General features: G+C 32.9%; 4 protein-coding genes, 1 long non-coding RNA gene and 1 pseudogene across 54 annotated transcripts; 2 read left to right on the top strand and 4 right to left on the bottom strand.

The window, feature by feature from the left end:
* The first annotated feature begins 12,697 nt into the window (after positions 1-12,697).
* On the top strand, positions 12,698-18,782 carry LOC107953064 (zinc finger CCCH domain-containing protein 55). 4 transcript variants are annotated; one of them, XR_005930577.1, is made up of 10 exons: positions 12,701-13,868; positions 14,391-14,564; positions 16,233-16,412; positions 16,500-16,588; positions 16,732-16,983; positions 17,210-17,342; positions 17,537-17,746; positions 17,853-18,280; positions 18,389-18,468; positions 18,617-18,782. XR_005930577.1 is itself a non-coding variant. In XM_016888293.2 (8 exons), the coding sequence occupies exons 1-7, from the start codon at positions 12,982-12,984 to the stop codon at positions 17,721-17,723; spliced, it is 1,893 nt and encodes a 630-aa protein (XP_016743782.1). In that variant the 5' UTR covers positions 12,698-12,981; the 3' UTR covers positions 17,724-17,746; positions 17,853-18,352. The 4 variants fall into 4 exon arrangements, 2 of the variants coding, with proteins under 2 accessions (XP_016743782.1, XP_016743781.1); XR_005930578.1 differs by having other exon boundaries at positions 12,707-13,868; positions 16,732-16,974; XM_016888293.2 differs by lacking the exons at positions 18,389-18,468; positions 18,617-18,782 and having other exon boundaries at positions 12,698-13,868; positions 16,732-16,974; positions 17,853-18,352.
* A 3,871-nt stretch (positions 18,783-22,653) lies between these two features.
* Positions 22,654-29,276, top strand: LOC107953063 (uncharacterized). The gene is made up of 3 exons (XR_001699041.2): positions 22,654-25,132; positions 25,495-27,485; positions 29,119-29,276. It is a non-coding gene; the product is annotated as an uncharacterized lncRNA (long non-coding RNA).
* A 4,213-nt stretch (positions 29,277-33,489) lies between these two features.
* On the bottom strand, positions 33,490-34,843 carry LOC107956502 (glucan endo-1,3-beta-glucosidase-like; annotated as a pseudogene).
* Positions 34,844-36,777: 1,934 nt separating this feature from the next.
* Positions 36,778-45,907, bottom strand: LOC107955858 (uncharacterized). Of its 4 annotated transcripts, XM_016891647.2 has the most exons (13): positions 45,628-45,907; positions 45,203-45,300; positions 44,975-45,057; positions 44,703-44,829; positions 44,470-44,533; positions 44,273-44,370; positions 44,080-44,164; positions 38,380-38,503; positions 37,914-38,015; positions 37,744-37,808; positions 37,493-37,574; positions 37,256-37,335; positions 36,778-37,176 (listed from the first exon to the last, which is right to left on the bottom strand). In XM_016891647.2, exons 1-13 carry the CDS (start codon positions 45,846-45,848, stop codon positions 37,119-37,121), a joined length of 1,287 nt encoding a protein of 428 aa, XP_016747136.2. In that variant the 5' UTR covers positions 45,849-45,907; the 3' UTR covers positions 36,778-37,118. The 4 variants fall into 4 exon arrangements, 3 of the variants coding, with proteins under 3 accessions (XP_016747136.2, XP_040973778.1, XP_040973779.1); XM_041117844.1 differs by lacking the exon at positions 36,778-37,176 and having other exon boundaries at positions 37,252-37,335; positions 37,493-37,569; positions 45,628-45,899; XM_041117845.1 differs by lacking the exons at positions 36,778-37,176; positions 37,744-37,808 and having other exon boundaries at positions 37,252-37,335; positions 45,628-45,899.
* A 4,913-nt stretch (positions 45,908-50,820) lies between these two features.
* Positions 50,821-63,036, bottom strand: LOC107887036 (serine/threonine-protein kinase MHK-like). 43 transcript variants are annotated; one of them, XR_005930571.1, is made up of 12 exons: positions 62,787-62,971; positions 62,582-62,654; positions 55,665-55,757; positions 55,073-55,255; positions 54,606-54,747; positions 54,103-54,180; positions 53,851-53,912; positions 53,327-53,395; positions 53,078-53,167; positions 51,961-52,027; positions 51,826-51,876; positions 50,821-51,142 (listed from the first exon to the last, which is right to left on the bottom strand). XR_005930571.1 is itself a non-coding variant. In XM_041117839.1 (8 exons), the coding sequence occupies exons 3-7, from the start codon at positions 55,680-55,682 to the stop codon at positions 51,864-51,866; spliced, it is 318 nt and encodes a 105-aa protein (XP_040973773.1). In that variant the 5' UTR covers positions 55,683-55,757; positions 62,582-62,654; positions 62,787-62,989; the 3' UTR covers positions 50,821-51,142; positions 51,826-51,863. The 43 variants fall into 43 exon arrangements, 8 of the variants coding, with proteins under 8 accessions (XP_040973773.1, XP_040973768.1, XP_040973775.1 ...); XR_005930543.1 differs by having other exon boundaries at positions 54,103-54,268; positions 62,787-62,970; XR_005930548.1 differs by having other exon boundaries at positions 53,855-53,912; positions 54,103-54,268; positions 62,787-62,970.
* A 2,436-nt stretch (positions 63,037-65,472) lies between these two features.
* Positions 65,473-67,110, bottom strand: LOC121232233 (ubiquitin-conjugating enzyme E2 20). 2 transcript variants are annotated; one of them, XM_041117833.1, is made up of 6 exons: positions 66,617-67,110; positions 66,377-66,404; positions 66,062-66,289; positions 65,918-65,981; positions 65,774-65,833; positions 65,473-65,686 (listed from the first exon to the last, which is right to left on the bottom strand). In XM_041117833.1, the coding sequence occupies exons 1-6, from the start codon at positions 66,724-66,726 to the stop codon at positions 65,640-65,642; spliced, it is 537 nt and encodes a 178-aa protein (XP_040973767.1). In that variant the 5' UTR covers positions 66,727-67,110; the 3' UTR covers positions 65,473-65,639. The 2 variants fall into 2 exon arrangements, with proteins under 2 accessions (XP_040973767.1, XP_040973766.1); XM_041117832.1 differs by having other exon boundaries at positions 65,774-65,981; positions 66,617-66,981.
* Between the last annotated feature and the right edge of the window lie 4,544 nt (positions 67,111-71,654).

Here is a 71,654-nt window from a genome sequence, read left to right as displayed (position 1 = left end):
GGAGGAGTTAAAAGCAGAAAAAGAATGTGACATCTCGATGAGCCGATGCCCAACGTCGCAATGACGTGACGAATAGAGGGCTCATTCCCATGAGAAGTCATACAATGTTAGGACAATGAGACAGAATCTTAATTTTTACAAGTCCAAAGTTGTTTTGGATTAATTTAGGGTTCCGTCTAACCCTCAAGTACCCTGACCATCACAGCTAACTAGTTATATGTTGGCTTGTGATATGAAAAGGTACGAAATCCAACCACCACAAAAGTATTATGTAGAAAACCTAGTGGCCTATGCTTTAAGTGTTGCCAAGAGGATTGATTCAACTTATCTTTTGTATTATTATGAGGCATTTAAGCCTCCGATTCTAGCAAATGGCTCGTCACTATGGAAGAAGAGAAGGAATCACTTCAGAAGAATAAGACGTGGTTGCTAATTAAACCATCCATAGGTAAAAGAACCGTTGGTTGCAAATGGGTATTTAAAAAGAATGAGGGTTCGGGTTCTAATGACACTAGGTACAAGGCAAGACTGGTTGCAAAGGGCTACAGTCAAGTGAAGGGAGTTGATTTTCATAAATTTTTCTCTCCCGTTGTGAAACATACGTCCATTCAGGCACTTTTGGCTCTTTTGCATCAAATAATCTTGAGTTATAGCAGTTAAATGTAAAAACTGCTTTCCTTCACAGTGACCTTGAGGAGGCCATCGACATGCAACAACCTAAAGGCTTCAAATTTGAAAGTAAAGAAGATCATGTTTGTCTCTTACAAAAGTCTTTTATAGTTTGAAGCAGTCTCCTAGGCAATAGTATAAAAAGTTTGACTCTTTCATGATAAGTATTGGTTTTTCACGCAGTAAGTATGACCGTTGTATTTATTTACAATGTCTTGATGGTTCTTTTATATATTTGTTACTTTATGTTAATGATATGTTGATTATGACTAAGAATCTACCTGAAATTAATCATCTTAAAACCATACTTAACTCTAAGTTTGAGATTAAGGATTTAGGTGCAGTAGAGAAAATTTTGGGGATGGAAATTTTGAGAGATAGACATTTTGGGAAATTATATTTACAAGAAGATCCTTGAGCGATTTGTGATGCAAGATTCAAAATCAGTATGTATTTCTTTACCTGCACACTTTAAATTCTCAAAATTAGATTTCTCATAGAATGAAAAAGATGAAAGGTACATGTCAAAAGTACCTTATTCAAGTACTATTGGAAGTTTTACGTATGCAATGGTATGCATTCGTCCCGATATTTCACATGTTATTAATGTTGTTAGTCAATAAATGGGTAGTCCTGGTAAATTACACTGGAATGCAGTTAAATGGATTTTCAAATATTTTTGGGGTACTTTTAACATATTCTTAGAGTCCGAAAAAAGCCCAAAGGGTTTAGTCTGATATGTTGATTCTGATTATGAAGAGACTTAGGTCGAAGAAGGTCTCTCACAGGTCATCTATTTGCTTTTGGGAATTGTACCATTAGTTGGAAAGCCTACAATGGCTTTGTTGATTACTGAAGCAAAATACATAGAAATTACTAAAGTAGTAAAAGAAGAAATTTGGTTAAGGGGCTTGTTTTGTGAAGTAGTAAGTGAAAAAGAAGCAATTGTCATAAATTGTGATAGTCAAAGTGTCATACATCTCACCAAAGATCAAATGCCTCATAAGAGATCGAAGCACATAAAAATCCGTTACCACTTTGTTTGAGAGGTGATTATTACAAGAGATGTTCAAATTCTTAAAATAGGCACAAAATACAATCCGACCGACATGTTGAAAAAGAGTCTTCCAATTTCAAAGTTTAAGTATTGCTTGGACTTGGCAAGTATCTGAAAAAGATCAAATTAGGCCCATAATAGGGCTTGGCAAGAGAGTTAAGTCAAATAGGAGTCAAGGTAGGGATTTGTGGAGTTATGCTTTGCATTTTCATGTAGACGTCGCAACGAGCAAGCACATGTCAACCCGACAACGTGGCGATATGATCCACAAGTTTTTTGGTTTTCTTCTCTCAGTTAAACTTTGTTTTATTTTCCCAATTAAACTCTGATTAATCTAAAGATGTTCTAGTCATATAGTACTACAAATTTTAGCTATAAATAGGCCTCAGTTACTCTAGGTTAGATATGCTATAGAAATATTCAGATAAGAGAATTCTATTCTTTGTTTTGAAGGGTTTTTCTTGTGAAGATTTGGGTTTTTCTTTAATTCTCTCCATCTTTTGTACTTTCTTTTATTATAGTAAAATCTCTTTTTACCCATGGTTTTTTTATCCTCTTTTGAAGAGTTTTTTCACGTAAAATTTATTTGTTCGATCTTTTTATTTTATTATATTTACTTTTTTGTTGTATATACGGGTTACTTCCCTACATAAATGACTAAGAATTTGATATTAATTTGCTATCAACACATTAGAAAATGTGATTAAATTCTGGCATGGTAAGCTCCATGAATTGAAGACGAATTTGAAATTGTTGAATGAATTGTGAAAAGATCAGGAATAGAAATAAGATTGTTATCATATAAGTTAGATACTCAATAACTGAACAATAAGAGTTAACCATCGAAATTACCTCTAAAAATGACATGATTATGTAAATTGAACCTATGTGAATGTTTGATCCCTAATGTGTAATTAGTACAAAGATGGCTTAATTAGAACTCAAAGTTATTCTTGTAAAATACTTAACACTTGTAAATGATAAGGTAAGATAAGAAATCTGACTGTACATATTAAGATCTTTGAGCTTAATGCATTAGTTGTTTTAAACATATAGATGAGAGACTTTGTGAGAAGATTGATATTGTTTCTTGAAAGGATTGCATCACCATTCGAGGTTTGAATAATGCAATAGTTATGTTAGTGTATTGGCTTATACATAAAGGCTAAGGCTAGTTTTAATGTTTGTGATTACATTGGCTTGAGTGACCATGTGTTATTTGAAACTATTTTGATATGTTAAGTTGATTGTACATGAGTATTATTGAATTCATGCTTGAATGAGCTTTGAATTGGTTTTAAAATGATTTGAAACCTATTGGTATCATATGTTGATGTTTGGAGGAAGATTTCAAGTAATTTTGAGCCAATTTTGAGGTCTCTGCATTAAGTATTGAGACAAGACCCTTTTGGTATCGAGATTAGCAAGTCTGTAGCCAAAAAATAAATACAGTAGGGATGTAACAGCCCCACCTGACCGGTTCGTCAGATCCGGGTGCGAGCGTCACAACACAACTAAAATTTTGTTAATACTAAGATCCTCACTCAAATTATAATATCTATTAATGAATTAAATTTACATCAAGAACAAAAATTTCTAAATAAAGTTCTCTATCACCACTCCATTCTAAGGGAATTACATTATTACAATATAATCTCCCTTTCAGAGAAATCTCTAAAGGTTCCCATTCCTATGTGCATGACTCTACTCAAATGAATCTTTGATTCCTCCCGATCTGGCTTGGTCCCTTCCTCGAGATCCTTATTCCGCTATACTTGTAACTATAGGGTTAACGTTTGTAAGTTCGAATGAACTTAGTGAGTTCCTACATTACTCAAAGACATACCTCATCATGCGAGGGAATAAATAAATATGTTTAGATACAGTATACTCCCTGAACAATCTAGAAATTTCTCTTTAACCAGTCGTAGTAGACTTTATTTTATTCGTGGTTCTATCCATTGGTTGATAGATCGTTAAGCAATTTCCTTCCTATCATTCTTTCGGCATTCGTTCGACCTTGACAGGTTCTTTGAATGTCTCACCACCACTTTGGATTCTATCATTTCTTTAACTCAACTTTTTTCTAACACTTATCTTATTGTGGATCTCTTCTTCTTACCATTATGTCTAACTAATGCAGCATTCTGGCTTACCCTCTTAAAAACTCTTGGACATTATTCTAAATCTATTTAGTCTATGGCAAACTCTTTCTTTATCTTAACCCCATATTTCTTACTTGCATTTCCTCCGTTGGTATGACTAACAAGGTTTCGCGCCATTTTAGTGGACCTAATCCTGCTTAATTTAAATAGTGTCTAAATTATTTCTTTGTAATCTGCCTTAATCTTGTTACCTTAATCTTAAGCATAGCATAGCCTTCTACTACAGACCACTATGGCCTACAACACTTAATCACTGTCGCTGAATGACCATCTAAGTTCACAAGTTCTCTTTCTTACTGTATTCACACCTAACTAGCCTTTTTGGCTAACACTACCATACTGATTTCCCCTTTATGAGGAATAGTCTTGACAGACATACCTATCACTTGCATCCTCTGTAGCGTCTCCTTCTACCAATGAGTTCTAACTAGCCCTTTTTCGCCCCCTTTTTCGCCTTTTAAACAAACTTACGTACATATGAGACACCATTGGTCTATAAGGTTTCTTTGAGTGCCCTCAACATTCCTTAACGGCGAATCCTTGATTTAACCATTTTCATTTGTTTGTACCCAGGGTACCATTAGCGAGACAACTCTCGTAACTACTTCCTGCTGGGTTAACACCCATATGATTTACCGGTTTCCATAATTATTATTTCAAAAGTCTTTTCCCACTTTATGTGTCCATATTTATTGGCTGATTTCTTCGTCCCGCTAGCTATCTAATATATGCCTATACTTTCAATTTCCTTCTACCCTATTTTTTCTTGTTTCCAATTCTTACCTTTATTCCTGTCTTAAATGACCATCAGTTTTTATTGTCCTGGCAAACTGTTTTATACTACCATAGCCCAGTTATGGTCTTACGCATTAGGATCCCACGTTTATCGTCCTGGTGGATTACTTTGTGTTTAATGTCCGTTCGAACTCTCCCGTGTTTAACATCCCGTTGGACTAACCCCTTTTTTATTGTCCCATCAGACTCTCTACGCTACCATAGTTGAGCTATGATCTTACACGGTACACTCCATGTTTAATGTCTTAACAAACTCCTTCAGTTTTCATAGCCAGGCTATGGTTTTACACCTTGTAATCTCCGTTATTGTCCTAACGGAATATTCCTTGTTTAATGTCCCATCAGACTAACTATGATGCCATAGTGTCTTTCAGCTATGGTCTTACGCCATATAACCCCATTATTATTGTCCCAACAGACTATCGAAAGATTTCATAACGTCTTTCAACTATGGTCTTAGTCCTGTTTACCATGATGCCATGACGTCTTTCAGCCATGGTCTTACTTATTGCTATCATGATGCCATAGCATCTTTTAGCTATGGTCTTACTCATTTTAGGCGTATAGCCTCCGATTGGTCACATGGCTTATCCATGATCCTTACTCTTCCCATTTCACCATTCTATACCTTGATGCTTGAACACCGTAGTGTCCCCTCCGCAAGGCCTAGAGCTTCGCTCATCACGACTGCATACAGCAACATTGTATGGCTGTATCTAACAAAATCAGCCCTTTTTCCTCATTCCTAACTTTGTCTATCCCATTATAGATCCCTTTTCATAGTTCCATATATAATACATATGTTTATAAATAAAACATCATGGGGTTATACATATTGAATCTAAAATGGCACACACTTATAAACTCATGTAGACTATCAACATACTAGTATTTCAGTTTAAACCGCAGAAATTCATCTGATGCTTCGTCGTCTTGTCTCATCAACTTAGCTTCTTTGAACGTTAAAGCTTCCATTCTCCTGGCAGCAACTTACTAGATTCTTCATTTTCCATCTTAAACCTCATGATCACTGCTCTATGTAAAGCTTTTCGTAATCATCCCACCTTCGGAGCTACGAAGAAGATGAATAAAGAGAAAAAAAAATGAAACAGAATCAAGATGAATCATCTCCTAGAAGTTACCTATCAGTTATTTATAGCTCTTTTCTCACGTTATTCAACCGTTTAGGGGTTATCCATTTAAAATCATTTTGTCTCCCACTAAGAGATCGACTAGTTATATCTTAACCGAACCATAATTGGTTTTTAACCATTTTCCATTTCGTTCCTAACTTTTCTTGGTTTTTCAATAGAGACCGCCAATTTTCAATTTCTTTCAATTTATCCCCTAAGTGTTCTAAATTTTCAGGCTTAAAGGATTTTTGGTGTGACAATGGGGGCCAAGTCTTGAGACCTATGGGCCAAGTATCGAGACTTGTTGTCCAAGTCTTGAGGCTTAGGCCACTGCACCTCCTAAACTTGTATTTTGACTGTTTTAAGCCCTTGAAACTTTGTTTTATGTTTTAGACACATCCAAATACCTTTGAAATTATTCAAAATGATTCTCTATAGATGTGTTCAAAGCTTTGTAAAGATTGAAAATTGTGTTAAAGGATTTTTTTAAGCAGTGAAATTATGTTTTTTAAGCGGTGAAATTATGTCAATCATTGGACTGAGGACGAGGTGTTACAAGAATAATTATCCATTTATTTTAAAGATGCTTATTTAATATGTGTGTGGTGAAAATTTTAATTTCACAAGCGAAGTTGAAAATTTGGCACTGGCTATTAAGTTGTATTTAAAAAATGAAAAATAAATAAATAAGACTAATGGCAAATTCTTAATTTTGCTTGTGGATTTAAAATTTCCCATCGTGATTGTACCAAATAATAATCATAATTTTAAGGGTATACTTTTTTTTTATTTCACAAGTTACTTTTAAAAATTAACACACATCTCTTTTTAAAAAAAATATTTTTTAATAATTTACTATTTCCCGTAAGACACTTGTCAACCCTCGATCTTGGCAGTGTACCAAATATTCTCTTATTTTAAATATAAGTATTTTTTAAAAAATATAAATGTTTAAAAAAGAAAAAGAATTAACATTTGGGTTAGTATTTGGTTCATTGACAATGTAAATTTTTTTTAATTAAAAACCAGTCTTAAAGAATTGTCACGTGTCTCTTTTTTTAAATATATGTTTTTAATATTTTACTATACTCTTATAGAATACTTATCAATCATTGATCTTATTTGCAGAGTCTAAAAACTCCACTAATAATTTACCGAATGTTTTCCCTTAACATTTTTTATTTTGATGGATATATTTTTTAATTAAAAATTATGTATTAAATAAAAGTTCTTTAAAATTATTAAATACATTTAAAAATATTTTTTTTATAATAAGAGGATTCTTTGAATAAAATAATAAATTTTAATATTTTCTCAAACACCCTAAATTATTACTTGACATTTGATTCATGCCAAAAACAATAATATTTGGTTAATTATCGTGACACCAAATTACGAACAGATTATATTATTATTTATATTATGTAAGATTGAGGTTTTGGATTAAAAGAATAATGTTTATATGTTGATGAGTTTTACCTCGATTGATATTGGTATTATTGTTAATGTAGGAGGACGTAGGTTTAAGTGTGTTGAAGTGTATTATACTCCTATTTATAGGTTGAAAATGGGTTATGAGTAGTTCTATACAATGTGTCAAAAAGAGCATATGATCAGAATCTATAGGGGTGAATATTCGATCGAGTCGAGTCGAATCGAGTCAAAATTTTTCGAGTTAGTTGAGTTGACAAATCCTACTTTAGCAACTGAACTCAATTTGAAATTTTTTCGAATCGAATCGAATCGAGTCAAAAAATTTCGAGTCAAATCAAGTCGAGTTAACAAATCCTATTATTTATACTTAATGTTGCTTTAGATCGACCGATTATTTAACTAGTAGACGAAGTACAAGATTATTTAACCACATGAACAATATACTTTTAACTTAATCGGTAAACATTTATCAAAACGACGTAGTTTTGCCTTTTAACTTAATTATTTTCAATTTTAACTTTCAAAAAAGTAAATATTTATCAAAACAACATAGTTTTGTCTTTTCTTATTCGGATTTTCGGATAACTCGGATTGTGTAATTCATATTTGAGTTAAATCAAAAAACTTAATTTTTTATCTAGTTGATCCGAATAACTTGATTAACTCAAATAACTCAAACTACTTAATTCAAAATTTAAATTTTTTATCGAATTTTTCGAATAGAATCGAATTTTGTTCACCCCTAAAAATCTATATTGAGATTGTTAAAAAAAAAAAGAATAATCTTTATATACAAATGGCATTTATTATATACATGTTCAACAATTAGATTATAAGTAAAGTTGTAAAGTATTTATATATAATTTTTCATCAATTTTAGATTCGATTTCTAAATATTTTGTTTTTCTTAAATAGTGATTTTTATCTAGTTGATCCGAATAACTTGATTAACTCAAATAACTCAAACTACTTAATTCAAAATTTAAATTTTTTATCGAATTTTTCGAATAGAATCGAATTTTGTTCACCCCTAAAAATCTATATTGAGATTGTTAAAAAAATAATAATAATAATCTTTATATACAAATGGCATTTATTATATACATGTTCAACAATTAGATTATAAGTATGTAAAGTATTTATATATAATTTTTCATCAATTTTAGATTCGATTTCTAAATATTTTGTTTTTCTTAAATAGTGATTTTTATTGTTTTATTTAAACATGTCCTATAAAAATAGTAAAAATAAAAAATATCATTGTAATAATTTTAAAAAATTAATTTTTAAATAATTCACTTGACTAAAATAAATTAAGTTGATGTTATACTTACGTCGTGGAGAAAAACTTTTACGTACAAACTATATTGTAAAAAAAGTATTCAACAGTTCACTTAAATTATAAGAGAAGTGATAAAGTAATTATGAATTAATCCTCGTTAATTTTGACTTTGATTTTTAAATATTTAATTTTATTAGTAAAAAGATTTCTTTAATTCCTTTCAATTTCGAAATTGAGCAAAGTGATTTATCTAAAATAATCAATGTAATTTAATCTCTATCAATTTCGAAAATGAGCAATTAAAGATAATTAATTATAATGTTAATGTTTTCCATCAACTATACATGATTTTGATTGGTATAATAATAAATTTAGTCCTTAAAATTTACATATTTTGTCAATTTCATCCTAATTTAAGAAATTTATCCCGCAGTATTTGTGTAAATGTGTAAATGTTGAGGGAAAATTTGTTGAATTTTTTCAAATTAAGGCCAAAATGAAACAAATATATATATAAACATCGAAAGCTAAATTTGTTACTATATCAATTAAAATTTTGTACAATTGATAGAAAACATTAATATTACGATTAGTTGTCTTTAGTTACTCACTTTCAAAATTGTTTCATATTTTTTTGAAAGGGATCAATTTGCTCAATTTCAAATTTGAGAAGGACTAGAGAGATTTTGTTGAATATGACTCCTATTTCAATAAAATTTGATAAATAATCTTCCAGTCAAACTCTGATTAGTCTAGATTATTTTATTATTATTTAACCTAGGAATTTAGCCTATAAATAGGTCTTTTGCAACCTTAAAAAAACACCCATTAGAGATTAGAATTCATAACACTTTTAGAGAATTTTGTGTTTACGTTTTGAGGTTCTTTGTTTTTGGGTTTTCGGGGTTTAGTTTTTATCTTCATCTTTTGTACTCTTTATTCTTTTTCCGTTATAGTAAAATTATCTTTTCCAGTGGTATTTCTATCCTATTTGGAAGGGTTTTTCCATGTTAAATTTGTGTGTTCAATTTCTCAATTTCTTCTGCTATTTTACTTATTCGTTGCTTAATCAAGTCGATCCTCAACAAGTGCTATCAGAGCTAGTTCAATTTACGTAGATTAGCCCATTCAGATATGGAAGCAACAATGTTTGAAATTAAGAAGTTCAATGTTGTGACAAATTTCAATCTGTGGCAAGTTCAAATGATGGCAGTTCTAGTTCAAACTGGCTTGAAAAAGGTTGTTACCAAGAAAAAGCCTAAGAATCTAAATAAAACAGAATGGGAAGAACTTGATGAAAATGCATTGTCTACAATCTAGTTGTACCTCACAAATACGATATTGTAAGAGGTATTGATGGAGAAGACCTCATCTACCTTGTGGAAAATGTTAAAAACTTTTTATGCGACTAAGTCTCTGGCTAACCATTTACTGTTGAAATAACGTCTATTTATGTTTCACATGAACGAAGGTAAACTTCTTAGAGATCAAATTAGTCAATTCATTACTCTTTTAAATGATTTAAAGAACGTTGAGGTTCAATTTGATGATGAAGATCAGGCTATGCTATTATTGTGCTCTTTACCCCTTTCATACAAGTTTTTTAAGGAGACCCTAATTTATGGCAGAGACAAACTCTCATTCGAAGATGTGAAAGATCATTTTTTGAGTAGAGACAAACTTGACAATGAGTTTGGTTCGGATAGCAAGGCAGATAGGCAAGCTTTTGTTTTGGTAACATCAAAGAAGCAAGACAAAATGTGTCGCTATTGTAAGAAGTTAGGTCATATCAAAGTAGATTGTTATAAACTGCGAAATAAAAGGACTGCTGAGAGTAACAAGGAAGATGTAGTTGGTGCTAATTGGGTCGATGAAAGCGGTGATAATTTCTTATTAGTGTCAACGAGTGAAAGCTCCGAGCTTACGTTCGAGTGGATTCTAGATTCGAGATGTTCTCCACATGTGTCCCAATAGAGAATAGTTCTCTACATACAGTTCGGTTGAGGGTGGAGTTGTGCGCATGAGAAATGATTCATCCAATAACGTAATTGATATTGGTACTATTAAAATTAGGATGCACAATGAGACAATTAAGACACTTTCAGATGTCAGGTATGTACTTGATTTACGAAAAAATCTCATTTCCTTGAGTATTTTAGACTCAAAAGGATGCAGAATCAACGTCGAGTAGAGCGACATCAAGGTATCTCGTAGAGCTCTCATTTTATTAAAAGGTAAAAGGACCGACAGTCTTTATATTCTGGAAGTTTCTACAGTTACCGGTGAAATCGGACGTCCCTCATCTGTTACGGAGTTGAAGTCAACTCGTTTGGAATGGAGGCAACTTGGTCATATGAGGAAAAAATGTATGTCCGTTTCATTGAAAAGAATTTATCTTTTAGATGTAGGTTTTGAAAAGTTAGGGCATTGTGTTCATGAAAATTAGACCCGGGTTAGTTTTGATTTGGTAGTGTACAAGTCAAAGGCTGGAAGTCTTCTAGTTTCTAAGCATAGATTTGACTTAGTTAATTCCCTGCATAGTTCAAGATAGGCTCGTGGCGGGCTTTGGCAAAGATAGCGTTGTGGAAATATGAGTCAAAGTGGAGATTTGTATGACTCCTATTTCAGTCAAATTTGAGAAATAATCTTCTAGTCAAACTTTGTTTATTTGTTTCAATCAAAATCTAATTAGTCTAGATCATTTTATTATTATTTGACCCATGAATTTAGCCTATAAATATGTTCTTTTACAACCTTAGAAAAAACACCCATTAGAGATTATAACTCATAACACTTTTAGAGAATTTTGTGTTTACATTTTGAGGGTTATTTGTTTTCAGGTTTTTTGGGGTTTAGTTTTTATCTCAATCTTTTGTACTCTTCGTTCTTTTGCACTCTTCATTCTTTTGCCATTATAGTAAAATTATATTTGTCCGTGGTTTTTTATTCTCTTTGGAGGGGTTTTTTCACGTTAAATTTGTATATTCATTTTCTCAATTTCTTTCGCTATTTTTACTTGTTCGTTGCTTAATCGGGTTGATCTCCAACAGATTTTTTTACCAGTTTTATTTAAATAAGTTTTTTTTAATCTATACTATTATTTAAGCTCTTAATTAAGTTGGGCCACTCTTAGGGCCTGTTCTTTTGTGCTTAAAAAAAGCACTTCTGGAATAAAAGCTGTTCAGAACAAACTATTTTTGGCTGGAATTTTTAGCTTTTCCTCTCCCAAAAGCACTTTTAGTGTTTAATTACTTTTTCACCCCTCCAATAACATAGTACTTTCTATTTTTTTTCTTGGTGCTTAATTACAAAAGTATTAAAATCATTAATTAAAAATAAAAAATATTTTTAAAAAATACTAATTATAAATATTTAATGGTTATATTTAAATATTTAAAATGTAGTTTATATATTCTAATTAAATTTTATAAGTAATTAATATTTATTACTTAAAAATATTTAAAATTTATATTTCATATATTAAAATATTAACAACAAGTTAGAATAAATTTTTTTATATTCTTACTAAAATATAATAATATTAACCAATTTAAATTTTATTTAAATGCATATTTGTTACTTGATAATAACATGTTTAAAATTAACATTTTATTTCTCAAAAGCACTTTTTGATAGCAATGCTAAACACTCAAATTTTAAATTTTAAACCAAATTTTTTAAAAGCACTTTTCAAAAACATTTCCAAACTAGCCCTTAATTGGGTCACCACCTCAGGGAAATTAAGAAAATGTCGTTCTGTTATTAAAATAAGTTATATCACTTGAGTATACTTTAATATTTTTATTTAAAAAAACTAATAAAAGTATGCAAATGATGAGATTTGAACCCGAACCAATTGCATTAATAATAATAATAATTTACAATTCAACTCAAACTTTATTTTGATTAATTTTATTATGCATACCTTCTTACTTCTATTAATTGTATATATAATCTATTTAATTGAGTCACTATCCTAAATTAACTCGACATCAATTAAAAGATTGACGACAATACATAAATAATTTAATCTAATTTTTTAAATTTTAATATTATAAGTATTTCATAAGTTATTATTATTAATTAATTTATAATTATAAATTTTATTATTTATTGTATATTACTTTTAGGTATATATTTATAGGATAGGTAAAGCCCGCTCATTGCTTCACTTCAAAACCCTCTCTGCTCATTTCCCTATCCCACTCTACCTCTGTTTTTCATTTCATTTAATTTTTTTATTAGCTAAGTCTTTTTGAAAAAAAAGGAACAAAGAAAACAAAACTTCGAAAACCCCAAAAACCCACCCACAAACGCCACTGCCTTTTCACTGTTTTCTCTGTCTTCTCTCTACTGTCTGTTTTCTAAGTTAAAAAAAAAAATCCGAACTTCACAGTTTCTCTCATACCAAACAAACAAAAAACGAGAGAAAACTGTAAAGCCTCCATGGATCTTTGTGATACAACTAACATTTTGTTCAGTAAAATCAAGGTTTTAGACCCAGAAAATGCATCTAAAATCATGGGTTACATCCTTATCCAGGACTTAGCTGACATGGATTTGTTGCGTTTAGCCTTTGGTCCTGAAACCCTTTTGCAGTCCCTTGTTTTCAAAGCTAAAGCTCACTTAGGACTTTCTTCAAGCACTTTCTCTACTCATTTGAACCCAATCTCAAGACCCAACAGCTCTAACAATTCCCAAAACCCACTTCCTCCATTGTCTCCCAGTATCATTCCGAGAAATGGGTTCTTAGAATTTTCGAAGAAGGTGCCTTCATGGTCTCCTGCTAGTAGCCCAAAATCAAGTCCCTTTCTTTCTTATGAAAATATCCGCTCTGGGTCTCTCTTAGTTACTTCAAAGACTGGGGATAGCGGTACTGATTTAATCGATGAGAATCAAATGAGTGACTATTTTTCATTTTTGAATGATTCTTCCTCTTCTAGGAATGAGGACTTTATTGGTCATAGAAGGAGTTTTTCAGAAAGTGATGCATGTTTCGGAACAGTTGAAGAAGCCGGCGGATTTGGTGGTCTTGTGGGTGGTTACAAGCCTTGTCTTTATTTTGCTAGAGGCTTTTGTAAGAACGGTGATAATTGCAAGTTTTCGCATGGCCTTGGTGGTTTAGCTGATAATGTTGATATTAATGGTGTTGTTGTTGGTTCACCTAGTAAAATGGACCTTCTTTATCACCAGCAGGAGGAAATGATGAGAATGAGAGCAGCTGCTCATCAGCAAAGATTCGCTGCTGCTCAGTTGGTGGCTGGTGTTTCTTCTTCATTGCCTTATGAAAAAAAAATGAATCTTCTGTTGCAACAGCAAACTGAGGCCCAGAGGTGTATTAAAGATTCCCCAATTTTGTTTCCTGCTTTCTGACTCTTTATTTTTTTGGTGGGTTGGGGGGCGGGGCTATTTTCTGTCTAAGGTTCTTAATTTTTGTTCTAACCTTGGGCGTATCTTGTTGGCTATGGAATCCTTAACAAGGTTTTGTTATGGTTTTACATAAAATTAATTCGGAATTTATTTACATATTATCTATTTGGTGCTTCTTTCGTGGATTTGTTACTATGAAGTAGTTTACTTTAAGAATTTTTATTTATTTAATTGTTTGTGGTTTACACTTTCTGCGATGAACAGTAGAGACATCTATTTGGCTTTTGTCTTTGTTTTTTATTGACGTGATGGTAAAGTTCATTAGTTTGAGTTTGCCTTAAGCATGGGGGTTTTCTATTTATAAGATAATGTTGGTCTTATTTTGGTGGGAGTACTGAGTTATTTAAAAAGCCATAGCATGATCATTTAAGTGTTCTTCCTTTGTGCTATATATATTTTTCATTTGGCTCATTGTAATGTTGCAGAGCCGCTGCATTGATGTTCGGTGAAGAAATTTTCAAGTTTCCCCAGGGCCGAGCTGAGAGGGAGTTTTTCGCAATGGGATTAGCAGAAAAGGCTAACTCAGCTTCAAAACAGATTTACCTGACTTTTCCAGCTGATAGTACATTTAAAGATGAAGATGTTTCTAACTACTTCAGGTATCTATTGCATTGAGAAATAGTCAGGAATTTTATTATCTTATTAAATACGTAGATTATGATTTCTCCTCAGTCCCTGTGCATGTTGTTAGTGGGAAGCTACATTTGGACATTTTTCCCTCAGTCCATGGATTTTAGTGTTGATGTTGCAATTTAGGTAATAACTAGTTGGCATCCTACAATGATGTTTAACTGGTGCCTTCTTGGATCCCTGACCACTATGTTTGTGGTAGAATCTACAATTACTGTAGTATTTGCCACACATCGCAGGATAATGTAAAGTTAAAATGTTAAGGGGTGAAGAATTCAGCTTTTAATTGTTGTATAAGTAATATTACATGCTAAAAGAAGATTGACCTTTAACTTCTAATGTTTTCAATTTTTCCCCTTCATGTGCAAGGACAGTTGAACTGTATCAGTTTAATCTCATTTTGATAATATACCTGACGGCTTTAAATCCAACCCTTCTTCCTTTTCTAGCTATTGCATTGACTTAGATAGTGTGATCTGTATCGTCTCCCAGTAACCCAGAATCTATTTTGCAATACTCCATAGTTTTTCTTGGAGATTTTCAGTATCCTGTACTTAATTGCTAACTTCTGTTCATTCTATTTATTGTTTTATCACGTTATATGGTCTATGATATTTGGAAATGTCTTTGAGTAACTATCTTAAGCTTAATTTGTTGCTTTTGTCCTCTTCAGGTAAGGAGGGGTTAATCAGTTAAGTATGATCCATCTAGAAGCAAATGATCATATAAAGGACATGTTAAATTGTCAATAATGCATTTAATGGTAAATGGACCATACAAATGACTGGAGGCTTATATCAATGGAGTTCACAAGTTTGCTTTTTAACATGTGCTTTTTTTAACATTTTTGGTGGATAAACAGGACACCGTGCGAAACTAGATCATTATTAATTTATGATACTTCGTTGTCTTTATTTTTACTTTGGTGCTAGAGGCTATATGGGAAGTTAAAGAATTGTTAGTTTCTGCATTTTTGTTTCGATGAGGAAATTTTACAAGATTTAGATTTTAGAGAATTAGTCCTCCTTACCCTAAAGAAAGACCAACTGTTCATCAAAGTCAATTTTATATGTCATGTAAAGGAGCAACATGCAAAGGATACATGTATTCAGTAACCCAGGAAAACATTTCATAAGAAATTCTGTTTTTCCATGAGAGAGGAGAGGTTTAGGGCTTCCGTGGTCTTCGTGAACTTGGTCAAACTTGCAACTAAGCTGTATAATAAGCCTGGTGGTGGTGAATGGACAAAATTGATACTTCTGTGCTTGCAGCTGAATTATTTCTGCATATGCATGCTTGTAGAAGAAGCAGAATTGACAATTTATTTGAGTTGGGCTCCAAATGCTGAAATTTAAGTTTGGAGATTGTATTGCAATACCATAGAGTTTTGACTCTCCTAATGTATTGAGAGCTTCTATTACATTAGTGTACAAATTTGATTAAAGGAATTCTGTTTATATCTTTACCTCTGTGGCTAACACATCCGTTTAAATGGATGTTGCTGTCAATTACCTGTTTATCTTGATGCAAAATTGTAAAAAGACCTACTTTAGGGGTTTTCTTTGTTCTGAACTAAGGTTGATCAATTTCTTAAATTTTAATTTTGTGAACTTACTTTAATTCTGTATATTTTAAAGCATGTTTGGACCAGTGCAAGATGTGAGGATCCCATATCAGCAGAAGCGGATGTTTGGCTTTGTGACTTTTGTCCATCCTGAGACTGTGAAGCACATTTTGGCCCGAGGAAACCCCCATTACATTTGTGATTCACGCGTGCTTGTTAAGCCCTATAAGGAAAAGGGAAAAGTTCCTGACAAGTATGACATTTTCTCTTATTCATATTTTTTCTTGCATCTAGCCATCATCATGCACTGATTTGATAATTGATAATGGAACAATTGCAGGAAGCAACACCTGCCAGAGAGAGGGAACTTTTCTTCATGTTCAAGCCCTTCAGGGCTTGATTCTAGAGAGCCATATGACCCTCATGTTGGTAAGCAAACATAGGTTTTCTGGGATTGTTGGCTCGTTGTTTTTTGCATGAAATCATAGGAGGGGAACAGAATGCTTAGGATGGCTGTTTCTCTATTTTTTGTTCTTTAGATTTTGAGGTTAATAATCTTTCTTTACATTAAGGGGCAAAGATGTTCTACAATGCTCCGGAGATGATGTTGAGAAGGGAATTTGAAGAGCAAGCTGATCTCCAGCATGCTATTGAACTGCACAGGAGAAGGTTTGTGAACTTGCAACTTCCAGACTTCAAGAATGATGGCAGTCATCATCACCAGCGCAGCCTATCTGTTGGTGGTTCTGTTTCCTTGCCTGCTTATTCCCATGCCAGTCAAAATGTTCATCTATCTGACAGCATTAAACAAGAAGGTTCAGTAGGTTTGCTTATCAGCCTCGGCTGTTCTATTTCATATTATTATCTTTTTGTTGGATTTGTGAATCTTTGGTGGTTATGTATCTGTGAAATTGTGGATAGTTTCCCTTTCTCTTGTCCAGAAAAAGAAAATAAAATCACAACCAGTAGTTCAAAGTTTGTGAGTCAAGGAATGAAAATAAAAAAGGAAAAGCTATACTGTAGTTGAAGTTATATTATTTCTTGTGGCAGTCAATGGTGGTAATACAGCTGCTGCTTCTCCTGTAACCGTGAATGCTGCTGAGGAGGAAGAAGTGAATTCAGCTTGTGTTCAGAAAGGCGGAGTTGGGCATACCCAGGACCAGGAGTGTTCCAACCTGAAAGGGTACGATGTCAGATGTCCCTTAACAACATGGAACTTAATCTTGAAATTTAGATAAAACATCAATAAGTAGTGTAGAGATGCTGTATTTCTTATTTTATTCAAATCTTATTGTACGCTGCTGTCATCTCGGCACTTCTAAAGTTGGTTATCTTTCAGTTGTTTTTCTCATTTGTTTTCATTTCCATTTCTAATAGATGTCAAGAGTGTAGCCTAGAGCATGCGCTTCCTGATAGTCCGTTTGCTTCCCCTGAAAAGTCTACTGAAAGTCACCTCTCTGAGTTTCCTGCAGCAAATGGAAATCCGAATTTATGTGCAATGTCATCTTCCGAAAATGATCCTTTACTACTTGCCACTTCTACTAGTGGCATGACTTCCATTTAAGTTATCCTATTCTTAATGCCAAGGTACTATCACTGTTTTAGAATTGTTATAACTTGATCTCTCCTTCTATGATTACCCACGTAGAAGGTATTGTATTGGATTTGAGATTTATTTACTTTTTCTCTGCAGGTTTTATCATGGGCATGAAGCTAATTAACTTTAGGAAATAAAGGTAAGTATTGTCAGAACTCAGGAAAGGAGTAACTATAATGTATGAACTAATCTTTTTCACATTCCAGTCAAACGGCTTTCTTTTTAATGTTTCGATGTGATACTAATGCACAAAAGTAGAGAAACATATACGAGAAGAATCCCCTAGATGTGTATAGCAAGATTTATAGAGTGAAGGGTGGATCCGCAAAGAATGTATCCATCGTTGACTTCTTCAATACAAACTACTAACAGCAAATGCATATTGGATTACATATATGGCAGACAAATCAATATTGGTGTGTAGGGCTGTTCTCTTTTCTCCTTTTGCCATTCCTTTGTAGGTATGTATTCCAACCAAAAAAAGCCTGAAGGAGCCAAGGATAGCTGATTATTGTATTGTCAATGTATGCATCTTCTTTCACATTTTATCTGATAACAACATTATTATAATATGATTTGTACGATTAGACTTTGAAGCTGGAAATGTTTACATTTATCATTACACTTGTTAGGAAGTTAGTGAAATGTCTAAGTATCAACGTTTGAACTTCAAAAGGGAAAAGATGAGATCTCAGGAGATGGGGTTTGCATGGTAATTGTTATTTTATTTTATGTTAATCTTTTTGAGTTAAAATTTTGTTATTATTAAACTGAAGAATGTTGGGTATTAGAGAAAGTTGGTAAAAAAGTATCTTTTAGGGCACTTTGTCTCATTTTACATTTATATATAATAACTTTAGGTCCACATGAAAGGCAAAGGCTAGGGTCATCACATGGGGGCTGACATTACATAAATTCGAATGAAGGCATGTTTCAGTTTCATATAAATGTGGGTTTTTTTTGTTTTATGGGTGGAGCCACAGATACTGTAAGTTTTAAATCATTGGTGATGTGGTTGTAATTCAAGCTCAGCTGCACCTTGTACTGCAATTGCTTTTTTAGTTTGCTTTTGCTAGATATTTTCGAGTTAAAGAAGGCTAAAAGGAAGGTGTTATATATATATTTATATATTTATATATTTATATATATATAAAGCTAGTTAAAAAGAACTGTGCTGTGGGGTTAAATTCATGTCTGCCATTACGCATCAGGTGATGACTTGTTTCTTTATTGGTAGACCAACGTTGGATCCCTCTCCCTCTCAACTTCGATTTTGTACTATTCACCAATAAAGAGGGGTTTTTTTTTTTAATGAAAAAACAAGATAGTCTAATAAAAGTTCTGAGGTAAATTAACAACTGGTTGATATAAAAATAATTATATAATGTTAAAAAAGTATAATTTGGTACATTCATAACTTGGTGTCATATTTTTGTCCATATATATTTGAGATTAGTAATTATCTTTCTCAATTTCAAAAATTGATAAATTATAAAAAATTAAAAATAAATTTTTCAAAAAAAAATACAGATATTCATAAAATTCTCGAAAACTAAAAAAATGCAATATTTTTAAAAATAAAAATTATTTGTTACTAAAGTTAACATGCCATGTTTTCTTAAAGGATTACCAAAAAATGTATAAAGAAAAAGATTTTTTTTTTAAATTTTTTCCTCGTCAGTAATATTAGTATCAAATCTAAATTTTGATAATTTGAAAAAGAATCTTAAAAATATATTAGATAGTATTTCAAACAGAATATCAGTAGCAAAAAATAATTACTTTTAGATTTACACTCTAATTAATTAACCAAAATATTACTTTAAATTCTTTTGAATATTATATTTTAAAGTGATAATTATAGTGAGAATTTTTAAAATGAAAACAATGAGAATCAAAATATTTTTTTTACCCTTAGATCATAATGAATAAATTTAAGCCTTAAATTTAGTATTTAATCTACTCACTAAAATAAAAAGCACAACACCTAATCTTTTTCATTTTTTTCTTTTCACCTTATAATACAATTTTTAAGGTGAAAATAATTCATAAACTTAGTGAAATGCTTAATCGTGTGATATGCTTGAAATCCAAAATTTATTCATTTTTCGTGTGATATGTTTAAAATTCTTTGAGTGACATCAATCAATAAAAAATTATAAACTTTTTAAAGTGAAATGCACTACAAATTTTTTTAGGGAGAAAAACAAATATATAATACCCATGGTACTTAATCTTGATAACTCCAACCTCTTGCTTTCCTTTTTGCTTAAAAGATTCTGAAAATAAGAGATTGCCCCCAAAAAATTTCACCCTAAAACTTGTATTGCATTATGGAAAAAGAAAGTGTTGTGCTCTTTATTTTAATTTAGTAGATTAAATCTAAGGCTTAGGTTTATTCAATTTCATCTGAGGTTAAAACATTTTGATTCTATTTTAAAAGTTTTTAATATAATTGATAAATTTATATATATATTTTTAATTTTTAAATCAATACATAATCCATATTTTTCACAGCCATAATTATTTATTATTGTGATCATGTCAGCTTTTAGAAACATAAATAATTAATGCCGTACACTCTTTTGAAAAGGAATAAGTTGCTAATTACAAAATTTTTACTTGAAATAGTTAACACCATCTTCAAGTGTCATTATTTTCCCACCTTCGTTAAGATAAGGATTAAATTGGTTGGTGATTAGGAATGTTTAATCGGTTAATTGACTTGACCCAAATTACTATTAATCAAATTAACTAACTTTTTTAAACTCTTAACCGTTAATTGAACCGTAATTTTTTTTAAAAAAATTAATTGAACCGAACTTTTTCAGTTAATTCGGTCAGTTAATCGAATTAACCGAAATATATATATTTTATTTTTGGTTAAAACAAATATAAGACATATAAAAAATTAACCGACTTAACCAACCGATTAATTTATATTTTCAAAAAATTAACCGAACCGACCGAATACTTGTATATTATAATATTATTTATTAAATTTGGTTAATTCGGTTAACCGACTGATTTCGAACCGAATTAACCATTAATCGAACTTCCAAAAAATTATTAGCTGACTCTTGACTGAATTAATTTGGTTAACAGACCGATTAACCGAATTCGGTTAGTTAATCGAATTAATTCTGTTTTACCTAAAATTTGCACACCCCTATTGGTGATTCCACCAACTAAATTACTTTAACCGTATTGTATACGATCATACTAATTATTTTATTCTACATATATATTTTTTGTGGAAAGTAAAGCTAAATTAATAAAAAAGAAAACAAAGCCTAAATCTACCTTCTTACTTAATAACTGTTCCTAAGTTTTGCTTAGATTCTTCATTTAAATCTTTAGACGGGTCCCCCGCATGGGAATTGGTCTACTGTCTTGCCCAACAAACAAATATCTTGATAGTTTCTGTTGAACTCCATGCTAAATCTTGAAAGACAAATATGTTCCTATTCTTCTATATACGCCATGCTCTTAACCCAGAAAGGGTGGGCCAGGGAGCTTTAGCCTATGGCAACCACTCGTTATGTCTTAAGTTTTTCTCAACCCATTCAAAAATATTGCTTGAAAAGAATTGGGATTTCCAATTTAGAGGGTAATGTTCAACCAAACTTCTTTAGCTATCGAGCAGTATCTGAGAATGTGTAAGGCGTCTTCTGTGTTATGTTGACAAACTGGACAGGAGGTGTTGTGGCTGAGCCCTCTTCATGCTCTTTCTAAATTGGTGAGCAACCTTTGTTTGCAAACTTGCCATAAGAAGAACCGAATACGTTGTGGACCTTGATATTTCCAAACTTCCTTCCACCTAATGTCTTGAGTATTCCATGAATTTCCTGTTAGCATTTGGTATGCATTCTTGATTGAGAATTTTCCATTAGAGGTAGGCATCCATCTGATTTTATCGGGCCCTACTAAATGATGTAGGGGAGGTATGTCTACAATTTTTTGTACGATTTCTTCTGCTAATTTTTCTCTGAATGCTTCTAGGTTCCAAACCCCTTTATCTGTTATCATATCCTTAAGCAAACAGTCATTTGTTAATCTATTCAAATTTTGAATATGGTTGTTCAGAGGCCCAACTATACGAATCTAGTTGTCATTCCAACAAGATATTTTTATTCCGTCTCCAACTGACCAGCATAGGTTTTCCTTTAATAGAGGCCATACCTTCTAAATTGCTTTCCATAGTGTAGAACAACTTGTTTTTACTATACCCTCTGAAATTATCTCCTTCATTTCGTACTTTGAATGTAACATACGCGCCCATAAGGCATTTTGGTTCGAGATGAGGTTGATTCCTAGTTTTAATAAGAAGGATTTGTTTTGGTCTTGTAAACGCCTTAGGCCTAGACCGCCGCTTGTACGAGGTTGACTTATTGACCCCCAATCAACTAGTGCCAACTAGCTACCTCCCGTATTAGATCCCCAAATGAACTGTCTTGCTAGGTGTTCAATTTCATCACACACCCTTTTTGGAATTTTCATGGATTGCATGAAATAATTAGGAATAGTTAAGAGAACTGATTGGATAAGGGTAAAGTGTCTTGCCATGGATAGTTACTTTGCGTCCCAGTTACATAATTTACATATTTGCCTAGCTCTTGTACTTTCTGATATCCCAAAATCCTACTTAGTCTATCACTTAAGTCTTCCGCTACTCCTTTTGAAAAAAATATGTTAGTTTTCCTTGTATTAACACAGTGTCCTAAAAGCCTGCAGAATTGATCAAGAATGTTTTTTAGCAACATACTATGCTTGATATCCGCTTTTGAGAAAATCACCAAGTCATCTACAAAGAATAAGTGTGATAAGTTGGGTCCAGTTCTGGATAACTTAATAGGGAGCCAATTTCTTGAAGAAATGAATGAATGAAAGCTATGCCCTAGCCATTCTATGCATAATACGAATAAATAACGTGATAGTAGGCAACCTTGTCTTACTCTTTTTTCGGGTTTGAATTTTTCAGTGGGTACCCCATTCCATAAGACTTGCATGGTGGCCGTTGTAATAGCTAACATAATAATTTTTACTAGAAAATCTGGAATTCCAGTAGCTTGGATTGACTTGTCGATGAAATCCCATCAAATTCTGTTGTAAGCTTTTTCCAAGTCAATTTTGATCACCATCCATTTCTTATTTTTTCTGCGCATTGAGTGGATGACCTCTTAAGTTATGATGATGTTGTCTGAGATGTTCCTTCTGGCGATGAATCCAGCTTGTTCTTACGAGATAATTTTAGGGAAGACTATTTGAATCTATTGGCTATTACCTTCATGACTAGTTTATAAAGGACAGTATAAAGGCTTGTTGGTCTAAATTGCGAGAGTTCTTCGGGCTGGGTAATCTTTGGGATTAGGATGATTAATATGTTGTTGAGTTCTTGGTCGATGGGTCACCCATTGAATACGTCTTTGACCCAATCACTTACTACTCCTCCTATGTTATCCTATTGGTTTTGAAAGAAAAACGCGTGATATCCATCACTTTCAGGTGCTTTAGAGGAGCCATGTCAAAAAGTGCTGATTTGATTTCTTCATTTGTGACCTCTTTTTTAAAATCAATGTCACTGTGTTCTAGTGGAAGAAAGCAACTTGGAGGTAACTCTCCCTATCTGTTTGGTTTTTCGCCATATAGTTTTTAAAAGTAATTAACAACTTATTCTTGTATGTCCTCTGGGTCAAATAGCCATTCTGTATTTATGTTGCGGGCCACGGTAATACGATTAATTTTTCTTCTGTGCATTGTTCAACTGTGAAAAACAAATGTATTCCTATCCACTATATCAATTTACAAGGAGTTCGAATATGATCTTTCAAGCTTCGTTTGTACCGAGCTTAAAGATTTCATTAGCTTCTGTTTGCGAGTCCCAATGTGTCCGTATACGTTTTTGTTCCAAACTTTAAGGCCTACGGTGAGTTGATCTAAGTTGATATGCATGTATTCCCTGTAGCTCCATAATCTTTTAACTATGTTTGGGAAGTCTTGGTGCCGTGCCCATTTAGCAAGAAACCTGAAATGCTATCCTCTAGGGATTTTTAAGTCCGAGTTAATGTTAACAAGCAACGGCATATGGTCTGATTTTATTTGAGTTAGATGTGTTGCTAAACAATGGGGAAATGATTGGCACCAAGCTTCATTTCCTATTGCTCTATCCAATCCTTCGAAGACTCCTCCTCTTTGCCAAGTAAATGAGGGCCCTTGAAATCCCAGATCTTGTAGGTTTGTAGATTCAATGAATTCTCTGAAATGTGGGCAACTTTTTCCTACGGTACTGCAACCTTTTTTGCCTTCTTAGGAGAAAATAGTGCTAAAATCACCTATTATCATCCAAGGTACTATCAGGCAATATAGTTACTATTAAAGCTTCCTAGAAGCTCTTCCTCTTTGTACCATTGGGGTTCCAGTAGACAATAACAACTAGGATGGGTTGTATTAGCCCCCATTATATATCTTAACAAGACTAAATTGGGGATGGTTTTGGACAATTTCAAGTCAAATTGTATCCCTCCAACCGATCCAAATTCCCCTTGAGAAACCTCTCGCTTCAATTCGATGGGAGTGGTGAAGGCATAGCTTAGCAATTATTTCTTTGCCTTGATACCACTCACTCTTGGTTCTAAAAGGCCTACAATGTCTAGTCTAAAATCCATATTATACTCTCTGAAGATGCGTGGAAATTTAGCACTTGCACATATTTGACAATTCTAAATGAAAAGTGATAAATTAAAATTAGAATTCATCATGAAAGATTTAGAAGAATAATACCCAATTTATTTTTGCTACCGTATGACGCCTTTGCTGTCTTCGTTCCCGGCTTCTTCCTCATTTATTTTGTTGAGAAGACCTTATTTAACTTGTTCTTGTAGCAGTTCAACCATGTTGGTAATTGAATCTGATAGTGGGACTTTGAAATATGTAACTTTGAAGAGGCTTTCTTTATCCCGAATAATTCTTTTAAATTTTTGGCCCTTTGTTCCATTCATTTTCTCCATACTGGTTCACCGGGTAAGAGCATTCACTTGTCCACCCATAGCATTTTTAAATGCCAAAGACTCCTTCTGTTTTCCTCTAGGGTCACCAGATTTTTTAAAAACCACTACTGAGTGTTTGGTTGGATCTAGTATTCCTTTAGAAAGGGTTACTGCAACCTCCGGCAGATTTTTGGTGTTGAATCGATGATTGGTTTGTGGCCCAGAAATTTTTGTTGGTTGTGCGCTATGGATGTCCTCTATGATCTATCCCCATTGCGTCTAGATATGCGCTTTGGCCGCCGTCGCGTCCGTCACCGGTTCCCCTTCTGATTGTAGTGTGGACAAGGCTACCGCTACTTGTACTTCTTCCCTTGTGCCATTTTCTGCTAGGTTAGTTTTTTTTTCCCATTCTTTCTTTAGGCTCTAGTTGCATCGGGCCTGAATGGCCTTGTTTCTCTAGGTTAAACCTAATCTGGTTTCCTTTAGAAAGTGTGTTGGGCTCTTTCTTTTTGGTTCGTTTCTGTTTGCCTAAGTTTGGATAAGTTATACTCTCCTTACCAGGCCATTTTTGTAAGTGGCCTATGAGGGGAGATCCTCTTTTTGCAGTGGTTTGGTCCAATACAAACCCTATTTCCTTTTGGGACATGTTATTTTCCTTTGTGGGCCTACTCTCTTGTGGACCCACTTTCTTGTTTAGGGTTTTCAAAGGTTGAAACCGAATATTTTCTTATGTTTTCTTTCTGGTTGCACAGTTCATGGCATTCCCCTCTTTTGACCATCGCCGATTCTATTTTTCAACGATCATTCATGGACCATAAGCGTTGGAGTTAGTCGTGGAGTTACTTGTCCCTGGTATAGGCTTGGTCTTCTAAATTCTTCCTTCCTCAGCGATGCTTCCTTTTATCACTTGTTGTTCAATCGTTGATTTTTGGCAGATATCTTGCGTATATCCATAATGGCTGCAAGAAAAGAATACTATGGGGAGGTATTAGTATTCGATTCTCTACAATACTCCGTTGATTAGAACTTGAGATATAAGAGCCTTTCCAAGATTAATGTAAACCACCATTCTTGCAAATCTTGCCCGAACTCCATTATCGGTATTAAATTCTAAATTTGCAACCCTTCCTATCATTCCCCCTATTTTCCAGAGTATTTTCCTTTTGTACATATGTCCAGGCAATCCTAGTAATCATATCCATGCCATAACCATATTCGGGTAAGGCTGCAAGGGGTTAAATTTAATACTTTAGGGTTGAATAGTTAGGTACTGTCCATAAACTATCCAGAGCCCTTGACTTAGTACTTTCTCGAAATCTCCAGGGTTTTGGAACTTAGCCAGGTAATAACGTTCTCGATATCCATTAATCGGAATGGTTGACTTGGTTTCTATCAAGAATGAATCTTATTTTGCAGAGTTGCGTATCCAATGTTCCTTTCTAGGAGTTTTATTATCACCGTATGTTTTATATCTTTTATGAGTAATTGATTAACCCTATCAGATATGTCAATTTCTGGTATGCCATTTACCATCGATCTCATAATGTCTTCATCAAGTAAATCTAAGTCGTCGTTATCCTCATCTTTGGTTAACGTTTCAGCTTTATCGTTGGCTCTTAGGCCTGTTCCAACGAGGTGATCTTTCCAGGATCTAGGCTTGTCTATGCCTAAAACAACTTCTATGACAACATCTGCAATACCTTATTGAATGTTGGTTTCCCAACCTCTTGGTAGTCGACTATGACTCCGTCCGCTTCTTGTTTTCTCTCGTTCTTAAGGCTCTATAATATACTCTTTCTTTCAATTTTTTCCTTAATTTTACGTTATTCTACATATATTATTAATATATATTTAAAAAAAGTGAAATTTATTTTGAGGTCAATTTGGATTTGTGAAAGCAAAGATAAAATAATCTACCTATAAAATTTAAACATCTTGATATTATGTAAAATAAAATTTAATATGCATAAAAAATAATTTTAGACTCTTTAAAATAATATGATTTTCATATTTGATACTAGACTTGATCATGGGCCAGGCCAGATCGATGCAAAATTTTAAGCCCATTTTTTAGGCTCGAGCTTGGTCCAAAATGATAATTTTGTAATAGAAGGATAATTTAATCATTTCTCAAGACTTTTGTAATGGAAATAATATCTAATATGGTATTTGATGTTCAAAATTATTTTTTTATAATTAGAACCTTGTATTAAAAAATCAGGCCACAATTTCACAAATTAGACTTGGATCAGTTGGGCTTGTTGTTGGTCATTTTAAATAGGATCCATAGAGGTAGCTATCAACTTTCATTCTCCTCTTCTCCAGCTGGCAGCAACCTTCATAGGTCTCTTTCTTCTCCTTTTTCATTTTCCTCACTTTTTTTTTTTCATTTTCTCTCAAAAGCTTCACCTTCAACCTTGAGATTTTGTCAAAATGTCCATGGAAACAATCTCCTAAGCTCAATTCGTCTATCAATTTCTTCAATGACAGCCTAGGGTTTATGGATTTTTAGTAAGAGAAGTTGAAGCTAGAGTGAGAAAGCTTCAATAAGATAAGAAATGACTTCCTACATCTCTACTAGCTTGATACTTGTTGTGAAATGTTATGAGAAAAGTTTTGAAAAAATTTATATTAATCTTTTAATGTATTTTTGTTGTATGGAAATGAGGACATCGGTTTTCAAGCTTTATTGATGAATTGGAATACATGGAACTTGATTAAGTATTGTAGAGCATCAATTAAGGTAAATACCTTGGATACTCTAATTTCTTCTAAGTTAGTAAGCTTAGGAAACTATGAAACTGATGATATAATTAAGTGTTTAATTATGTTAATGATAATATGAAATTCAATGGTATAATGTTATATAAAATAAAATTAAAATGTGAAAGAGAAATTATGAGTTGCTATGTGATGTCTTGTTAGTCAATTATATGAAAATGATACTAAGGTTTCATGGAAGAAATTAAAACTTGATAAGGTATGTATGCACATGTATGAACCATGTTGACATCATGGAAAGACTGGATAAAGCAATTATGGCAAAAAAATATGTTAAAATGTAAAGTCTTGCGTAATGTCATCAAGAGTCGATACAAGATAAAAATATAGAAATGACTATGATATGGAGAAAGAAAAAATTGAACACTGAAAATGTGTATAAGGCCTAATTCAAAATGTGAATTAAAATGCATGTGTGAAAGCATTTGAGTGCCTAAAAGTAGGGTTAGCTAAAGGATTTGTCTACTTACGTTATGGGTTCTAAAATTTGAAATAAAAGAAACTAAGTGTAACATCCTATACCATCCACCTAATTAGCATTCTTACAATTTAAAGATAAACTATTCAAACTTAGAATGTAACAACCCATTTTTAGAAGAGAATAGTGGGTTATGTTTAAAAAATCAAAAGCCGACTGAAAAAGCTTCATATGCAAAAGAATTGACATTTGAGCTTTCTGTGCAAAATACAAAATTGAAAAAGGAATTATTAGCGGCAAGAAGATTTGTCAATCAAACTATAAATGGTATTAATTACAAGTATAGTGACAACACAAGACCTTGGAAGAAGGGAAAGCACTCTGGCCACTCTCATGATTTTTCTGGAGTAGCTTGTGATGATTTTGAATTATGGAATTTTGATTTAGATGGCATTGCATGCTAGGAAACAATTAGAGGCTACTCTTGAAGCTACACTAATCAATGAGGAATTTATAGAAGGCGAATATTGAAGAAACTGGTTTTCAGAGATCAGATGACGAATATTTTTACTAGATTTTTCATGTTAGTCATTTTGAGTTTCTTTAGAATAAACTTGGTCTCTGCAGCACTTGAGTTAGGAGGAGAATGTTAGTGTCTCAAGGCTGCAACTAATTTTTAAAAAATAAGACTAAGTCTTAGGGGGATTTGTTAGCTTGTTAGTAGGAGTAGGAGTTTTTAGCTTGTTAGTAGCAATTTGAATTTATTTCTTGTTGAGGTTGTTACTTGGGACTTGTATATAAGGGTTGTTTTGTCAATCAATTAAATCATCCCTTCATTTCATCTTTAGTTCTATATTTCAATTAAGTTTTTGCTAAACTAACAGTTTTGATAGAGTTCTCTAAAGATGCCTTGGTTGAGTCCTTGGAGAGTTTTAAAGAAAGAGAGAGCTTAGGAGCTAGTGTTGCTAACGATTTTGAGTGTTTAGGAGTTTTTAAACTTCATTTTGAGGTTAGATTTAGATTTCAAATGGGTTAGATTGGAGTTCTCTTGAGTTGTCAAAAAAAGTGAAAAAATATTTCACTATATCAATTTGCATATCACTAATAGTTTTAGAAGGATTTGATGTTTGATTATATTTCTCTAACATTATTTTATTATTTTGATTATGGTTTGTAGCAAAGGAAGTGGTTGATTCGTCTAAGGCCAAAAGGAAGGAGAAGATTGCGGAGGCGTAGTTGTTTTGTTTGTGCTAGCTTAATTCATGTTGGAACATTTTCAAATTTTTATAGTGTTCCAATAACTATAAATGAAAGTGTGTAATTAATCAAAAGTTATATCTTTTGGTTATTGGTAAAGTGTTATTTGGCTTGATTTTTGACAAAGAATTATAACTATTCAAATAATATTATTTGAATAGTTATGTTTAATCAAGAGATATTAGATGAATAATTATGTCTCTTTTAGATATGTGATTATTCAGAAAAGACACCTATTGAAAGATGTCTTTATAAAGAGATATGAAAATTCCTATAAATAGGAATGGGATTTCATTTCGAAATCATACCAACAAACTCTAAAAATTCTTTCTACCTTTTCTCTATCTTCTAATGTTATTAGATTGTTCTATAAAGAGTTACTGCAAAAATTCTTTATTGAAATTGATTGTCTTATTATACATTGCTCAGTGCTTAGTGGACTATTTTCGCCAATGCAAAACACAGATAGTCATCAGGCTTCATTGTATCCTCGAGGTTCATTTGCTTGAAACTCATTTTCACACCGAGTATAAGTAGAGGCGAATAGAACTTTAAAGATAATGGCTTGATACACGCCTTGGAGCCTTGTCTTATTTCTCCTATTCAAGTTGTTGTTCGTGTTCTGTTTGTGTGTTTGAGATTTTCCTCACCAAGCTTTATACTAACAGTTCAAATAGACTTGATGAAGTAATATAGATTAGGTTTTACTAATGATGTTGTGTTGCTGGCTATATATTATCTCATGCTTGAGTTGTGCTATTGTCGTAATCATGTTTAGACTTCAGATTATGGTAAATTATTGGGAAAGCATGTTATTACCATTTAAATGTTTGTTGTGCAAAACGTAGGACAGATTATTGTAACATTTGATGATAATTGATGATGCTTGATGTCTTAAGACATATTTTAATACTAAACGTCCTATCAGCCAATGTTGGAAATGGTTTGAATATAGTAAGCATGCTATAGAATTTGTTTGCGACAAAAGTGGCATTTGTGTGTATTTTATTGGAGTTTGTGCAAATTTACATTTGGCACTTGTGTGCATTACTAGTTTCTTAGGGGAAATTGTGTTTTTACACACATTAGATCACTTTTTCCAACTTAACGCTTGTGTGCAACTTTTAAGGCATATTAGGGATTTAATTTGCGTAACCATTCATGGTTCCACATTTGGATAATAAGGAAATTTTTTTATTATGATTTAATATGGTAATAATAGTTATGAATTGGATTTGTCGATGATCATGATACATGAAAATATGTTAAGTAATGTTTTGAGGTAATGTCCAAGTATGGTTTAGATATATCGAGTGATTTGAATTGTGTTGTTGGAAATGTATTAAAGCGGCCAATTTGATATTATATTGACTATGTGAAACACATATACTTGATCTTTTTATACATTAGCATGTCTTAATGGTATATATTATTAACTTGGTTATCTTAACATCATTAAGCTTCAAAAAGCTCAGCGTACGAATTGTTTGTTCTATGCATAGATAATTGAAGTGCATATAAGTCTTGATTCAGTTGCGTCAGCATCCAAGATCTTGAGCCTTAGCTACACTCATTAATCTTTATAATTTCTTGCTTTTGAACTTAGTTTTGGATATGTATAGAGGTGTACATGGGCCGGGCTACCCGGCCCGAAGGCCCGCCCGAAAAATATGAGGGTTTGGGTAAAAATATAGGCCCGAAATATGGGTTTGAGCAAAAAAAAGCCCGTTTAGAAAATGGGCCGGGCCTTAGGTAAACCTTTTTTGGCCCGGGCCCGGCTCGGCTCGAATTATAACTAAATATATATATTTTTTATTTTTAATCATATTTACATTTTATTTTCAATTTTGATATAACCACTTTTTATTATATTTTTAATTTGTGTACTCTTTAAAGAATTGTTTATCTCATTTTTATTTGTTTCTTGTTTTAATATTTTATTTTTATGTTTTTAAATATATTTAATTTATTATATTTTAAAATTTTTTATTTAATGAAATAAGCTAAAAAAATTAATATGGGTCGGGCCGGACTTGGGCTTAACAATTTTATTTCGGGTCGAGTTTGAAGAAATTTTTAGGCCCATATTTCGGGTCAGGCCGGGGTTGGGCCTAAAGAATGGGCCTAAAATTTTTGTTTGGGCCCAGCCCGGCCCATGCACACTTCTAGATATGTACCTAAGCCATTATGTGGATTTTTATGTCTTGAGCATATTTTCATGTGAATTTGTTATAATTGAAAAATTAGGTATGTTTTGGTTCATTTTGGGACTTTTGAATCCTAGACTTATCCTTTTAAAGCAAAATCCTAAACTTGTCTGAACCACTGAACACCTTGAGAGAACTGTTGTTGAGCTTAAGTTCTCTCCTAAATGGCTCTAGGGAGAGCAAGCATCCACAGATCATGCTGATCAACAAGGAGAGGAGGAAGAAAAGGAATCTGCAACTGTGTCTGGCTCTTAAAGTGCCCATTACAGCAAGTCCATCGAGTAACCTCGCAGTTTTTAGTTAGAGGATGGTTGATCATCTAATTTCTTGACTTGACGCACAATCGAGCCATACCCAAACTTCAAGCTGAAATTCGAGTCACGTAGCATATTAGAGATTAAAAGATTGCCTTGTGCAATGACTTGATTGCTCACCCCAAGCACTGATGGTTTGGCGATTGTTTTGTTCAGAAAGGGGAGTAATGGAAAGAAGCTGGAGCTGATGATGAACTATAATTGGATTAGTCAAGCGATTAACTTATAACTTGAATAGAAAAATTGACGAATCCATCAAAATACGAAAATCAATCCAATTTAAAGCCCAATAAAAATGGATCTGTTTCCTTTTCCTTAATTAATTTGGGATTTTTAATTAAAAATTGTTTTTAATTATATATATATATTTTCTTTTAACCCAATTTTAGGCCATTTTATAATCCATTTTTAGCTATTAGATTAATTTGTGCATCAACAATTATTATAACGATGATGATGGTATCGATTCTTTATCCATCACTTTTATAAATATAAATATAAATATTTTTATTTTTTATTTTTTATTTTTTATTTTACAAATATGAACATTTTAGTTATTTTTAAATTTGATTATTTTAATTTTCATGATGATTCCTTCAATCAAAAGTGGAAGGTGTTGGACGTGTGTTTGGGTTTTACAGTCCTTGGGCTCAGCATATCTGTGTGTCAAAATCTATATGGCTTTCAATATATTGTTTCCATAAAAAAAGAAGATGCGCTCATCTCATCACACCTTTTTGCCTTTTGTTTGAACTTCCAAGCTCTTGCTTTTGTCATGTGTCGGTGTTGACCTTTCCAAGTTTCAGTTTCACATATTTAAGTATCGTAAAAGTTGTTCCATTGTTACCCCAACAAATAAAAGATACACAACAATCTGCACTTTCATGGATATATCCACACTACTCTAAAAGGTTAGTTTATCAACCATTGTTTTACACTTTTACTTACCAGTTACCTCTTGCGATTCCTAGAAGGCTTTGCCACTAGATTTACATTGCATGTATGTATTAACTGCTGCTTCTTAAGTTTTTCTATAAAACATAAACTTCGATACCATCAAGTTTCTATGTTTAATCCGATATTTCTTTTTTGTTTTTTTAATTAAGAAGTTGTATATATATTCCAACGTTAATTAAGAACATAATCCTCCATATCCCACTGCAGCGCATTTAAATGAATAATATCATCCAATTTAAAAGTTTATGATCTCTAAATTGTGTAAAAAAAAATTCAAATGGAGGCTACCAAGTAAAGATGGCAATTGGATGACCAGTTTTTTTTTTTTAAGAAAAAATAAAAAATTTTGAGCCCACATGTTGACACGTTGGCGACATGCGTCAGCGGACTTAGCTCATACTTCCATTGATGCAAAATAGAGCACTCATAATTCTGACGAGAGAAAATTTGATGAAATAGAGACGTAGTAGGGTCAAGAGATTCAAAGTCGACTCATATCTAAAAAAGAATGGAAGATTGTGGAAAGAGACTAGTGTAATTCTGGCATATGTGGACAAATGGCTTATAATGCCTTCACAGAACAAACTGAAATAGGAAATACATATGTAAACCTTTCAGGATTTCATACCATCCAGTTTTATCTTGGATTTAATTTAGTTGATTGCTAAAAATATTTTGTTCAGGAATCTGTAAACATCATGGAAGGTCGCAGTAACAGCTCCTGCAATAATCCTCCAGGTACCACTTTCTTTTTATTTTTCTTTCACTTTACACTCATATATACTAAAAGGCGTTGTTTTGTGCTGTTAAAAGCTCAAGCTCAAGCGGTATCGGAGTTGGAAACACTTCAGAAAGTGCATGAGGAGAAAACACAAAAGATCCAACACCTCAACACACAAATCCAAGCTCTCAAGCTTCGCCTGCAAATGAAGAAGAAGAAGAATGATAACCTGGATGAGAAGAACCAAGCTTTCCATAACCTCACCCACACATACAACACCCTCAGAGAAGAATATAATGCATTGTTGGGGGAAAGGTCAAGGGATCACAACCCTAACAATTAATTACATACTCATAGCTCTAACGTTTAGTGTATCCTTTGTTTTCAATGTATTTATAGTGTGTTTTTAAAGGCTACCCGTGATAATAATAGCAAATTTTAGATTTCTAAAACTTAGTAAACCTCATCAAGACATAATACCACTTGAACTTCATATAAAATTTCAACTATCTTTGCTAACATTTATTACTTGTCTACAGCTTTCCCTTCTCCAATTAGCTGAAACTAAAATTATACATGGGCTGCTTGTTAGGGTAGAAGCGGCCGAAATGGCGTTCGGTTTCAGCCGGACCCTTCTCATTTTCATCGAACATTGCGGACAGATAAGTTTCTATAGGTTTTCCAAGCCTCTTGGGAGTTCCACCATTAACATGATTCACCAAATTGTGATAGTAAGTGCTTGCATTGCAAATTGTAGCAGCCGTCTCTCCAGCAGATGGCCAACCTGCCTCCGATACAACAATCTCCGTATTGACACTGCCGGCATCCTCAACAGCAGATTACAAGGAATCCAATGTGGCATCGAAAAAGTTTCGATACTCCAATGTGCCATCTCGTACTATGGTTGCTTGAGCCATAAGCAAAGCATAGTTAAGGTCGATGGTTTTAGGGTCGATGGTTTTCGGGTCACTGATGTAGGCAGGGTAAATATTCGCCAGAAGAGGTGCCCCAGTGCTTGCCAAGAAACTGATGATTGGTGCAATGTAAGTTGTTGCATTAGCACTAAAAGATCCGGCTGAAAAAGGATACGAATTTCCCAACAAAGATGTATCAACTGATGTAGAAACCTTAATTTGATCTAAGTTTGCAGACACCGAAGCATTGTAAATGTTTTGCATTGCGGGGAGAAATATAGCGCTGCTGCATCAGTCGGCTTCACTTCATTTCCGACGGCAATGTATCGAAACTTAACGGCGGGTGAGAAGGCTCCTATGTTCTTTTGAACCCACTCATTTGTAGTTGAGGCAACGACCAAGGATTGAAGGTCCTCATTTGGAGCATCTAGGATGAGTTCTATGTTTATTTCTCTAAGAGCCTGGTGAGTTGCCTCATCTGGATCATAGATTCTCATTTTCTTCTTCAGTGGGCAAATTATTGGCAATTCTTCCATTGCATACGCCTATTGCTCCTGCACCTAAATCACATACAGCCAACACAAACAATTCTTTTTATAAGTTTTTCCAGATATTTGATCATCATATCAAATACCCATGTTGGAAAAATATATTAAATAATAATGCAGCATACTTACTGAGTTGAAAGGATAACAGTTTGGATTCAAGCAATCTTATTTTCCATTTTCAATTAAAAAAAAAAGTTAGTGCCATGAATAAATTAAATATATTATAAAAAAATTAAAATTAAAATAATAAAAAATTGAAAGAGATTACCCATAGCCTTTTCTTAATCTAATGCTGAGAGCTACTCAACCTATAAATAGGATGATTATGCGCTTCAATACACTCAAACACACGATCTCCTGCATAAACAACAATATTCATGCTAATTAAGTTAAGATTCAATCACAAATCATGACATTCACTAAGAAATGATAGAATATAATCCAAGGAAATCATATTAATCAAGCAACCTATATATAAGAAAATTTAAAAATCAAACAACTTTATATAAATGTGCCATTAATTTCAAATTTTGACTTAAACTATGATTCCAAAAAATTCTTCATCAATATTTTGTATATCTTCCATGCTAATCATATGAATTTATTAATTTGGTAGAACAATTTAGTTTAAATTTTGAATTAATTTACCAAAAAAAAATCTTTAGAATTAAATATATAAACTTTCTAAGTCATAACATATTTACCTAAAATTCACAATTAAAACTAGAATTATAAGTAATAAAAGGATTTTTTTAGTTAAAATATATATTTAAAATGAATAGCCACTACTAAGTAATAATGTATCTTAATATTTACTTTAAATATTCACTAAGTAATTTTTTTTATGGCCAAAAGAAAGTAATTGTTTTTATTTATAATTACGTATTTATTTCAATACAAATCACCTTTGATATATATTATCTTAATATTCACTTTAAATATTTACTATTCAAAGATTTACTGTACACAATATTAAATAAGTATATATGTATAATGTTTAAAAGATAAGACACATTTTAGATTGGCTCAATGATAAATTTAGCCACTAATATTTGTATATTTTATTAAAATGGTTCTAATTATATTTTTATGTCTTTTTTGGCTTCACTTGCATTGCATGTTCACCGATCTTCGTCGAATACTATTTTACGATTCCTTCATGATAATTGTTTTGGTGTGGTTTTTTCTTGCTTTGACTAATTAATTAGTGTATTCTCTTTTTTCTACTAAAAATATATATTTAATTAAATAAATTTGTGAAAGAAAAAAATATATATTTAAAAACTATTACATTCATATTTCAAAAAATAAAATATTGCATTCATATCTAGGAACAAAAAAACTGTTGAGGTTGAAGTGTGAATGCTGGGCAATTGTTGAGGTTGGTTGCTCAACACGTCGTGGCTTAAATTTTTTCTTTCGAAGTTTTAAAATTTGTTCTTTTCTAAAATTTTAGATTTTAGATTTTTTTATATTTATTCTCAAATCAATTTTTGAGATATATATGACGTATTCGAGAAATCTTGATATTTTTAAATTATTTTTGAATTTAAATTTATAAAATTTATTTTATATTTGTTGTCAAATCTATAAAATTATTTTGTACCCAAAAAATGCAATGTGTAAAATAAAAATGATTTTTCGAATAATATCGCTTTCAAATTTTATTATAAGAATTGTTATTATATTAAAAAATTTTGGTAAAATTTTCAATAATATCACTTTCAAATTCAAATTTTTTATTTTTAAAATGCAATGTGTGACAAAAATGATTTTAAAGGAAATGACATTATTATTATAGGGCATGAAGTCTTTTCCTACTCAGATTGTATTGATCCTATGGTATAACATCTATCGCCTGACCCAACCTTTTCAGTTTCCTTCGTTTCACATGTCCTGCAGTAACAAACATGTGAAATAGAAAACATAAAATTTCTTTTAATGAATCAAGAAATAGATGATACTGGGTACATGTTTTGATCACCTCAGCTGTATTCCAAAGAACATCCTCAACATTTTTAACAACAAAAATTACAGTAGGGTTAAGATTTTCAGATGGGTTCGATTCAACCAAGAATCGAAGACTGTAAAGTAAATGGTTCCTTTCAAAAATGACCAAGCTCAAGTCCCTCAAATCATATGTAATTTCCAGCATCTGACATGACCTTAGTCACAAGGATCAACAATTCATCCAAACCAAAAATTCACCAGAAAAAAGGCAGGCTAGCACGCGACTAAGTTCCGAGCCTTCTCATATTCTCATACATATATTCCTAATCCAAGCTCTTTTGGGTCTGTTTCAACCATCCAGGGTGGCCTGCGGACCAAAAACTTCAGTTAGAGAAAGAGTGTGACGGGAAGATGGGTCGAGAGAGATTTTAACTTCTTGGACTTACTTATTCATCACAAATGCTATTGCTCCTTCTGCAGCTCGCTTGAGCAGCTCTTCTCTAGCCTCAACTGCAATACCTTCAGGCTATATAAACATTTTGAAGTAACATTTTTAGTAACATTTTAAATATAAACTTAAAGTGCATCTATGTCACCCATTACACATATGTCAGGTATTAGGGCTACAATCCGACACTCAGTTTTGAGTCATGGTAACATAGATATTTAGTTTTTTTGTGTACCTCTTCTGGGAACCAAACACCAGGTTGCGTGCTTCCCTCAAGAATTGCTACTGCAAAAGCAGCTGTGGCGTTTCCCACTGCCCTGAAATAAACGGAATTCGATATTCTTCATATCTATTTTGTGACATCGAATAAAACCATTCTGCGAATGAATTAAACTTGATGCCTTCTACAAGTTACATGTTGAAGGGATTTTAAGGGCAGAGGCTTTATTGAACAAAGTTACTTGTTTCTAGAAGCTTTCTACATACACAGAGAGTCTCCTGTGACTAAACAAAGCAAGTGTACTCCGTTCATTTGTGCATTCCAGATCAACCTAGGAAAAGTTTAACAGAAAATACTTGATTCACATATAATCGAGTAGCATAAAACCACTACTGGAATACTATCCGTTAAAGTTTGCTCAGTTTTAGTATCATACCCTCATCGAAACTCGCTCACCGGCAATTCCATCAACTGCTCGGACTAGTGGATCAAACCATTCAACCAACTGTTGGACTTTGCTTCTGTCTCTCAGAAATTCCTGCAACATTTACTTGATAATAATGGGATGCATTTGTTTAAAGGAGATGAAAACATAACTACTAAATTCTGACTTCGTTGTTAATTGTCTGGTACAAAAGTTGAAGTTAAAGCCTGGAAAGCTACACATTGCTGCCGCCCTTTAACATCTTATCTGAACCAATAGTTGACCGATTATCACTGGTGAACATCAGCCAAGTTGTTATCACTTTCTCTAAGAATTCAAAGCGTGATTGGGAGTTGGGACCTCAGAATTCTTATTGCTGATATTCATTAATTTATACATTGTGCCACTCTCTAAGCCGGAAAAGTGCGGCTCATTATCAAGGATAGTATTAACCATGTCATATAATATGAGAGCATACCGCAGGAAGAAGATTTGTCATGGCTTCCATTCCCCAATTCCAGAAGAAAGGTGCAGTTCCAAATCGAGCACTGACAGTTGGTACTTCTAAGACCTCATGAGCACTCCGTACCTCAGGTAAGTTCCTGCAAAAATAATTCAGTGTTTGTTGTTCTAATGGAAACAAGGCCGCTAGATAGGTGCTGAACAACTACACCGAACAACATTCGATGTGAACTAAGCAGTTAGCACCGAGAACAAAAAAGAAAAATGAAAAAAGAAAAAAATCTATATTCAAAAGTAGATATAAATTGCCAAGAAAATGTCATTTGAAACTTGACATATTGCATGCCAGCATTTTTCTTGACAGGTTTTTGGACTTGGCAGTCTCACCCATAAATGCCCTGTAGGGCAGGGGTTTGAGTCCAGCCATGCACAATCACGCATGGTTTGCCTTTCCAGGCACTCTATGAGGCGCTCCTACTCTGTCCCTTCAGGTACTCGGGCAGAGCCGGAAGATAAAATCCTACGGAACAATATGATATAGATGTTTTCATTGGAAAACAATATCAACGGAGGAATAGGAATTAGAATTCTACATTTATTTAATTTCTTTGGGAGTTTTAGTTTTACTAGGTTTTTTATTTCCTTATAAACTTTAAATTAGGAATTCTATTAGGACTTTAAATTAGGAATTAGATTAGGATTTTCCTTTTGTAATTAGCAGCCTATAAAAAGGCTGCCAATATGAAATAAAAGGGGGGTTTATTTTTTATCACAAACGTTAGTTTGGGAAGGGGGTTCAGTCAAAGACGAATCTGCCTTTGAGTAACCATAGGTCGAAGCAAGGATACTTTCTCGTCTAGACCTGTGACTAGATCTTACGCCAAGGCGCATAACAACTTGGTATCGGAGTCAGTTGTCATGGGTGACGAAAAAACTTTGACAGCTAAGCTGGAGGCATTTATGGAACAAATGGCTACAAGGCAACAAGCATTAGAGGAGCAGATGGATATTTTATCTCTTTCAGTCCAAAAGACAACGAAAGAGAATTTAGAAAAAAATAATGAAGAACAAGGCAGCAGTGGAGGCAAGAAAAGAAATTTAGATTCACAACACGGTGGGGGCATGGTGCCAAGATACTCCAAGATGGAATTTCCCACTTATGATGGTGTTGGTGATCCTTTAGGATGGTTAAAAAGATGCGAAAATTTTTTGGCAATCAGCGGACCAACGAAGAAGACAAAGTCGGCTTAGCTTCATTCCATCTCTTAGGAGAAGCACAATTGTGGTTTGATCAAATCGAGAAAGAGGAGGCAAATTTGGATTGGGAGCGTTTTAGAGAGTGTTGTCATGTCAGGTTTGGGCCACCTATGAGTAATAACCCCTTGGGGGAACTTGCAAACTTGAGACAAACTGGGACGGTAGAAGAATATCAACGTCAATTTCAATCACTACTGGCTAGGACTACTGATCTTAAACCTCGACAACAAGTAAACCTTTTTACTGCCGGATTAGTAGAGGAACTTAGAATTGATATCGAGATGTAACAACCGGGAAACCTTGGAGTTGCAATGAATATGGCTCGAGCTTTGGAACGGAAACAAAAAGTCTCTTCCAAGATGTTATCTCAAACCAATCTAAACTGGTCAGCTTCCCAAAACACTGGCAACAATTCCATTATTCCAACAACTAAGAGCTTTGCAAAGGGAGAAAGACAAACAACGAAACCAATGGGGAATAACAGCAAAATAGGTTCTTCCGCACCATTTATCAAAAGATTGACACGAGCAGAGATGGCAGAGAGAAGGGCTAAGGGATTGTGTTATAATTGTGACGAGTCTTACTCCATGGGGCACAAATGTAAAAGACTATTTTGGATAGAAGTACCAAATATTGAAGATGAGCAAGATGATGAGGTAGATGATCTTGAAATTTCCTTACATGCCATTAGAGGAACTTGCAATTCATCTACTATGCAACTACCAGCAAAGGTGTCAGGAAAAACAGTGTTAGTTCTCGTTGATTCAGGCAGTACACATAACTTTCTACGCGAAGGTCTAGTGCCAAGATTGGGACTGAAAATACAAAAGAAAAGGGGGTTGCAAGTATGTGTGGCAAACGGAGAACGGGTTCCTAGCATTAGCATTTGTAAATCAGTACAGTTCGTTGTGGCCAATGACAACTTTCAAGCTGATTTTTATACAATACCATTAGAAGGGTTTGATATGATTTTGGAGGTTAAATGGTTGTGTACCCTTGGTCCAATTTTATGGGATTTCAGCTCCTTAATTATGCAATTTGCAGTAAACAAGAAGAAGATACTCTGGCAAGGGCAGCACCCAAAGGAAGTTCCACAACTCAGCTTGATACAGGGACAGGATTTAACTAATATAGTATTAGATAAGCTACTGGTAGAATTTGCGCATTTATTCCAAGAACCGTTTGGGTTACCTCCTAACCGCAAATGTAACCATCGTATAACTCTCAAACCAGGAACGGGACCAATTGTAGTCAGGCCTTATCGATATCCACATTTTCAAAAGGATGAGATTGAGAAGCAGTGTGACCAAATGTTACAACAAGGAATCATTCGACCCAGTAGATCACCATTCTCTTCTCCAGTACTATTAGTAAAGAAGCATGACGGGTCATGGCGTTTTTGCATCGATTATCGAGAGCTTAATGCTTGCACTGTTAAAGACAAATATCCGATTCATGTCGTGGATGAATTGTTGGACGAACTTCATGGGGCAAAATATTTTACAAAATTGGATTTACGATCGGGATATTTTCAAATTAGAATGGCAACTATTGATGTGGAAAAGACAGCCTTCCGAACCCACCATGGACACTTTGAGTTTCTTGTCATGCCATTCGGGCTTACCAATGCCCCTTCCACATTTCAGAGTTTGATGAATGACATTTTTCGCCCTTACTTGCGTAAGTTTGTTTTAGTCTTCTTTGATGACATATTAATTTATAGCAAAACATGGACTGAACATATGCATCATGTAAGATTAGTTTTTGAACTCTTGCGGGATAATATGTTGTTCTTAAAGAAATCCAAGTGTTTCTTTGGAGAGTCTCAGGTAACCTACCTCGGTCATGTCATCCATGGTGAAGGGGTCGAGGTTGATCACACTAAAATTAAAGATGTCACCGATTGGCCAACTCCTAAAACTACCAAGGCTCTACGAGGCTTTCTTGGGTTGGCAGGATATTACAGAAAATTCATCAAGAATTATGGACAAGTGGCTGCACCCTTAACATCTCTTCTAAAGAAAAATGCCTTCAACTGGACTAAGGAAGCTGATGTTGCTTTCACCCAATTAAAAACTTCTCTTTCAGCAGCCCCAGTTTTGCAATTACCCAACTTTGCGGAGGAATTTGTGGTTGAATGTGATGCTTCGGACAGCGGGTTTGGAGCTGTACTACAGCAAAAGGGACACCCCATTGCCTTTTTCAGTTGCAAGATTGCAGATCGACACCTTAAGTTGGCTGCCTACGAACGTGAATTAATTGGTTTGGCAAAGGCAGTGACTCATTGGCGACCCTATCTTTGGGGAAGGCATTTCCTCATCCGTACTGATCACTTCAGTCTTAAGTATTTGTTAGACCAACGACTTACGACATCTCCACAACAACATTGGATCAGCAAGCTAATGGGGTTTGATTTTCGAATGGAATATAAAGCAGGGAAGTTGAACAGGGCTGCAGATGCTTTATCTAGAAAAGACGAAGACTTACCACACCTCATGACTGTTTCATTCCCTCAAGTTGAAATTCTTAAAGCCATCAGACGAGAAATAGAAGCTTCCCCAGAATTATCACAACTCCAGCAAAGAATTCTACAATGAGAGTTGGGGCCCGATTGGGTTGCACAAGATGGGTTGATTTTCTTCAAAGGGAGGTTGTACCTTTTACCTACCTCACCAATTATTCCCACTCTTATCTCCTCCATACATACTATGGCACATGAAGGGGAATTATTGCATCGTCTTCGCCAAGATTTTTTTTGGAAAGGAATGAAGCTTGCAACATCAGAATTTGTGCAACACTGTTTAGTATGCCAACGCCACAAATGGAAAAATTTACAGCCCGCAGGTTTACTTCAACCTCTTCCAATACCACAACATGTTTGGGCTGATATTTCTATGGATTTCGTGGAGGGTCTACCCAAAGTAAAAGGGAAATCGGTACTTATGGTGGTTGTGGACAGACTGTCGAAGTACGCTCATTTTTTACCTTTGTCCCATCCATTTACTGCTATATCTGTTGCTACCGTCTTTTTTGCAGAGGTATTCCGACTTCATGGCTTGCCTGAATCCATAGTTTCAGACCGTGATAAAGTTTTCCTCAGCCTGTTTTGGAAGGAATTATTTCGTCAAAGTGGTTCTAAGCTCGCTTTTTCCTCAGCATACCATCCCCAATCTGATGGTCAGAAGAGGTAGTTAACCGAACAATAGAAATGTACCTACGATGCCTCTCTAGTGATAGTCCACGACAGTAGGTCGATTGGGTTCCATGGGCTGAGTATTGCTACAACACCTCATATCACACTGCCCTAAAGGCCACTCCCTTCCAATTAGTATACAGTAGGGATCCACCTCGACTTCTCTCCTATTCAGCTGGTTCTACAAGGATTGAAGTTGTGGATAAGGCTCTACAAGATAGGGATGCACTTTTACACAATGCTCGGGATAGACTCTTGCAAGCTCAGCAACGAATGAAAGCCACTTATGATTTGGGGCACAGAGAGTTGAATTTTAAAGTCGGGGATTGGGTTTGGTTACGGTTTCAACAGTATCGACAATTGACGATAACTAAACAGAAGCATCACAAGTTATTGCCAAAATATTTTGGTCCTTTTAAAGTCTTGAACAAAATAGGATCAGTGGCCTATCAGCTTGAATTACCTACAGGCAGCAGAATACATAATGTATTTCATGTTTCTTTCCTCAAAGAATACAAGGGACCTCAACCAGATGCGGTCGGAGACTTGCCCTTAGTATATGATGGCAAAGCCTTGCCTACTCCACAAGCTATTATTAATACCAGGCTTAATCGGGGTCGACGGGAACTATTAGTGCAATGGGCAGGATGCCCTCAAGAAGATGCCACTTGGGAACCAATTGATAATTTTCGAGCAGCTTATCCTGAATTTGAGCTTGAGGACAAGCTCAACTCCGAGAGGGGGAGTAATGATATAGATGTTTTCATTGGAAAACAATATCAACGGAGGAATAGGAATTAGAATTCTACATTTATTTAATTTCTTTGGGAGTTTTAGTTTTACTAGGTTTTTTATTTCCTTATAAACTTTAAATTAGGAATTATATTAGGACTTTAAATTAGGAATTAGATTAGGATTTTCCTTTGTAATTAACAGCCTATAAAAAGGCTGCCAATATGAAATAAAATGGGGGTTTATTTTTTATCACAAACGTTAGTTTGGGAAGGGGGTTCAGTCAAAGACGAATCTGCCTTTGAGTAACCATAGGTCGAAGTAATGATATTTTCTCGTCTAGACCTGTGACTAGATCTTACGCCAAGGCGCATAACACAATACTAGACTTGTTCAGGACTTGAAGACAAGTATAGAGATTATTAAAATGCCATTAGAGTAGAAATGACTAATTCAATGTACTAATGATTCAGATTTATGCAAGAAAGTTTTACCCAAGTAAGAAGAGAAGAAGACTTTCTTAAAAGAACTTACAACAAATAAACATCTCTCTTTCCAATGCCTTTTCCGAAGTCTACATTGAGCATTCCGGTAAAGGGCTTTAATTTGATTTTTTGTCCTGATCAAATAATACTTAAATCGCGTTATGCATCCTATACAGAAATGATGAGAACTTCAAACTATGTAAAAAAGATTAAATTTTTTTAAAAATTTTCTCAGTACTCACCTTTATTATATGCAACAACTTCCTCGCCAAGCAGTAAAAAACTAGTGGCTAATATAGTTGGCCCAGCACCGCCACTGCCTGCCGTGTAGTAGGAGAACCTGAGAATGTACATTCATATAACATGTAATAAAATGAAAATAGATTTTGAAGAAGATATACTTTTGGACTTCATATAAGCATTAGCAAGGTGTAATTACCTTAACCTCTCTGGTTCTGTCTTGCTTTCGCTTCTTGCAGCACGAACAAGCTCCGCTGCCATCACTGTCATATCAAAACCATCAATATTCTTTGGGATTAAGATAGAAGTTTAGTGAGCAATGCAATAAGGCTTTAGCTAGTCACTAACTAATGTAGCCCTATTTACTGAAAGTTACATACCAGCAAGTTCTCTGCTCTTAAGTTGTGGAACAAATAGAAAGAATTTCCATACCATTGCTCACTCCAGGATAGACTCCTCCAGTAGTTATGGCTGGAATATTTGCATCAACTGCTCTACCCTTGAACGATTTTGCACGGAATGCATAGTTTGTATCATCGCAAACGTCGAGATATGCAGTCTGTTAAGATAAACAAGAACAATTTCCGAGTTATCATATCCGCTTTGTACTAAACCATACAATAAAACATTATGTATCACATAAAAAAAACACAGGGCACTGAAATAGAGAAGAAATTCATACATAAGAATTACCTTTGCCTCACCTGGGTCTCTATGGCTGCTTCCAAGACAGTACACTTCTGTGACTGTTGAAAAGGTCCCGCAGCATGAACTACAAGATCCACATCTGCAGAAAAAAATCCATTCTCACTATGTTTTGAGTATGCTAGAACCTTTTCCAGATAAATTTCTTCAAATTTGTTCGACAACATCCAGAAATGACATAGATACAGAAAAGAAATTATATAGATAGTCTCATAAAGAGGCTTCACCACTCAAAGCTGCTTCCAATGAATCTTTGTTGTTAATATTGACTTCCGCAAACTCGGAATTCTTTCCTAGCGTAGCCACCATGGCAGCACCTTTTTCCCTAGTCATCACATAAACTCCAACACTCAACATCTTAACTAAGAAAATTGAGGAATTGCATAACAAAAGACAGTACAAATACCAAACAACTGATAGGTTTTTTGTTTATATTTTACCAAGCCGAATTGGAACAAAATATCTATTAAAAAAATTGCCTTCACTGAGCTAGCATAAACCAAAATTCCAGAATTTTGCAATCCAGATCGATACCAAAAGACAGCAAAATAGAAAGAGAAAAAAAAAAAACTTCATTTCTTTTTTTCACCTCAATTTCCTTCCATTTTCTCGTCAACCAAACAATTACAAAACTAGGTTTTGGCACTCTAACCTATTCCTACCACCGACGACAATACGAAGATCCGGGCAAAGCTTGGAAAGAGCAGTGGCAGTAGATCCTCCAACCCGACCAGTTCCACCCAGGACAAGGACCCGAGAGTTCCTTGTCTTGTCCAGGAGTTGAACTCTACTTACGTTGTCGTTTTCAGCAGCTTTTGCAGAGGCCACAGCAACAGCTGCTGCAGTGTTAAAGTAAAGCAAAGATGGAGCCATAACTGTAGAGAAAATGAAAATGGATTGGTTGATTAGCGGCTTCTATCTAAATCTCTGTTATTCATTATATCCGTTTTATCAGTTTATCGTTATGGATGACGTGGATGAATCTTTTTGCTACCTTTGACGTGGCTTGCAGTTCACCAGCCATTCACTTTCACGGGATTTGTATAATCATAAATTATAAATAAAAAAAGAAAAACAATAGCTTAATGCTGAATTTGGCACCCGATCAATCCATGATTATTCACTTCGCTACTTCAACATTTTTTCATCTTAGTTTGATGCTTAAATTATCCTTTATTATCCAAGTGTTAAAAAAATTAAGACTATCATGTCACATTATTACATCGCACTACGTTAGTCTTTTTTTTTTTTAATAATAAATATTATATTGATTAAAAACGTACAAAAAAATCATATATAATATATAAATACTTTTAAAAGTTTTAAAAATATTTTTTTATAAAATTTTAAAATATATAGTCAAAATAATATATAAAAATTTCAATTTTTAAGAAATTAAAAAAGGTATTTAAATTTTAGAAAATTGAAAAAATAAATTAAATTTACAAAAATAAATATTCTATAAAATTTTTCATAAATTTTTTTTTTAAAACTCTAAATTTAAAAAATTCAAAAAATATATGTCTAAAATTTAAAAATATACAAAGTTCAACTAAAAAATTATAAAGTTTAGAAATTGATTTTTTCCAAAGAAAAGAGAAATTGAAAATTTGAAAAAGATTAACATTATAAATTAAAAGCTTTGATGGCACATAAAATGGGCAAACTCCATTATGGATAAGGGAAACGATCATTATGATGCGAGTTTACATTAGTAGTGTAGAGTATCCAATAAGGTTGGCTCTAAATCAATCAAGATGGAAGGAACAATAGTTAGGAACCAACCATACGAGAGTCGAGATAGTTAAGGACCAAAGATAGGTACTTAATTAATTTTCTTGGAAATTGTATATTTGGATAAGACCACCCAATGGTTGATGTAATATTTAAAAAGTTTCAATAAAAACTTGGGTTAAGTTAAGTGTTTAAGATAGGTTAAGAAGAAAATATTTTTTCTCTTCCTTTTCTTGAGATAATAGGACTAGAAGAAAGGTGAGGTACTCCTCAAAGCTAACTCTGAGACCACGATGTTTGAACAAGATTTTCTTAAAAGTAGGATAACGCCCGGCATTTGGGCGAGTTCTGAACTTAATAAGTAAACTAAGTGTTACTTCAACCCATTGATGCTCCTAGCGTGTTAAGTGGACGCGTAACCAATATTGGACTATGGCAAGAAACTACCTTAGATTAGATTAGAAAAGAATAAATCATTAGGAAAAACAAGTCTAGAAATATATTAAGGAAACTCGGATAATAGGGTCGTCGCCAAGAAGTCATGACGCGCCAAGTGTGATTAGTTAAGATACCAGCTACGCTCTAATATAATGACTAAGGACAAATGATGGATTAAGGCATAAGAGTTGCTATGTAAATATATGTATTCTCGTACACGTCTTAGCATTTATCTGGTGTTTAGAGCTGTTAAAGATGCAAGTTAGGTGAGTCCCTAAGCTAAATCTTGCAAATGTATTATGCATGCAGAACTTTCTATGAAAATAAGTTAAGAATATATGATGTGATGGTTCTATGATGATGAACTTGCATAAATGATTCCTATGGAATATGGAAATGATCTCTAAGGTCAATGAGTCTGTCAAGTATGAATTTTTCAAGTACAAACAAGTCAGATGTGAATGAGTCTATGAAGTATGAATTTTCACGAAGTGTTTGTGTTTGTCTCTAGAGCCGTATGAAGGGATCTGTCGGGACTAAAAACACGAATCTCTAAAAGGAAAAGTTCATGGTGCTCTGAAGATCATATAGTGTAAGACCATGACTGTGCTATGACATCACATGGAAAATATTTAAATGACGGTTAGGTGAGTACTAGACAATGAGGGACAAACCTCACGACGATGAGTTAGGCGAATCCCTATCGTCAAAAACACCAATTTTCGTAAAAATGAGCCTTTGTGGCTATCTCTGAAAAGACGTCTTTATGACAATCTCTATTAAAAGGAAGCCTTTGTGGCAATCTTTGTTAAAGGAAGCCCTTGTGGCAATCTCTATTAAAAGGGTGTCTTTGTGGCTATTTCAGTTAAATGAATGCCTTATGGCAAACTTTGTTAAAAGGATGCCTTCGTGGCGAGACTTTGAAAGGGAAACCTCTGTGGCTATCTTTGAAAAGAAATGCCTTTATGGCGAAATCTTAAGAACAAATCTTGTGATGACCATTTGAAGACAATGTTTTTGGGCGGACACTAAGGCTCCGTTTGTTTGCCAGTAAAATATTTTTCGGAAAATGATTTCTGGAAAATGATTTACTTTTCTAGAAATGATTTACTTTTCTGGTGTTTGGATGAATCTGTGTAAAATATTTTATATTGTTTGGCAGATTTCCTGAAAATATTTTCCTGAAAAGTTGTTTTAAGAAATATATATATTTAAGAATTTATCTTTTCTTTGTTTGATTGAGTTTATTTTATATATATTTATATATATATATTAATAAATTTATATTCTAAATTGTTTTTACATGTATTGCAATGATTTATTTATAAATAAATAAATCATTTTAGATATTTTATAATACTCAATTATTAAACTAGAATATTAACCGTCATAACAAATAAATTATTTGTAATTGTGTTATAAAAAAATAAAAAACAAGGATTGAATAATTATAAATTAGCTTCCAAACCACAATTAATACTAAAAATTAATAATATTATCCAAATGCATAATTAGTATTATACCACATGATAACAACAACATTATCCAAGTGCATAACTAATATTACACCACATGATAACTAATATTACACCACATGATAACAACAACATTGTCCAAGTGTATAACTAATATTACATCACATTAAAAGTATCAATATCTTCAACCTTGAAAAAAATTTTGAAGCCAAATTTTTCTATGCTTTTTACTTTTAACTAAAAAAGCTTTTGCTTCAGATTCATGACTCACTAGATAATCAAACACAGAACACAAGAAGTCATCATCAAATCCTTCTACCTCCATTGACATCACTTCTTCGTAAAGATGTGGTGTCTTATCTGCAGTAAATTGTTCCAAAGCATTAGCAATTTTGCCAAGTTGTTCACCCACAAATTTAATTTGTTCATCAACGACACTTTCTTAAGCCTTTTTTCTTTTACGTTTGGATGTGTCAGATGAAGATACATTTGTTCTTACCTCTTCAGTCGCTTCATTCTCGCAGTCTATAGGCACTGAATCCTGGTTATCATCATCCAAATCTATGTCAGCAAATATTCTGGTAAAACTCCCTGTTGCCATATCTTTGCCAACAACCAAAGTCATTTCATCATAATGATCAATGCTTTTATTCAAAAATGGTTCATACTTCTTGTGTGTCTGTTGGATATTATACACAATTAGAATAACAAGTAAAAAATAATTGAAATATACTTAACATATATATACATATATTACTATTACTGCTGCATCATATGTCGCTCTATCACATGTGATCATTTTCATGTTATCATCCCATCCAAAACCACTTTCACACCGAAAATGCATATAATCTGCAACTATTTTTTTATTGTCCTCAAATGATTTTCCACATGTTTTGCATCGCATTAGACTTGAAATTTTTAAGAAATTACTTCGACAACTCGATTAATAGAAACTGTTTTGAAAGTATTAGAAGGCTCATTTCCTTTATGGGCCTCCTCTACTAAAATTTCAAGAAAAAGATGTTACATCGGTTTTGTCCACCTGAATTGCTTGGAGGTCCCTTCTTTGTTGCCCTTACCCATTCTACATTAATCATTGTTATTGTCAATCATTTCAATATCCAACAAGCTTAAAACATAATCAATATCTAACAAATTCAAGACATAATAATTTCAGAATCTAGCAAACATAATAAACTAAAATTTCAGAATCCAACATTAACAAAAAAAAAACAATTTTAATACTAAAACATACATAACATAGAAACAATAACCCTAAGCCCTAAACCTACCTAATATTTCTAGCCATATAATTAGTCTACATAGTTTCTGCAATTTCATCTCTCTTAGCAGACCATTCTCTTGCTTCTTCTCTTTCTTCTCACTCCGTAAGAGTTGATATTATCAAATCAGACTCAGGCTCCTCGTATAATCCTTAATTAAGTAAATCACTAGGATCAACTCCCATGATATGATTATGAATGATGCAACAAGCCAAAACTATATCTACTTGAGTTTGAAAATTCCAAAATGGTTCAGCATCTAATAAACGAAACCATTTCTTCAAAATCCCAAAAACACGTTCAATAGTGATTCATAATGATGAATGACGAAGATTAAAGAGTTCCTTTGCATTTTCAGGCCCCTGAGCACTAAACTCTTTTAAATGTATTGAACACCACAATATGGGGTAATATATCCATTTCGAATCCATATCCAGCATTAGCAAGATAATATTTACCTACAATCACTACAGGAAAACAGGTTTTTAGCGACTTTTTTTGGGCCTATATAAGCGCCGCTAAAACTATTTGCGGCGCTTTTACAAATGCCGCAAAAAACGCTGCTAACATTTTGTGGTGTTTATGAAAAAACGCTACTAAAAGTCATGGTTTTTAGCAGCACTTTCCCACAAACGCCACTAAAGATCACGACCTTTAGCGGCACTTCCCTAAAAACGCCACTAAAAAACACGACCTTTAGCGACACTTTTCCTACAAACGCCACTAAAAATCATAACCTTTTAAAAAATTATTTTATTTTAATTAAATAATATTTATTTCTATGTTAAATATATGTTTCATTTTTTAAATTTGAAATTTAAACTATATACTTTTAAAGATAAATAAAAAATATTAATTAAATTAAATTTTCCATTAAAATTTAAACTTCAAAACTAATTATAAAAATTAATGAATTTAAATTTAATACATAAACATTAATTCAATATGTAATTTAATACATAAAAAGTAACCCACACAGACACACAAAGTATTACAATTTCTAAAACAAAATTCATCCTCGTGAGAAAAGACTGCCAATTCATCGTCACCTCTCATTAATCAAAGAAAAAAGATCAAAAAAGAAGAAAAAACAATATACAAAAGAAGGCTGGCTCAAGCTTAGATGAAGCCAAAGTATTGCAATGCCTGCATATAACTTAGAGAAGTGCTTTGATGCTTTCAATTCAATCGCCAGAGAATCCAAAACACTGGAACAGAAAGGCAAAGTATGCACCTGTAAGCCAAAGTCAGGCCAATAAGGAAATCAATTATACGACCCTCAAAGCCACATATGTCAAAACACATTATCCGATCTCTTTGAATTATGATATGGAAAGAAAAATTTTTAATAATGCCACCATAATGCAAGAATTAGAATTTGTTTCGGCAAAAGTCATTGATCATGTTATTAATCATGTGCCTTTGCATGTACAGGCGTTGCATCTAAAACCTACATAGTTTAAATAAAAAATATCACCAAATCCATGGCCTATCCTCAAACAATCTATTATTTAGATATGTAAACAAGTCAAACAGAAAGCAGCTCATGGCAAAGCATTTTCCTGATCCACTATGTTAGTTGTTTTTATCTTTATTTCTTCCTTGAGTTCAACTTTAAACCTCAAAATATCTAAATATATTGATGCTCAGAATGCTTAATATTGCGGACAACCAACACAATAGCTAATACTGGTTTATCTACTATGAAAAAATACTAAATTATAAGTTACATAGAGAACAATTTCAATTATTTTCACTTCAGAAAGCACCAAAAGAGTTGAACAACCTGCCTAAATTTCATCTGTTAAGGTGGAAAACCTCAGTTACACAAAAGCCTCTCTCAGCCTTTTTGAAATAAATAACCAGCAACTACTATGAATCTTATAGCAAAAATATATATAAGAACAAGTATCTTACCTCTGCAACAAAAGGCCATAATTTGCTCAATTGCTTGTTCAACCATTTTGCCTAAAAGGACAATATAGTGTAAGACAGTAAGCAACTACACTGCATAAAATCTTAACACCAAAATGGAAACACCTTTTTCTATACCTAACACATGCAAATGTATCTAGTCTTTGAGATGCATATTTTATGCCTTGTCGCATAATGCTCTGACCTAAACAAGATAACACGAAAACAGAGTTACAACCAATTATAACCCAGATGAAACAGGGAAGAAAAACGAGAACTTCTATTGATCAACCTGAGAACAAAACAATACAAGTAAAACGTAAAAAAGTCTTGCAGCGAACACACAAAAGTTCTCGTGCAAATACACCAAGTTCTTTCGAAATCAACTACATCAAATAAATCAAAAGAATATATAAATGTTTTAAATGGAAGAGAGAAAAAAGCTGATTTTTTTTCATTAATTATAACTAAAAGTTCACACGGCGATAGAAACTGATGCTATTGGAATAATATCTTAAAACAAATTCAATTCAAAATCGTTTTGGTATTCATTTCGCAGCCAAATATAGCCTAATCTATTAAAATAATTATAAAATTAAATTAAGTGCTCAAAATTTCCATACTTTCTTGAGAAACAAACAGATCGTGAAAAAAAAAAGCACCTACTGCTCTGAAAGTGGCTTAAAGAAGTACACAATTATTTTATCATTATATTTAAAGGAAAGAGTTATGTTCAATAGTGAGATCAGCAGGCAAAAACAACCACTTGAAACCTTTATTGTTTAAGAAAAAAACCTATGATATTTTGTTGAAAGAGATAAAATTGGAGAGATTTTTTCTATTCTTTTCTTTGTTTTTTCCCTGCCTGTCCTTGGGAAAAGGGGAGGGGAGTAGTTAGTATCTGCACAACTCTTACACTAGAATCAATTATAGAATTCTTCAAAAGTGAATCCCTTTCAAATTTTAAAAGCTTAAACATTGTAATTAATTGAACAGATCCTGGTAACCTAACACCTGCTTAAGAAATGATTCCAAAATGGTATTTGTAACCAAGACATGGACAAGTTCTCTCCATGTTCCTAGTTCCAGTCTAATCAGTCATGTCCCCAAGCTTTGTGTTGACCAAAAATATTGAAAATAAGGCAACTTAAATTATAATTGTGGGGAATGAAGATACAATAGTTATGTGGAAGATAAAATCATAAAACCCATGCTTTGGCAGAATAATAATGTGAAGTTGGAAAAGCACCCTTACCATGTACTCGAAAATGAAGAATAGTTCATTGCTTTCCCTGACAACCTCCTTTAACTTTACAATATTAGGGTGATTTAGTTTACGAAGGGCCTGCAGATAATAATTCACTAATTTTGTCAAAGAAAATGTGAAAAGCTTACCTTAACTTCTCTTAGATGAGGGTACACAATAAATGGAACACGCTCTTAAGATTAAGGCTTATGTAAAAAGCAAATGACTGTTAACATTCAAAGAAATATTACAGCTTACCTTAACTTCTCTTAGATTCATACACTCTTCCCAAAAGTAGAACTTTCTTTTCATTTTCTTAACAGCAACCTAGATTGAAAACATTTACAAAAAGCATGAGGAGCAACAACTCAAGGAAGTTCCACGTTCAGTAAATTCACTATTATCATGAGAAATATAATAGAGTATAAATAGGAAAAAAAAATTCAAGACAGCCACCAACAATAGACTGAGTTAAGTTTTTCCAATCCAACGTCTTTCTCATTACCATTGAGCAGTTGATGAACCCCTTTGAGGCAAGAAACACCAGAATCATTTTCCAAAGTGAACATTTCAGCTCCTAAGTTTTTCTAATATTGTTCATATTATACGTTATATATGTGTGTATACACATATACATCTACATATATATGCTCCAATTTTCTACAAGAAGACTCAGCTGGTGTTCATATATGCTCTAACATATATTGAAACAAATGGTGTGGTATCAACAAATTCTTGTATTAAAAAAAGAACGGATAGTAGTAGCAACAAGATTACCATACCTACCATACCTAGTTGCTAAAGCATCAATTTCATCAATGAATATAAGTGATGGTTTATTTACCTGCAAAAGATAAGAATTTCTCAACAAATTACACAAAGTACATAGCACAATCAAGTATCTGTAAATAAAATAAAAGGAATCTGTACTTATAACATAAAAAAAAATAACACAGAAAATACAGCAAGCTGATTTATAGGTGGCCCAACCATCTGCAACATTTTATTTAACAGGAAAAGAACAACGAACTCACAATTTAATTTAAGAACCCACTTCCCGTTTGAAATGGCCATGAGAACTTTAAGTGTCCTAGTGCATGCACCATTCTCATCTGTAGAGGCAATCACATGAGTGACATCCAGCCTCCAAAACTTGGATACAGTTACACTAATCATTTTTTCAAACTTGACCAGAAGAAACTGCAATAAAATAAAACAATAAATAACTAAATAAATACCACATGAGAGTAAATTGCTGTGAAAAGAAAAGCCCATTAAGGGTATTCTATCAACCGAAGAATTTCCAAATTAGATTTTGCGTATCCATTTCATCAATCATGAAACTTTTAACACCAAAAAGAATCAATTAACGAGAAATTTCAGTACTTGCAAAAATATCATCAGTATACGAGTTTACCTCTCAGCACAATAAAACACATATGCAAGTCAAAGATATAATGATTAAGTCCCTCAAAAAGCATGCAATGGAGTTATACACCTGCGTAAGACGTCTAAGATATCTTAATTGATTAATTACCTTTCAGTTGGCACCTTATCTTCAGCAGATAGACAGTTTCCAGGCTTCTCATTTGGGAACTTGGCTGCAGAATGGGCCTTTCTGGACTTCTCACTTGGAAACTTGACTGAAGAATGGGCAGGACAAAGCACAAGAAGTCCTCCTATAAGAGAGGAAAAAATGTGTAAGCAAAAAATTGAAATTGCAAAGCATACAAAAGGAAAAGCAGAACATCAAAGAATCAATCTTTCTCGAAATACCCATACGCAATGCTTATGTTCGACATATGGATATGACGATATAACTTCTAAGAATCCTCCAAATACAAGGAAAAACTTAAAAAAAATTTGGTTGTACTCGTGTCAAGCACATATTTGTACCTAACACTCGTACCTAAGGATAACATAGCAGAATTGTAATGTTTATACATCTAAAGGAGGCATAGCACTGAAAGAAATAAGCTTTAAATAAAGGAAAAGGATTCCCACAATTTGATTCTTCTTTTGTTAGAAGGGTCAAGAATTTGGAAGCCATTGTGTATGCTGCAGTATATGAGGGTCAAGAATTTGGAAGCCATTGTGTATGCTGCAGTATATGCCTTGATTAAGATCTCCTTATATCTGATCTTGAATGCCGATAAGAGCAAGATTTCAATGGCTTTATCACCAACCCTATCCCATCAAAACACAAAGTGGCGACTGAGAAATCCATTTTTCATTATGTTACTCGGACTTCTTTAAGTATTAGTATCAGACAATTGTGCTCAAACATATATATATATATAATCCTATAAAGACTCTCTAGATACCAATTTGAAACAATCTTGTTGGACCAGTTGGATTTAGAAGGTCTACTGGCCAGACAGCCTAGAGATGAACTAAGAGCACGGATCCTACATTGCTTGGATTCTTCAATCCATGAGGACGTAACCTTTAAGGATCCTCTAAATACAAAAAAGAAATACTTAGAAAATTTTAACTAAACCCGTGTTGGATAATATACTTAGTACTTGTCGCTTACACTCGAATCCAAATAGCATAGATTCTAAAAGATACTACAAGGACTGACGGAGAGACTCACAGTGATGCTATCTTGCATCCAAACTCATAAAAATATGGAGATCGAGATTTAAGATCCACACAAGCAGCATCAGCTTGGATTTCCAGCCGTGTTCTGGACATATTAAAAATATACATTTAGAAAACATCATTAGCACAAAGACAACTTTGCAAGCACATAAATCAACACAATAAAAAAATAGATGTTGGACTATTAAATAATTAATCACCATCCTCCCGTTGCAGATAGACAGACTTATGTGAGAATTTATAACTATTTAGTGTTTACTGCTTCAAATAAATCCAAACAATGTTCATTGAGAAATAAAATCAAACACCTACTGGGTACTACCAAGCCAAATTCAACATACAGAACACCTTCGGATGATAAAGCATTGAAAGGCTTATGGGTGTCCAAAAGCCAGTCGTTAAGATCCGTGATTCTTTCGTCTCCCAGTATAGTTCTTTTTGGACACCACCCACATACCTTTAAGCTTTGTCACTTTCCCTAATTCGATTCAAAACAAAGCTTTGTCACTGGCTCTTTCTTCTCAGCCGAATCTCGACCAGATTTCCTAGAACTCCCCTTTCTACTACTACCTTTGACCTTTTTAGTCCCTTCATCTCCACTCTCTTCTTCTTCCTCCTCCCCCCTCTTCTCTTTTATTTGGGGAAAAAGAAATAATTTGGGGGATTTGGTTAACGAGCAGGTAACCAAAAACAACGAGCGGGATTTTGCCTTTTTTTATAAAAAAAATAATAGCCTTTTGTGGCATTTTTAAAAAAAACGCCGGTAATTCTTTGATTTATTGCGAGAACCACTATAACTCAATTTTTTATGCGTTTTATTAAAAATGTCACTATAGTTCAATTTTTTGGGGCATTTTATCCAAAAACGTTATTATTGTTAAATTTTAATTTTTTTATTTTTAACATAATTTTTTTATTTTTTCTTTCACAATTTTTGTGTTGAGATTATCATTTTTTGGAATTTTTTTAATTCTGAATATTGAATTTTTTAACTGAAATATGGACTAAAATTTTAAATATTAAAATTTTAAGTTTTTTATTTTTGATTTAATCATAGACATTTTAAAAAATATATTTATGTATTTTTATATTGAATAAATATAAATATTTATGTATGCAATATATAAATATAAAATGATGTTATATCAATAATTATGTTAATAATTTACAAGAACTAGATAAAATTAAAGTTCATATATACAATTACTCCCTGATCCCCATATTTATCCCTAAACACTAAAAATTAAACCCTGATCCTCAAACACCAAACCCTAAATCCTAGATCATAAAACCTAAATTATAAACAACAAACTTACACCCTAAACCCTAACTATTTATAGTTACCTATCCATATTATTCTGTTACATTTTTTTATTTATTTATCAATGTTTTTTTCTTAATCTAATATTTAAATATATATGAAATGGTTTAGATTAAATATTTTTAAATATAAAAGCATTAATTGATTGTATAAAATTTTATCATGTAACAAATCTCAAGTAAACCTTAAATCTTAAACCATTTAATATATATAAAGTTTATCTATTATCTCTTAAATAATTTAAACTATAATCATAATTTTAATATATTAAAATTAATATTATCTCTTTTACAATTATATAAGAAATTATTTAATATATAAATTAAAAAACACTAATTAATATAAACCCTAAACTCATATCCCCTAGCCTCTAACCCGTATCCCTATAAACCCTAAATCATAAAACATAAATCATAAATCATAAAACCATAAACCCTAAACCCTAAACCCCTAACCATTGTCTCCCAACCCTTAAATCATAAACCATAAATCATAATCCCAAAACCCATAATTCATAAACCTTAAAATAGTAACTCTTAAAGCTTAAACCCTAAACCATACACCCTATACCATAAACCCTAAACTATAATGATAATTAATTCAATATTTTAAAATTAATACTATCTCTTTTACAGTTATATAAGAAAATATTTAACATATAAATTAAAAACAATTAGTCATATACCAAAAATCTTTAAAATCATTTTAAATAATAGTATTTTAATTTTTTTTCATTTTTTGTGGCATTTTTCAAAAAGCGCCACTAAAGCCACTAAAAGCTCAATATTTTTTGAAAAACGCCGCTAAAGGTGTACATATAGCGACGTTTTTAAAAAAGCGCCACTAATACTTGATCTTTAGCAGCGTTTTTAAAAAAGCGCCGCTAAAGCCGTTGAAGCCGACTTTGAGCATAAATTTTGCTGCGTTTTTTTAAAAAGCGCCGCTAATGCTCGTTCTTTAGCGACATTTTTTAAAAAACATCGCTAATGCTCGTTCTTTAGCGGCGTTTTTCATACAAACGCCACTAAAAACCTATTTTGTTGTAGTGAATTTGACAAAACATAATTATTACTAATAAATTATGAGTTTACTAGAACTATTTGATATTTAATGTTATATAATTCTTACCTTCCAGAATTCTTAATCCTTTTGGGCGTGAAAGTGCATCACTTAAAATACGAGAATCATGTGCACTACCTTCCCAACCAGCTAGAACATAGGAAAATTTCAAATCAAATGTAATGGCAGCCAATACATTTTGTGTCGTCCCCCCTTTATGGCTACGAAATCTTCCTTGAATGCTAAGTGGAACGGATGCACGAACATGAGTTCCATCTAATGCTCCAATACAATTTTTAAAATAAGGATAAAACCTTGGATTGTTTCTGATTTCACTAGGAGTTGACTCATTGGGTAATCTAATATATAACTATCTTATACAATTTCAAAATAGCTCTCAATACAACCCTAAAGTAACGGTGAATTGTCTTAATTGATCTATAATATCTAGATCCAATCACTCGAAACCTTACATTATGACCAATTATATGTAAAAAATATACCTACTTGCTCCCTAATATTCACCGATTTAGTTGATTGTAACAAATTATTCCTACTAAGAATATCACACAAATTAAAAAAGGCTATCGGTCTCATCCTTATCACATCAACGCAATACTGGTCACCACTATATAAAATACTATTAATATAATTTTCTCTTTCATAATCTCGATTCACCTGAGGGTGAGAATCAATTTCCTTCCTAGTTTTTAATTTTTTAATCCAGAGAGCCCCAAAAGCTAAAACTAAATCCACGACTCCGACAATTGCATTTTGATCTTGATTATGATCCATCTACACAAAATAATGCCACACAAATATTTGATCACTACAAAAAGATGCAAAATTTTCATAAGATCACATATATGACTAAAGTTACCATGACTAAAGTGCATACATACATATATGAAAGTTTCTCAAGCAATGACTAAAGTTACTATGACTAAAGTTACCATGATTAAAGGGAATAGAGTTAACTAACCAACCCCAACTTAAATAATAACAAAAAAGGGGCATAATTTAAGACATATTCATCACAAGAAAAAAAAAAGGAAATGTGAGAAAACAAAGTGAATTTGCTGAAATGATGAAGGTTATGATTGAAAAAGTATTGGAACACAATTGTTCTGATTTAGCTGTCCTTTTATTATTATTATCATATGTTTCTCACTTTGAATTTAAAGCAATAATTTTAGTTTTGGTCTTTTTACTATGTTTAAATTTTAAATTTAATCTATCTATTTTAATTTTACATAATTTGGTCATTCATTTTTTGTGATGTTACAAATATGTTAAAAGTTATAAAGTGGATTATTCAAGCTTACGCCAAGATTTAACTTTTAAATTATACTCGTATTTTCACTTTGGTACATGAATTTTTTTTTTTATCTATTTTGATACTTGAACTATCAATTTCGTTCATATTCATCTCAAACTAAAAGTTGCTAATAACAACATAATACATGACACATTCTTATAGGATTCCTATAATTCTTTAACGAATGTTTGATTTACTTTTTTTTTAATATAACATTAGGGGTAAAGGATAAGATAACATCATTCGAACCCATGCTAAATAAAAATGTATAATTAATCACTACTCCATCCAAATCAAGACAATGACTGGTTTTCATATGTTTTAATCGTGTAATTGAATAAAAAGATAAAAGAATTATAATGTTACTTCAATGATATGAAGTAATTGTGTTGTCCTTCCGAACCTATAATAATATTATAAGATTTGTAAATTTTAAATTATCCAAAATTGAAGTAAAAGGACTGGATATCAAATTTTAATATAATATAAGGACTAAAGATAATATTAGACCTTAAATCTAAATAATATATTTTATATAAAACAGCTTTACAAAAATCTTTATCTTCTCTCCCATACACCCATCTCCATACTCGAAAAAACCCAAAAAGCTCTCTCTTTTGTCTCCTCTCTACATTTTGAAGCTCAGTCTGCTTCACCAGCTCCTTCTCCTACAAGTGATGGTAACTAATCTATTTCTTTAACATGCTGTTTTTCGACCTTTAGCTCTTTTCAATACTGCCTTCCTTATAACGTAACATATCAGTAGAAGCATGTAGTTAAAAAGGAAAATGACGAAATATAGTGTACTTGAACGTTAAGATTTGTATTAGGAGTAAAAGAACTTGGTGGTATTGAAAAGCTTTGTTAATGTTGTTGTAGCCTAACCACACCTTTATCCTAAACATAATGTAAAGCAAGATTAAAAGAATCTATTCTTCTCATAATCAACCCATATTAATAAAATATTTATAAACCATATGCATAATTAAAATTAATTTAAAGTTAAGAGATTCATGCATTTTTTTCTAACTCAGATTTCCTTGATCAAATATTTTAAAGAGAATTGTGACTTCACCAACAGATGCATTAAAATGATAATATCAAAATAAGATGATAGCTACTCAGAATCAAACATAAACCTAACTATAGCTACTCAGAATCAAACATAAACCTAACTAAACTAGATTACAATATCAGTTTATGTTTCAGAAGTTTGAGCTGTATCAAATCCGAGAAGATGCAACCAATTGACTATTTATTTATCATTCCATTTGCAGTGCCTTACATTATATCAGTTGAATACCATATTTATTGTTAACTTGTATCGGATCTATTTTTTTAACGCAGGTGTCCTGGAGACAAACTTCTGTTGGAAGGAAGCTGCAGGCAGCACTCTTATATCCCTGGAAAGGAAGTACTAAATAAATCAAGTGCAGTTAGTTTAAGTGTCTTGTATTAGAAGTATGCATATGTGGGAGGTGTTTCACCACCATATTGTTGTTTACGACTTATGTTTACGACTTATGCTTTCCTATCTGTCTGGTGGGGAACTCTTACAGACTCTATGGTTATGTTATGTTATGTTGTGTTGTATTGTGTTGTGTTGTGTTGTGTTGTGTTGTGTTTGAATATGAAACCTGAACCATTTTGGTATTATTTTGATGTTTGTTATACCTAAATATTTAACTGTTGCTTATTATATGTTTTAATTGACCATAAAACTGAGCAAATCAAACTATAGTGTCACCATGTTGGAGAACCATACTGGAAGACTTTATGGTCTCTAAACGCGCCATCCCTTATCTAAAATGGTCATCAGTATCAATGAAAACAAGGTTTATGATTTATTTGGTAGCATTAAGTAGTCAACTTCCCCGTATGCTTAAATACTTGACTTTATACCCCCCAAAAAAAGGGAAAAAATAAAATCAAAGGAATTTAGTTTGGGTTTGATCATCTTTATGCATGTATATAGCGAGTGATACAAAAAAGTCACTGGAAATGATTGATTTGAATTGAATCAAGGGGTTGATTTTAAGTTAAGAGATTCATGCATTTTTTTTCTAACCCAGATTTCCTTGATCAAATATTTTAAAGAGAATTGTGACCTTACTAACAGATGCATTAAAATGATAAGATCAAAATAAGGTGATAGCTACTCAGAATCAAACATAAACCCAACTAAACTAGATTGCAATATCAGTTTATGTTTTAGAATTTTTAAAATCTCTGTTTATGTTTTTTCTTTTTCTCATCTGAATGTCAAAACACGATTTATCATAATCAGTAAACAGAAAAAGAGTTTTATTTCTTTTCTTTTGGTTTTTTATTCTCTTTGTTTTTTGGTAATTTTCATGCCAGAAAAGATTATACTTCAATGACATTCTATTGTTGTAATCTTATAGTAAGATATACCTAATGATTTTAAACCATTTATCGTCCTATTAACGCAGGCAACAACCAGAAGCTCAACTTTGAAGCCCACCTCCACATCAGAGAAATAGTAAAGATAGTGGAAGTTTAAACAAGGGAAAACACAACAATGATGGCCGGTGGTATCACCCCTATTGAGTGCTTATTATATTAGGTTGTTTCTGTGGTAGATAGAGGGTGTATTTAAGCATTCCCCGGCAGTGATCAGTGATTGTTATAAACCAAACTATGATTGTCAATGAAAGAAGTATACCTTATTTGATGATTCTGTCATATTTGGCATCTTTATTAATAAGTCAAGCAATAATACTTAGCATTACAACTCTCTTCTAATTTCGAATCATGATATTTGCACATCAGATTTTCAAATCTGTTTTATAAGAAGAATCCAGATTTACTTTTAACATTTCCAATTGGTGGAGCCTAATTCATATACTTCTTATGTTGGCAAAATTAAGATGTTCGGAGCCTAAGAGTATTTGTGCTAGAACTAGTAGTGAAGCTTCTGGTTCTATAGCCAAAGTCACTGCCGACTACTAGGAGAACGACCACGGTTTGTTAGTATGGCAAAAAAAGTCGAAACAGCAAGAATGAAGAGAACCGAGTGGGTGTAAAAGAGGGACAAGAACCACACGTCAATCTCAATCCAAGGGAATCAGAATCCATAATACATGCAAATAAAAAGGAGAATTAAAGAAGATGTACCAAAACCACAACTCCACATCACAAAACCCATCACCAAAACAAAATGAAAAAGTAGAATAAGAAGATGCCATACCTTGCGAGAAGGAATGAGATCCTGAGAAAGAGGGGAAGGCAGAAAACGAAACAGCAGCGTGTGTAAATTTTGCCTGAGAAGAAACCAAATGCGACGAATTAAGGAAAAATGGAAGAGATTTGAAGAATAGAAGAAGAAGAAGATATGGAAAAATTTGAAGAATGGAAGAAAAAGAAGGCAGGACGGATGAAAAACAAAGCCTTACCTGGATGAAGAGGAGATGGAAAATGTCTTACACAATTGAAATCAGTAAGACGTTTTCCCCAAATTGAAGGGCATTTTACCAATGTCCAGTAAAATATTTTCCCTTTGAAAAATGTTTTCAAGCATCCAAACACGGTAAAACCAAGAAAACATTTTTCGAAAAATGTTTTCCTGGCTTCCAAACGGACCCTAAATGAATAGCGAACCACATATAGTTACAAAGGATGCATAGAAAGGCTAGTGTGAGCTAGAGTACATGGCGAGGTAAAAATATGAGTTAAAAGTAAATATAGAGAATGCACTGAAGTAAGGAATATCTAGGCATAGTCTACCCCGCCCGAAAAAAATGATAAGACTAATAAGTATTGAAAAAGATATTAAGTTTGATAATAATGTAAGAATTAAGAAAGAATATAGAAAATAGAGAGATGTTAAGTATAGTACACTCAAGAGAGGAGAAATTGGTTCTGAAGAAAGAAAGATAATAGTCTCAGTATTGTACCCGCCAAAGAAGGAAGAAAGATAAAGAAATACCCCAGGGATGTGCAAAATAACATATGCAACGTAGAATGAATGAAAAAGGTATTCGGAGGTTTAGCTCATTAAGCTCTTACGAACTTATAAAAGTTGTTTCTGTTTTCAGGTCTGTAAAGGAATATGCATCAAGAAACAATGCCAAGGCTATGCCAAGGGAGTGAATTCTATGATATCCAGATCGACGCCTGACATTCATTCAAACTGCAGTGCATAATTGTAAATTCTGTTATTTATAGAATTTTAAATTACAAATCATTGTGTAATTATTATAAGTTTGGAAAAGCAGTAACTAACCTTAACTTCTGAGCGTTGATCTAACAACAGTCGGATATCTTCAAGCTACTCTGATAGCCTCACATAACTCAGCTCTTAGTTCCACCTATTCAAGCGATATGTTAATTTAAATATATAATAAATAAACAATATTTACTATATTAATTACATATTATTATCAAATAATTTTTACCTTGTCACCAATGAGAACATATAAGGATTGTTCATTCGGGGACGTAGAAATGGTAGTCGCCACCACGCCCATGACTGTAGCAGGAGCAAACAACCACCAATTGACATCTTATCCGATTTCGTCACCCAACAAAACTCCCGATACAACGTGGCCTACATAGTTGATCCTCAACCCAGTCGTCCGCATTCTTTGAAGTCGACTAGGTGTAGTACCCACCTTATGTGTACCAAATTTCTAGATTTATCAGGCATTAGAATGTCCTTGATTAACCACAAGATGAATGCCCAAGCGTATTGTTCTTTGACGACATCGGGGGCATTCAAAGGAAGATCTTTGAAATTAGTTTCCAACCACTTCATATCTTTCTGGCCACCTTAAAACTTGTTCAACACCTTCCCTAAAAAAGCCTCACAAAAGTCCTCTTTACCGGGAACGACTGCTAACCCCATAACAACTGACTTATCCATCGGTAAACCGAGTTGTAAAGCTGTGTCCTCAAGTGTGATTGTACACTCGCCACATGAAAGATGGAAAGTGAGTGTCTCAGGCCTCTATCTTTCCACCAACGCGCTAACGAGTGTAGGATCCAGTTTGTAGCCTCCGAGCATACAAGATGCATAAAAGAATATCGTGTCTTGCAAATAACCAAAAATTTTGGTGTTTGGCTCTTTGACAAATTATGTATGAACTCCTCTAAAACATGATCATCCGTCTATTTATATCGATAAAATAAAATATTTTAAAAATTAAAAAAATTTTAATTTAACTTAATTGAAAATAACGAAACTTAATTTTTTCTTACCATTATCACTTGAGTGACGAAAATATGCTTGTCATCGAAACGAATTAAAGAGTTTACCATTCGTGAAATTTTAATCTAAATGAATATACGAAATAATTAAATAAAACTATAGTATTTTTAAACAAAGTGTATATGAAATTTTTGAACAAAAATTGAGAGAGTTGAGAGAATTGAAAGCTTAGAGAGAATAGAGAGAGTTAGGTTCGAGTGAAAAGAATGAAAAATGACTTAATTTTTTTAAGAAAAAAATATTATTGTTGCCCCTTTTAAAAAATTTTACGGTTGCTAACATTTAAAAAGTTGTTAGGAAAATACATCCGTTGGAGAAAAGCGTGTGCCATTCTTTCTCCAAAAACAGCCCATTTAACTTATTTTTAGCGCAATGTATACAACATAATTCAATAAATAATTCATTTTTTACCTACTGGTGCACTATATTTCAGCGTGTACAAACGACATCCAATATGTACTCATTGGCTCCAACTTAAAATTTGTTGTTCCAAAGAAATTGAGAACCACTTAAGTAAGCTTAGGTGATTTATTGTAATTATGTTGTATTCATTTCATGCCATTCAATTCAAGTTCCTCTGCAACATATAAAACAAACTCTTCTGTCTAATTTGGGATGCCTTAATGCAAAAAATGCTTATTTTGACCCGATCTTTTGATGATTTCATTTCATTTTACATCAGATTTGACTCCTTCCCTTGAGAAAATCCGTTTTACATACAAGGACGGCTTTTGGTTTAATCAGATTGAAATGCATGCAAACCCCTCATGTCGGAAAAGTACATTTCCCTTCATAATAAGATTGTGGCTGTGAGGCTTGGTAAGACTTATCATTTGATTTGAGCTCTGGATAAAATTGATTCAAGAACAGAATTTCGAGAAAGAAGAGCTTTTATCATTATCACATTCAATAGTAAAGTAAAATCATACATGCTGTAGAAAAATGACAAATTTCATGTTCTTGTTTCTTCAATAAGAAAAAATATTAATAATAATAAGAAGAAAAAACCATAACAAAACTCCTGTTTTGATTTCTCAAATTATGCATTAGGAGGTTTGTACAACTTCTCAACCATCTTCCTATATTCTGCAAAACCCAATAAAAATAGAACAAGTCAGACAATTCCCCTACTCAGAAAGATTTGCTGTTCATAAAACCATATAACAAACATACCTTCTTGATTGCTCCAAAGTTGAGCTGCGTGGGTGTTCAAAGGTGAGCTAATGTTGGGTTCTACAATAAAAAAAGCCCATTTCATTAGAATTACACTAGCATTTAATGGAAAAGGAAATGAAAAAGAAGTAACCAAAAGAATACCTCCAAGCAGACTCTGGATGGATAGCAGTATGGTTCTTACATCATAAGCAGATGACCATTTATCCTACAAAACAAACAATAATGCATCAAAAAACTAGGATTTGTTTTTGCCAAAAAAAAAACCAACAAAGGAAGGAAGAATACCTGAAGAATGTCCAAGCAAATGTTGCCAAAGACATCAACATTTGGATGGAAACAGGCAGTCTCAAACTTAACCTTTGGAGGCTTAAAAGGGTAATCATTGGAGAAGGAAAGAGATAGCTTGTATTCTGTTCCTTCAAACACTGTGTCTTTGCTTCCTGTTATTGTTCCTTTCCAGCAAAATATGTTGTCTTCTTCTGGGAATGCTGATATTCCAGAATCTCCACCCATCTAATCATTTTTTATATATTTTTCAACAAACTTGCACTAATAAATAAATATCAAACAGATTCCAAGAAGTAGAGTTACAAATCTTACCATCAAAGCCATCAACTCGGATTGCAACCTGTTGACAACCCCCCAAAAAAGAGAGAAGATAGAGATCAGCAAATAACTTGAAAACACTAATTTTCATATTGATAAAAACAACAATAATGATAAAAGGGTTCTTGATTGAACCAGTGCAAGTGAAAATACCTTCCGTTTCACCTAGTTAAGAAACAAAACTCAATGCAAACAGAACTAATAAAAAGAGAAACAAAAAAGAAGAAACAAAACCTTTTAAGAACAGATTGAGCATCAGCAGTCTTAGCAGTGGGGGCAGGATGTTTCGATCCAGTGCTAGTGGCCACTGGAGTGTTTCCTTGGTACCCATTAACGGTTGCCATTTCTTTCTTTTGCTTACTATTGATTCAACCAAAAAATAAACCCAAAAACACCCAACTCAAATCAGAAAAAGGAAATTTTGAAGAGTCCAAACCAAAGTAGTTAAAAGCAGAATGCGAAGAACAGATACACAAAGGGGCTTTTTTTTGTTTCCTGTTCTTCTAAGAGAGAGAGGGAGAGTTAGAGATGTGACTTGTGTGAGGGATTGAGAGCGTTTGGTTTTTAAAACGTTGGGGAAGGAAAAGGAAACGGCGTCGTTTATGGAGGTAGGTGGACAAAGGAGATGAGAATTCAAAACATGGGATCTTTTTGACCGTTGCAAGGACGGCGCGTGCATTAGTTTGAAGCGTCCCAACGGCTAGTTCATGTATTTTACTTTTTTTTTTTCGCTTTTTGTATGTAGGCTCCTAGATGATATTAAAAAAATTAAGTAAAAATATAATATATTAAAGAAAATTCTTAAAGTAGCGGGAGAAATGTTAGGTGATGTGTGATTAGGAATTACTGGGCAATGTATAAATTACTTTTCTTACGAAAAAGTATATTTAATTTGTAATTAAATAATCGTTTTCAAGCATAAGGGATAAATACAAAAATTAGATATTCAACTTTGGTACAATTTGTAATGTTATATATTAACATTAATTTAGTGTATTTGTATACATTAAAATTTAATTTTAGTTCAATTTTCAATTTCACTAATTTCATTATCTATGTTTCATATTTTTTTTTGTTAAGTTGTATATAAATTATTTACATGACATTTTATTAGGTTAAGAAACAAAAAAAATAAATTTAAGTTATTTTCACTTAAATTGAAAAAAAAAAGCTAAAGGGTCTAAAAAGCATTAGTATATAATTGGTCATAATATAGGATTGGTTAATACTATTTAGACTTATTATTGTAAAAATATTTTTTATAGATTTATTTCATCTTCCCTTGGGTACGATCCTTGGAATACTTTTTGTGTTCCGTTGTACACAATACTATATTACAATTTGACATGTATACTTATAGACACCGCCATTCTAATTATATATATTTTTGGTGTGCTATTTTTACTATAAATGATAACACGTTTATAGGCGGTCGATTAGCTACCTAGACTCACTAGTTTGCAGGCTTTATTTATGTTAATTCATTTTATCAATCAATCTCCTTCGGGTTCGATCCTTGGAATACTTAATGTTACATTGAAACACAAATTACTTCAACTAGACCTATGACACTTGCAAAATATTGGACGCTATATGATTTGTTTGTATAAATCAAAACTCTCTAGTTGCTTATAAGGAGTATTGGTCACACTTGCCAACATATAGCAATGAACTATCTCATCAGGTCCTTTCCAGTGATTTCTAGCCTCAATTTGGTTGGCTGGAGGACATTTATTATCAAGAACTGTCTTGAATTTCTCTCAACTTAGGACAATCATGAGGTTCCTTTTCCATTTATTATAGTTATTTTCGTTCAGCTTGTTCATAGTAAGTATGGTTAGTAAGGGAGTAGATGTTGTTTTCAAACTGGAAAGATAAAACACCCATTCATTAATACCTTTTTATTAAGCAAATATTTTGAAAAAAAACTTTTGCAACATTCAATATGCTTTAAGATGATGCATGCGTCTTACATTAAACCTCAAATACATTTGTAAGTCATTGCAATGATAATTCCTACACTCATTGAGGTAAGTCACCTTGGGGCAATCTTAATCAACTAGTAAGAACATGAATTTCTATCCAATTAATACATGAACTTAAAGTATTAGGTATTCATAAGTACTAATAATTGTTTCACATTTAACCATCATTTTAACTTAAGTAGAGCTTCGTGGGAAGTTACTTAACTAGAATGAATTTAAGTATATAACCATCAACTCAACATCTATCATTATGTATACCTTGAATGAGTCGTCTTAAGAGAATCTCAACGAGTAACATGCATGACTAGTTGTCCTCTATAAAAGAAAAAAAAACTTCTTTAGTGAATTCCACATGATAATTCCTACCTCAGTGCCAACAAATTATCATATGCTATCACAGGATAATTATCTCTTTTAAGGAAATGTCTCAGTGAAATCCACAAAGACAATACCTACCTTAGGGTCGGCAAATTGCCATGCCATCAAAAGAGGCCATTGATGGAGGCAATAAGTCTTGCGTATAAACCTTCTCCCACTCAACCTTTTAAAAACATGTAAGGTTTTTGTTTTCAATTTCAATCATGAATGATTAAAATGTCATGACAAGTACATGTGACATTCTTTTCCTAAACTATATGGCATACTTATCATACATATGCATGAACATACATTCCAGTCAATTTAAAATATCATAATGCTTATCATATAAAACCATAAAAATTAAATGACTCTAACCAGCCAAAATTTTCATGATTCCATCCTAGAAAAAATAGATAATAAAAAATTTACATTTATGGGTCTTTTAAGTGAAAGCCAAATATCCTAGTTTTGGGTTCCCCAAAACCCAAAAGGCTTGAAAAAACTCAGCAAAAGGATCCACCTCCAAACTGCCATCACCAACATGGGTCATCGTTGTCATTGCTGATGCCACTGTCATATCATCACCGTCGGGCCACTGTTGGCCATTGCCGCCGACCATTCAACCATCATCGATCAGACCACTATAGGTCGTCACTGGCCAAACCACTATTAGTCTTTTATCAGTTGGTTGGGTTGGGTTTGTGTCTTCACAATTAGTTTTATATGGGTCTCGATTCTCCGAGATTTGTCGAAAAATTGGTTATGAAAACCCTAAGTCCGTTTTTGGCTCACATGAATTATTCTAAAAAAATTAAAATTAAAACTTACATGGAGATTATAGTGCATGATCTAGTTTCATACCCCAAAAAATTAACAAAACTTAAATTTACACCCAATCTAATTTCTAGGAATCACAATTTTAGCAAAATTACTTTATCATATATATATAATAGAATAATAAAATATATTCAATCACATACATAATAGCAAAACATGCATATAACCAAAGAATGCCACATTTTATAAAAAATAATCAAACATGAATAAGAGAGAAAATTTAATATCGATTTATACTATAAACATAGAATAACCTGGCTCTAATAACAACTGTTGAAAAAATCTGGTTAAGAAAATGATTTTTAGTTACAGTGAAAGTTTAAAAATTTTTAAAACAGAGCTGGTTTTGTAGAGAGAGATAGGAGAATCCTAGTTGAATAAAGGTTACACAAATAATATTTATTTAATAGAAAACCTTCTAACTAGGAGAGTGATGTGTGACACACCCTAATAAATATTACAAGGGTTGTTGCCCCTTACTTATTGTATGAAAGGGATTGGGCCTCTCCTGTATTAGGTTCAATTATATGTATTTACTAAACTTTTGACCTAATACTTTATAATTGAGTCCAACCCAATATTTATGTTCTATTTCCAAAAATAAATATTATTTATTTAAATAATTAAATTAACTAAATTACTTTCCCAATTAAATAATTTTCTCAACTCAATTCTAATTCTACTAAAGTCATGACAATTTTACCATAAAAGAATCTATGAGGAAATATATTTAATTTCAATATTCAATGGATTTATAATGACTAATTAGTTTGATTCCATTTTGTACTTTAATTATTTAATTATAATTAATTCAATAATGATTCGTAAACCTTAATTTATTTCTCAAGTTAGTTCTGTACTTAGTGAGAAAACATATTCATTTGTGAATGCAACTCATTTCTCTAACTTCATCATTTCCATTCTCTCTTTTTTTCATTTGGTTCTACATCCAATTCATTTATGGTTTCAATGAGCTAGGTACTGATTGGGCACATATAATTAGGGCTTAAATAATTTATAATTAAGTTCTAACTTTTCACCTATTAATTATAAATTTATTTAGTTACGAAGTTATTCCACTATCGTATCGTAACTGAGCTATCCCTAATTTCATACCATTATGAAAGCTACTTAATAAGTGCTTGTCCACTAACCATGTCATAAGTGTGTTACCCTAATAGGTGATAAATGTCATGAGTAACATGTTTTAGCCTCATTCTTAATGTGTTTTTGGATAATTATTAAATTTAAATAGTGAAATTTATTCTCCTAATTCTTTAAATTAATGTTTCTATACTTAGGAGAGCCTTTGAGAGCAAAAGGAGTGAAAAATGAGTGAAAACCAAAAAATTAGAGCAAGTTTCAAGAGCCATACAGGCTAAACACACGGCCATGTGAGCCACATGGGCTGCCACACAGCCATATGCCAAACTGTGTGGATTTTGTAAATCGCACTCTAAACATGCGGGAAAATACAATTTTTTGGTTTTTCAGGCATTCTAAGACCTGTATATGAAAAAAAATAAGAAGATGGGAGAGAGTTGCTATAGAATACTCAAGAAAACGACTCGAAAAACACCATTAAAGTCGACTCTGAAGTAGATTTCCATTAAGATTGAAGATCTCCTTTTGATTTCTTTGACGTTTATTATGATTTTCTTTGTTTCTTGTGGTTAAACTGTCGCTAGGATGTTTTTATTTGCTATCATGAACTAATTTTCCAAATACCTAGGAAGATGAACCCTAGGATGGATTTTGTTATTTGATTTCTATTTTTACGCAATAAATACTTGGATCTTATTCTCAATTATGTGTGTTTAATTATTGGTTAAATATTTCTAGACTATTAATCCATGTTTGATGTGCTTAAATTAGAGGAGGAATAGACCCTATTTAAGAGTAGATCTAGCGTAATTGAGTGGAGTTCCATGCAATCCTAGAAATAGAATGACATAAATCTACTGGATTAGACTCAAATCTAATAAGGGGATCCATAGATCAAGTTATTGTGACAATAGAGGTTTTAATTAGAAAGAAATTTTAATTAATCAATATAGAGTTAGTTGCTCTTAGTCTTGAAGAGAGATATT

Source organism: Gossypium hirsutum, chromosome A07, assembly GCF_007990345.1.
Source record: "Gossypium hirsutum isolate 1008001.06 chromosome A07, Gossypium_hirsutum_v2.1, whole genome shotgun sequence".
Classification (NCBI taxonomy): domain Eukaryota; kingdom Viridiplantae; phylum Streptophyta; class Magnoliopsida; order Malvales; family Malvaceae; genus Gossypium; species Gossypium hirsutum.
This window is presented reverse-complemented; position numbering and strand designations above follow the sequence as displayed.

Coding starts and splice junctions, on each gene's coding strand:
- LOC107953064 (XM_016888292.2), top strand. CDS start 12,982: ATGGATCTTTGTGATACAACTAACATTTTGTTCAGTAAAATCAAGGTT. Junction 14,565..16,232: donor GATGTTTCTAACTACTTCAG/GTATCTATTGCA, acceptor TATATTTTAAAG/CATGTTTGGACCAGTGCAAG. Junction 16,413..16,499: donor AAGGGAAAAGTTCCTGACAA/GTATGACATTTT, acceptor GAACAATTGCAG/GAAGCAACACCTGCCAGAGA.
- LOC107955858 (XM_016891647.2), bottom strand. CDS start 45,848: ATGGCTCCATCTTTGCTTTACTTTAACACTGCAGCAGCTGTTGCTGTG. Junction 38,504..44,079: donor AAGAGAGATGTTTATTTGTT/GTAAGTTCTTTT, acceptor TTATTTTTGCAG/GAACTTACCTGAGGTACGGA. Junction 37,336..37,492: donor GTGTTTGGTTCCCAGAAGAG/GTACACAAAAAA, acceptor ATGTTTATATAG/CCTGAAGGTATTGCAGTTGA.
- LOC107887036 (XM_041117834.1), bottom strand. Junction 53,168..53,326: donor TGAATCTAAGAGAAGTTAAG/GTAAGCTGTAAT, acceptor TATTATCTGCAG/GCCCTTCGTAAACTAAATCA. Junction 51,143..51,825: donor TATGGCCTTTTGTTGCAGAG/GTAAGATACTTG, acceptor TTTGGCTTACAG/GTGCATACTTTGCCTTTCTG.
- LOC121232233 (XM_041117832.1), bottom strand. CDS start 66,726: ATGGCAACCGTTAATGGGTACCAAGGAAACACTCCAGTGGCCACTAGC. Junction 66,405..66,616: donor GCTCAATCTGTTCTTAAAAG/GTTTTGTTTCTT, acceptor GGTTGTCAACAG/GTTGCAATCCGAGTTGATGG. Junction 65,982..66,061: donor TTTGCTTGGACATTCTTCAG/GTATTCTTCCTT, acceptor TTTGTTTTGTAG/GATAAATGGTCATCTGCTTA.